General features: G+C 47.3%; 2 protein-coding genes across 12 annotated transcripts in view; both read left to right on the top strand.

Annotated features, from left to right (window-relative positions):
- The window catches only part of FOXJ1 (forkhead box J1), a 10,472-nt gene extending 6,973 nt beyond the window's left edge, over positions 1–3,499 (top strand). For both annotated transcript variants that reach the window (XM_006136471.5, XM_006136472.5), the window contains exon 3: positions 1–3,499. This exon is cut by the window's left edge and continues 468 nt beyond it. In XM_006136471.5, the coding sequence (XP_006136533.1) occupies positions 1–348 (348 nt within the window). In that variant the 3' untranslated portion in view covers positions 349–3,499.
- A 33,374-nt stretch (positions 3,500–36,873) lies between these two features.
- On the top strand, positions 36,874–68,393 carry EXOC7 (exocyst complex component 7). Of its 10 annotated transcripts, XM_006136459.5 has the most exons (22): positions 36,874–37,061; positions 38,679–38,744; positions 40,718–40,902; positions 42,032–42,137; positions 44,406–44,628; positions 45,454–45,621; positions 47,408–47,419; positions 52,365–52,457; positions 53,557–53,625; positions 54,888–55,033; positions 55,174–55,326; positions 56,467–56,565; positions 57,936–57,998; positions 59,222–59,288; positions 60,769–60,807; positions 62,005–62,070; positions 62,888–63,008; positions 63,841–63,936; positions 66,556–66,619; positions 67,356–67,397; positions 67,539–67,672; positions 68,158–68,393. In XM_006136459.5, exons 1-22 carry the CDS (start codon positions 37,002–37,004, stop codon positions 68,258–68,260), a joined length of 2,175 nt encoding a protein of 724 aa, XP_006136521.1. In that variant the 5' UTR covers positions 36,874–37,001; the 3' UTR covers positions 68,261–68,393. The 10 variants fall into 10 exon arrangements, with proteins under 10 accessions (XP_006136521.1, XP_006136522.1, XP_006136526.1 ...); XM_006136460.5 differs by lacking the exon at positions 47,408–47,419; XM_006136461.5 differs by lacking the exon at positions 60,769–60,807 and having other exon boundaries at positions 36,876–37,061.
- Positions 68,394–70,882: the final 2,489 nt, after the last annotated feature.

The raw sequence follows: 70,882 nt of genomic DNA, 5'->3' as shown, positions 1-70,882 counted from the left end.
TTTGATACCACCTTGAATGGCGACTTCTCCACTTTTGGGGATCTGGAACTCACACCTCCTATTAGCCCAATAACTAGAGATGTGGACTTGACAGTGCATGGAAGGCACATTGACTGTCCACAGGAATGGTGCCCAGTTGGACAAGATCAGGTCCTAACAGAATCCAACCAGAACAACTTGGACTTTGATGAAACCTTCATGGCCACCTCTTTCCTTCAACATCCCTGGGACGAAGAGAGAAATGATTACCTCTCAAATTCGGTCAACATGGACCAGTTGTTTGACCTCAACGACTCTTCTTTGCCAACAGACATGAGTGACTGGAGCAGTATGGGATCTTTTTTATAAGAGGCTGCTGCCAGCTAGAAGGATCAAGTTAAACCCAGATAGACTTTATCTATTAGCAAGATACTCCCATTGCTGCTGGAACTTACAAAGAACAAGATCCCTAGAAACATGTTGACTTTTATCAGCTGCAAAGTACGATCAGTGACAGTCACTCTAGAAGAAACCCAGAAAATTTGGCTGGATATATCTCTAAACAACATGCCAGGAGAAGTCTCTGCCCCTTGGGTTTCTCTAAGGGAAAAATAATTGCTTATTTTGGGACTCTGTTTTTTTTAAAAAAAGAAATGCAGATTATCCTACTTTTTGTGGGAATGGAAGGAGCATATGTTCACTCTAGGACAAAGGAGAACAGTTGCTGAGTTTCATGCAAGAGCTGAAATTTCCTGGTGACTTAGAAATTGCACATGGTCTACAATGTCCTTTCTCCTTCTCCATTTGCCGCTCTCTATTTGTTTGTTTGTTTTTTCTGTCCAGGGATATTCCCAGGTACAACATGAGATAATTAAGTAACAAGTAAATAAAAGTCCCTTCTGGATTCTATACATTCAATCTCCTTCCTGAATTGGGGCTGGAGAAGAAGATGAGATCTGTAAAATCAGATGTAAATCAGCAAGTTAGCCTCTTCAGATGTTTATAGTCTATTATATATATATAAATATATCTCTATTCAAAGATACCTATATTTTTAGCACAATCAGTAGAGTATCTCTTTGATGGGATGGCAGTGGAAATGTTTTTTTCTGTGCTGTATAAAGACTAATGTTAATTGTTCTACAAATTAAAAATGAAGCATGTCAAGTGTTTATTGTAACAAAATATGCAAAGGAAAATTCCTACATTTAAAGCAATTAATTTCTTGAAGAATCAAGAAAAGGATCAAGACAGGAGAGACGGAGAAGAGACTTGACCTTCTCCAGATTGTGCTCTTACTTATTTGTGTATCCTGAACTCCTGGTTTCGGATTATGTGCAGCTGTATTTGCTGTAAGGCCCAGAATTGTGTCACTGTGAACCTGCTACGTTTCTGAATGATGACTGACAAAACCATGTTCTCTTCGCTGATCAGAAACTGTGATCCGAAAGCATCCCCTTCATCCGCTTGCATGTCAGGCTCTGAACAGCCTTTGGGATGAGCCAAGAGACAAATCAAGCGATAAGTGATTAAGAACTGAGCTTTCTTCTCCCTCAGTGAAGCAGCTATGATCAAATGTTGCTTTCTTTTGGAATTGTTATATTGGGGGTTCCCATGCTCACACCAGCTGTTGATTATTTTGTTTATTTAAACAAATGTGCTTGTATGGGATGAACAAAAAATGAAATCTCTGTCCAGGACTCAGTCAGGGAGCAAGAGGCCAAAGACTCTGCTTGCAACAGACGTTAGTTATGAATGAAAGCAGAGTTTAGAATTCTCTTCTCTGCCTTCAAAATGTGTCCCCTTTACTCTGCTCCCCTCCTAAGGCAATAATTATTCTCAGCACTTACCACCTCCAGCCTGCTGCACAAGGTTAACCAGCTAATTCTCACTGCACCCCTGCAAGGTAAGTATTATTATCCCCATTTTACAGATGGGAATGACAAGGCAGCAATCAATTAATTGGTTTGACCACATCTAGTAGCAGCACTTCACTCCCAATCCTGTGATCATACTGCCTCCTAAAGGTATGAAGGGGATGCCAGCAGGCTAAAGGTTTCTCCAAAGCAGCTAGAAATTAACATGGTATTTTCAAATGCCTGGAAAGGCAAAGCAAGGAGAGGCAAAATGCCTGACTCCTTTCTTAAGACTTTTAACAACCCAGGATCAGAACCTCAGCTGGTGAAATTTGCCAGAGCTCGCTTAACTTCAAAAGAGCTATGCTGATTTACCTGCTGACGATCTGCCCCTAATTGGTTTGCTAATGGGAGTGTGGAAAGGTGTCTGTGAAATATGCATAGGCAGCAAAGAAATATTATGGTAGTTAAAAATAAAAAAACCTCACAAAAACTTGAATTCAAGCTCTAGAGAATCAGATTCTAAGCCTCTCTGTTGGTACAAGTAGTATAGTTAAGGTTAGGTAGCAGCTAGTTAGCAGAAATGAAGTTACTTTGGAGTGTGTTAGACTTGTTGAAAAAGTGGAAAACTATAAACTTTTTTGTTTGTTTAGAAACTATAGTAAGAATATAGGAATCTTGATATGAGCAAACTAACTTAGCTGGAGTCTAATTGTCATTTAAAAATAGCCTGATTTAATGCTGGAAAAGAAAACCCTTGTATTAACTAATGAATTAACTTGCATTCAAGGTCACAGAGGTCGGAAATGCAATGCATTCCATGTGGGTTTTCAGGTACATAGGGCTAGCTCCTCAGCTGGTGCAAATCAACCTAGTTCCACTGATGTCAATGGAGCTATTGAGGCTTACAGCAGTAGAGGATGCTGACCCACTGATCTCCATACTGGTGGCTGCTGGAGTGGAGTGGAACAATGAGGGTATGTCTACGCTTCAATAAAAGATGTGGGGCACAGCTGTGGCTGGCCCCAGTCCACTGGTTTGAGCTCAGGTTGTGGGGCTAAATATTGGTGGGAGCCTAGACTCTGAAACCCCATGAGAAGGAAGGGTGGGTAGAAGCCAGAACATACACACTGCGGTTTTTAGCCCCACATCAAGAGCCCTGCAAGCCCAAATCAATGAACCTGGGTTCTGAGACTCATTGGCATAAGATTATTCCGAGGGGCCATGGTTTACACAGGGCTCCCCTGGGTCTGGCAGACATGCAGAGGATACAAGCTGCCATGGCTGCCAAATGACTCCAGAGGTTGGTCCCCGTTTTACGGAGGACTAATGGGAAGGAGGGTTGGAATTTTAACATCTCAAGTACTCAGAGAACAACCGCCAAACCGAGTGGGGGTGTCGTTGGCCAGCATGCACTGCTGTGACAGCTGGCTGTGTTGCCCAACGGTGAGACATAGCTGCAGACCTTCATCTCCATTCCAAGGCTACCTGTGCTCAGACTGGGCCTAGTCCAGTGTGGGGGTTTTATGCTTCATGTTTTTTGTTTTCTCCTGTTTTGGGGCCTGTTTCATACAGATGCTGGAAGAACTGCAAAGATAAGTGTGCAATTTAACCTTTTTCATGGAAAGCTATTTACAATTAAAAAAACATGGCAAATGGAAAAATGGGTTTTGCCTCCTTGTTTCCTAAGGCTTAGCATCGCCTTCTGTCTAGTACCTACGTGGCTCCCATTTGCCATGGCAGCCACTCCCCAACCTTTTAATGCGTTTATCCTCCCAGAACTCCTGGAGGTGAGGTGGCCGGTGTGGTTACCCTCAAGGTATAGCTGGGGAACGGTGGCTAAGGAACTCACCCAAGGTGAGACCAAACATCTGTAATGGAGCAGAGACTTCCGTTCAGGTCTCCCAAGTCTAGAGAGTGCCCTAACTGCTGGGCCATCGTTCTTCTCTTTTCATGGAGGTAAAAGGTGTTTAGGGATGGGAGAATGACATCCGTCTAAGGGATCAAGATGTAACATGCATTAACTAATTAATTGATTAATTATACTAGCAGACTTACCCAACATTGCACCGGGTCCTTCAGAGCAGGGTTTTGGGGATGTCAGAGAGGTGCAGGAGGCTGGGAGACAGGGGCATGTTCTCCACCCTTAGATTACCCCACCTGCCAGGGGTATGTTCTCTTTCCCTCCCTGCAGGTCCCCCCCGCCCGCAGGGGCCTGTTCTCTTCCCTCCCCCCAAACTCCCCAACTTCCAGGGGCCTTTTTCCTCCCCACCCCACTGAACTGGTATTGGCCACTGTCAGCAGACAGGATACTGAGCTAGATGAATCTTTAGTCTCACCAGCTGCGTCTAGACTGGCAGCTGCTTTTGCAGAAAAACTTGCCAGCTGTCTACACTGGCCGCTTGAATTTCTGCAAGAACACTGACGATCTCATGTAAGATTGTCAGTGTCCTTGTGGAAATGCTATGCTGCTCCCGTTCGGGCAAAAACCCACTTGTGCAAATGCTTTTGCGCAAGAGGGCCAGTGTAGACAACACAGTATTGTTTTGCGCGAAAAAGCCCCGATTGCGAAAATGGCGATTGGGGCTTTCTTGCGCAAAACCGCATCTAGATTGGCACGGACGCTTTTCCGCGAAAAGTGCTTTTGCAGAAAAGCATCCGTGCCAATCTAGACGCTCTTTTCTGCAAATGCTTTTAACGGAAAAACTTTTCCGTTAAAAGCATTTGCGAAAAATCATGCCAGTCTAGATGTAGCCATCCAGTTTGGCCATTCTTATGTTCTTAATGCCTAAAGGTCACCACTGAAAATTGGTTTCTCTTCTTCTAGTTGCTATGGTTGCTAAACCATAGTATAAGCCCAGTCCTAGTATCCCAGTTCCTAGAATCACATTACACCAGAATCTGTTTCTTTTTTTAAGTACGTTTCTAGCTCTCATAGGCCACAAAAAGCTTGGAAACATGACCTAAGTGTGCCTGACTCTACAGACTGCCAGCAATAGTAGATCTATGGAATAGAATGTGGAGCATTAATCTTAATGGAGTGCTAATATGAAGGCTTATTGTGCTGAGAAGCCCAATCAACACTACCCTCAACAGACCACTGTGTGCATGTGCAAGGGGAGCCAAAGAGGCAGCAGGTTCATCCCACTCAACCATGTATACCTCAGGGAGATGCCCCTGCTATTGCACCTGTCTGAGGGTGGGGACAGGGGATTCCTGCAGGGAGCAGAAATGCCTGGGAGGGAAAGTGGGACTCTATGCCACCACCAATCTCTCTGGACTTCCCTCGTGTCACTCAGGTCTGGGAACTTTCACTCTGGGGAGAGCAGAAGAGGCAACTTTCCAAACCAAAGAGCTAGAGCCCAACAGTTGTACCCAGGCAAAACTTCCATGAGGGCTTTTAACTGTCCTTCCTCTCTTGGAACAACCACTGACCCCTAGGAGACTTTTGCCTGAGTGATTTAGCTCACATTTTGTGCACACATATATTTGAGACACTCCCCACAATGCGCAGCATTGGAGACTCATCTCTCAATGGTAGTTGACAGAAGGACTTGCCTAACTGGCTGAAAGTACCATAGACACCTGGACAGCCTGGAATTTGTTAAACAGGCCAATGGAGCAGTGGGCTGGCTCAGTTTGGGCTGCTGTAATGATGTTTTTCCAGCTAGGCTTCTTACAGTACCGAGTTGTGCTACTGTTTATTGGCAGGGGAATAGGAAGACACTTGGGGAGTGATATGGCTAAAAAACACTTCTAACAAACAATAGTTCAGACCAGAAGATTTTATGCATCCTTGTCAAGTTCAAGGCTGCCACCAGGGAGACCCTCAGATTCAACTTAATATGAGGGGCTCTCTCTGAGTTCTGCCTTCCTTTGTTTTGCCAGGGAAAGGAGCCCGTAGTTCCCCATGTCTTCAGAAATGAACGGGATGGAAGTGGGGTGCAGGGATGAGGTCTCCTCAAAAGCAATTAGCTTTGCAGAAGCACCTTCCGAGGGTGGTGGTGGTGGTGGTGGAAAAACACTTCTTGTCACTCAAAGGCAGCCAGCCCTTCAGAGCAGAAGAAAAGCCCCAGCAATGCAGGGAAGGAGGCCATGAGCTGGGGCGGACAGGGGAAACTGCACAAAAGAGACGGTAGCAGATGAAACCACTTGAGGTTAATTATGCTCTGAAGCAATTAGGATGTTAGAGGCAGGGAGAAAAAAAAACTTGAAAGATCAGGGAGGGTGAACTCTTCCTGACCTTGGAGGTGTGCAGGAAGCTCAGCCCAGCACAGGGTGGAGATAGGGAAGGGGCAGAGGAATGGGACAATAGTGGGTGAGGGAGCACAGGTTGAATTGATTGAGGGCAACTCTTTTTGTCTCAGCTCAGGTTAATGTGTGCCTGCCGGGCGGTGGGAATAAGAGCGGGAGGAGTGTGAGACAAGCCCTGCTTGAGATGAGCAAAGTGCCTTGATTAAAAACAACACTGATCAGCTGCACCAGCCCAGAGACGGTGACCAGGGAAGGGTGAGGCCAAGCTGCTCAGCGCTGCTGTGCACATAGCCCAAATCCTCTTGTCTTGGACTGGTGGGGCCTGGGAGCACTGCTGGGTTTTCCGTTACTCAGCTTTATCCTGTGGTCCTGAGGGGGTTCCATAGGGACCCCGAGCAATCTACCCTGAGCAGAAAGCAGGTGTTTGTTACACAGGGCCCTCGAGAACGGAGGTATAAAAGTAGGCTGAGGGGATGTTAAGGGAGCCATGGAGCCTCCCCCCGCGCCCACAATACAATGAACGTCCAAAGTCAATAGTCTTTGTACTTTAGGCCTGGTCTACACTAGGACATTAGGCTGAAGTTAGCCCCTCAATGTCAATTTTCTAAGCAATGCATCCACACTACCAAGCTCATTACTCCAGAATAAGAGGCATCAGAATTCAAACTCTGTAGTCCTGCTTTTCACGAGGAGTAATGCTATTCCTGAAACTTTAATGTAGCTGCTCTGGTGCTACTAATTCCAACTAATGGCCTGTGGAAGGCCTCTCACAGCTCCCCAGAGTGCTTCCTGGGGCTCTGACACACTACTACCTTGGACTACGTTAGATTCTTCCCCGTAGTGAGGACACGGTAGTTCAAATCTGTAAAACCGAGTGCCAAGAAGTCGAACTTAGTAAATCTGAAATAATCTGCTCGTGTAGACGTGGCCTGAATGCCTAAGGATCCCAGAATATTTTCAAAACATCCAGTGCTGGCAGGCACAGCATGGCCTGTGTAATAAACAGCCAGTATGCCTCTAAATCTCCCTGCCGAGTTCTTTTTAAAAGTGTGTGGGGTGCACAGATGCACCATAAAGCCCATTTACCAGAAAGGCTGAGAATTAGTCCCTTCTGCCACCCCCCTTGGTCTTTGGCACTGGCAGCACCCATCATGCACTGCACTGCAAGGCAGCTACTCCAGCTATTCCCCCCCCACACACACACACACCCCAATCCCTGGCCCAGGGTTCTGTAGAATGGTAGCAGCTGTTACGGGCAGTACTCCTCTTACTGAGCAGGGTGGAGCCTCCTCACCACTCACAGCAGGGCTATGTCTACACTGGCGGGTTCTTGCGCAAGAACCTGCAGAGCGTCCACACAGCCTGCCTGCTCTTGCACAAGAAGAGTTACAGTAAAGCGTGGGAAGAGGGGGCTATGCTTTCTTCTAACAAGCGCAAGTCCTCTTGTTCAAGAGCTCTTGTGCAAGAGGGCAGTGTGGACGAGCGGCAAGGGTTTCTTGAGCAAGAAAGCCCTATGGCTAAAATGGCCATCAGAGCTTTCTTGCACAAGAGAGCATCCACACTGCCATGGATGCTCTTGTGCAAAAGCCCATGGCTATGTGGACATGCTCTTGTGCAAGAGTTCTTGAGCAGGAACTCTTGCGCAAGATGTTTTTGCGCAAGAACCCACCAGTGTAGACATAGCCCAGCAGGTTCAAAGCCAGCATCCACTGGGTGGGAGTGGGGAAGTTCAAAGCTGTGTATGTGCTGGACACTGGTAGGAGGGTACTAGAGGAGAGATGGTGAAAGAGTTTTTAACATGGTCTGGAGAGAGCGCAAGGCAGAGTTCACATGCCAGATCACTTTAACCTCAAATCTCAAATGGCACTGAAGCATGGATCACAGAACTGTGGGGTTGGACGGGACCTTGAGAGGTCATTAAATCCAGCTCCCTGGACCAAGGCAGGAACAAATAAACCTAGACCAGCCCTGATTGGTAACTGCACACATTGGGGTCCCACTGAAAAGCAGCCACCTCTGATATGCGTGAGGGCAGCAGCTAACTGCACACAGTGGCAAAAGGAGGTGTTTGGCTAAGACATGGCTGTGAAAAGAGCAAAGAGGACTATCATATTCATGCAGAGCAGACTGGAGCTTGGTTTATAACTCTCTTGATTCAATTGCACATCACATTTGGTGTGGGCTTTTTTTTTCTTAACACCCCAAACTGTTCCCATGTAGGATCTCAGCTTTCTTTTCTTGTTGGTTTGTTTTTCACAGTGAGATTCTAATGTTCATTGTTGTGGAGAAAAGGTTGAAAGCATGACCCACAAAGCGTTAAAACCCAGACAGCAAATAAAAAGATTCCACCTTGGACTGTTTCTTAAAAATCTCATGAGTTTGGGGGAGGGGTGAGCTGACTTCTGATTGTTGACTGCTCCATGTTGTCAACCATGCTGTTAGAAGCAGGGCCGTGTGAAGCAGCCTTTTAGAATCGCAAGAGGCAACCCACTTGCTTTTGTTCAAACCCCCTTGAAACAGACAAGTGTTTCGCATGGACGTGGAAAATTTAAAGGGATGACAAATATTTTGCCCCAGGAGAAGAGGTGGACCTTTAAAGGGGGGGGGAAGAGGATATAAGGGGGAGCACCTGGCAAATCTGAATCCACAACTAGTTCAGCTGTGAAGCCACCAAAACAAACTTCCAAGCAACATTTTTTCAATGGGTTGTGGGTTTTTTTACAACAGCCAGAAGATGTATGACTAATGTGTGTGTAGGGGGAGGCCTGGGCGGATGGGGACAATACTGTAGTAACCAGGGAGAGGGGAGGGCTTGGAGGTCTTTTCTTCCATCAAAGCTTGAAGCTTTCTTCCAGCCAAGGAGATTGAGAGAAAGAATGCAAGACAATAAACTTTCTCCCTGGGTTGTAAACTTTGCCCTCCAATGCAGGCTAAAGAGACTGGGCTGGCTTTTACAAAGCGCTGTGTGTACTCAGTGAGAAAGGGAGAGGGAGAGAAAGGAAGGTCAAGGCCTCTTCAGAGCTTGGCCTGTCCAGGCTTGCCTGGGAGAGCGTGATTTTCAAACACTGCAGCTTGTAGCCTGGCCTCTTTCTCTCCCATAGATCCCACTGCTTCGATACGTTCTCGGGAAGTGGTGCGCGCGTGCGCACGCACACACACACACACACACAGCTTCTCTCCACCCCCATTCACACACAAATTGCAAAACTAACTAGCCAACTGGCAGAGTGGGGAGTGTGTTTGTTTGCTGAGCCAGCCCAGCTTTCAGGGAGGCTTGGGACAGCTCAGCAGGGGCGAGAAGGCTGCTTGCCAGTTTGCAAGTGTATTGGCCTGGGCAGTAATTAGCCAAAGAAAACTGTATAACTCACATCCTGATGGGAGCAACACCATCTAGTGCAGAGGTTCCCAACCTTTTCCAGATGGGGACCCATTTTGACAATTCAGAAAGACTTGGTGACCCAAGCTAATTCAAAAACAGGGGGAGGAAAGGGGGAAGGCACTGGGGAGGCACTTGGCAACCCTTTTGAAATGTAATGGCAACCCATATTTGGGTCCTGACCCACAGGTTGGGAATCCCTGGTCTAGTGTAACCCAGACACCTACTGGTTGTGATTCACTGTCCCATGGAGCGGCACTTAGACCACTTACAGAGAGAGACTTAAAAAAACAACAAATGGTCTGGTAGCACTTTATAGACTAACAAAACATGTAGATGGTATCATGAGCTTTAGTGGGCACAGCCCACGTCTTCAGATGACAGAGAGACTGTGTTCGCTCTATAGTCTTCGCTGAGAGCCAGCTGGCTTTTAGCTTACGTGTAGCAGCTCATGCACTAGGTTCCAAAGGTACCAGATTTGGTTCCTCCTGTCAGCGTTCCTCTAGCACAACCTAGAGGTGCTGCCTGAAACAAGGCCAAACCTGGAGTCCCTCCTCAGCCTTCCCTACCCAGAGTCCTGCTGAAATCAATGGTATTACGCCATGTTTGGCTCTCTGACTCTACTATCTCTTAAGCTGTGCCCAGCTCCGTCATGGCTCCTCCCCCCCTCTCTTTTTATGGCTCTCCTTTACTCTCTTTCTGGCGGTTCTCTTCTTTCTCCTTTCTTTTACCTCTCAAAGCAAGTGGCAGTGTAAAGACAAGGACTTCTGTGCCTCCATGTCAACCCCCTTGTTCCCTGGTCAGAGGGGGCAAACCTCCACCTCTCCTCCGGGGAGAGTCTCCACCACTGCAATGAGAGACTGAAGGGAAACAAGGCAAAGCCCGGGAGTTCCCATCCTCCTGCATTGGTTCATCTCATGTCAAGGAGCATTGGCCCTGTCCCTCTGGGAGCTAGAAAACCCTCTTTACACAGAGGTCATTAAGGGCTCGTGAAGGCAGCATTAAAAGTGCATTTCAGCAGTACAACCAGCACCTCAGTGGTTACAGTTATGAGTGACTGAGGAGTATTTACTAGGGATGTGAACAACAAGTCAAGTAGTTGACTATCCGATAAGCAAATGCTTATCAGATGGTCAACACACTAATCAACTAGTCATTTTCCCCGCCCCTTGCTTTCTCTATCAGAAAGAGACAGCAAGGTGGGCGTAAAGAAGGGGGTGCTTCAAAGCAAAAGCACCGTGTGGAGCCCAGGGTCAGACTCTGGGTTCCATGCAGCACTGCCACTTTGAAATACCATGTAGAGCCCGGGGCCAGCTGGGGAGACCCCAGACTGCATGTGGCGTTTCAAAGCGGCAGCATCACATGGAGCACGGGATCAGCTGGGGACTCCTGGTGCTGGACTCCCTGCGGTGTTTCAAAGCGACAGAGTGGCACAAAGCCCAGGATCCCCCTCATTGACCCCTGGCTCCACCTGGCACAGCTGCTTTGAAATGCCATGGGAAGCACAGGCCCAGTGGGGAACTGCCCCGCTGACCCCATGCTCTCCACAGCACTTTCGCCTTTGAAGTGGAGTAACAGCCTCAGAGCTGTTTCTACACTTCAAAGGTGGAGGCGTCCTTATCAACTAATTGAATAGCTGATACAAATTGCATCGACTATTCGATTAGTCAGTTAATCGACATTTAACATCTCTAGTACATACACATGTTGGGGTGACCCCGTCTCCTCCCAGCCTTGGTATTATGATGCAACTACAAATATAATCAGCTGGACTGGTAGATTTCGAACCCAGACGTCCCTGTGCAGCTCCAGCTGAAATCAATAGGAATGGAGCATGTTGGCCCCGGGGCCTGATTCTGCACTCTGAACTAGGGGTAATCAATGTCACCAGTGCAAAGTGGGTGAGAAACACAACCCTTCGAATGGGGTTCTGTATGAATCACATCCTGTGTGCACTCGCTTGTCCGGCTGCAGCTGGCTACACAAGAGAACCAGAGCCTTAGGCTTGGATTCCATTGCACTGTCTTTCCGTAACACGTCCTGCGCCTGACAGTTATTCCCTGCTCCGCCAGGCCAAGAGTGGACATTGGTGTTTTAGACACCTAGTCATTGGGGCAGAGTTACACAGATCCATGGCCAGAACTCTGGCAGCTGAGCTCTGCCTGTCACTGGTGGCTCTGACCAGCAGTAGCAATGGCAGAAGATGTTAGAACTGCCCAGTCCAGGCATAGCCATGGGTGTTGGGTGGAATTATTTCAGTCCCCTGAACAATTCCCTGGGGTTCCCATGATTTTGCTGAAAAGATTAAAGAATCTCTTGCTCGCACTTGAAGAGATGGGGGATTAGCCAGATCCCTGGGCTGTTATGCTCTGAGCCAGGAGCAGCCCTAGACTAGCTGCCAGCAACTGGCACCTTAGGCGAACCATGCAATCGGCGCGCCCACCTCCAAACCCCTCAATGATACTGCGCCACCATGTAGCACCCCATTTAACTTGGCGCCCTAGGCGACCGCCTAGTTCGCCTATATGGATGGGCCGCCCCTGCTCTGAGTTAAATCCCCACTGCATGTCAATTGGAGATGGCACAATTCCTCCCTCCTATCATGTAGCATTCCTGTGGCATCTGATATCCTGATCCAGAAAATCACCGTGCATCTCACTTTAAGACCTCTGGGACCATCTGAAGGTGACTCAAGAGCTGGAGAGTTTTATTAGACTAAGGCTTAAAACCTGCCACACCATCCTAGAGGCGGCTGCATTTCACAGCTGCAGGAAGCGATGCTTCTTGGTCAGTGTGCAAGAGGAAGCTTGGCAAACCCTGAGCCCTGGATTCTGCTCTTACTAAGGTCAAAGCTCTGAAGCCAGGGAGCCAAATCTAGGTGATAATGCCTATGACTCCTGCTGGGAGCGGGGGATGCCTTGGCCGATTAAGGCGCTTCAGGGATTGCCACAGAGTTTGTGCAAAGTTTGTGGAGCCTCTAGGGATGAAAGGATACAGCTATCAATGCCAGTCATTAGGATCATCACAATCATCCCTTTATTATTTAGTTCCCGTATTCCCCCAGATGCCTCTTCATCTATCATCCTTTCTTAATAGGCAAACAACGACACCTCAAACCAATCTCCTGTTCGCAGAGGGAACATACACACATAAGCCCTTCTTTTCTCTCCTTTTCTTGCCTTCTCTTTCTTTCTCTTCCATTGAGCGGGGGGGCTGGCACGGAGCCATCCTGGCAACAACCTGCTTTCACTTGCTAATCATTCTAAATATTGAAAATCAACGCCTAGAATAAACAGCTCAGAGATTGGGGCTGTCTTGGGTCTGTTTGGAAATGCTAATCTACTCGGCTTTTGTTTTCCTTGTGTGGATTTGATGCCTTGTGTTCTGAGGAGGTCACAGCTGATGCTCCCCCCCCTCCACTCGCCTTATTTTTTCTCATCATGAAAATGGAGCCAGTTTTAACATACTAGACTGGGAGGGGAGCGGGGGTGGGATATAAAGGGAGGGAAGGGAATGAACACGCTTTGCATAGCAATGAACGAACCTCCAAAGTTTGGGGATTCGGGCTCCCAAATAAGCATCAAGAAGTTCAAGCCTTTTATCCAAACCTCCCTGAATCTGCACAACTGGCCAAGAAATGTTATGGGAACAGGTCTGAAGGTGTCTCTGGCATTTACTCTTTGAATGGCAAATCCCACAGGTAGGATTTTAGGTCCAGGGCTGAGAAGTAAACTGCTCCGATATTTGAGAGCATCCCGGTCCAGGAGACATACTGTCATGACCCCTCTGGCCTTAGCCTCTTTCAGTCTCTGTGAGTATGTCTATACTGCAGAGATTTTTCAGAAAAACATCTGTTTTTCTGAAAAAACTTCAGTTACATCCACACGTTAATCACATTTTCAAAAAAAATTAAAAGAACACAGGGTTTTTTTCAACAGAAGTACACCTCTTTCTACAAGGAAAAATGCCTTTTCCGAAAGATCGCTTTCAGACAAAGGCGTGTGTGGACAGAGAGGAGGGTTTTGTTTCAAAAGAAGAGGCCTCCAGGAAATAACACAGGTGCCCCGGTGGCCAGTCCATCCAAAGTAATCACAACTCTATAGTTCCTGTCTCCTGGCCCCTCTTAAAGCTGCAGGCACCCTGGACAAGCCTTGTGGCAGGAAGCCGGCCCTGAAGCAGCACCTGGCCATGTGGATGTTGTACTCCCCCATGTCAAGGTGGGTCATGAGGCACTTGTAACGCGCTTTGAGGCAGCCGAAGGCACACTCCACCTCAATCTTCGCCTTGACTCAGCTGGGTGTTTAATTGCTCCTTGCTGCAGTCCGGGTGGCCGGTGTACAGCTTCATCAGCCACGGCATCAGGGGGTAGGAAACACCTGCACAGTGGCATCTGCACATCCCCAACCACAAAGTCATGCCAGGGGAAGAATGTGCCAGCCTCCAGTTTCCAGTAGAGGCTGGAGTTTCAAAATACACGTGCGCCCTGCCCAATCACCCAACACAAATACCAGTAAACTGTCCTGGTGGCTGACAAGGGCCTGCAGCATCATTGAAAAATAGCCCTTGCGGTTGATATACTGGGCCGCTTGATATTATGGTGCGCGGATTGGGATGTGGGTCCCAACCATGGCTCCACCACAGTCGGGAACCCCAGGGTGGAAGATCCGGCCACGATTGGGTCAAGGTCTCCCGGGCAGATGACCCTGTGCAGCTGGATGGAGTTGATGGCCCTCACCACCTGCAGAAGGAGACAAACAAGCACACAAAACAGAGAATGAGCAGGAGTGCCTGAGCCCTTGGGAGGTGCCTGCCCCCTCCACTCACTTCCCCTCCCCCCTCAAATACCCCAGGAGCCACTTCCTATGAGGCCGTCCCCCCAGCAGCAGGGCTGTGTGAGGGCGGGCTGGCACAACCCCCCAGGGACGGGGCTTCCTCCCCAGCCCCAGCCCTCCGCTGCTCCCTTCAACCCCCCATTTCCTGAGGGTCCCCCTTTTCCAGGACTCCCTTCCCCCCCCCCCACAAGGACTGCAGCCCAAGAGTGCCTTAGCTCCACGAGGAGGGCCCTGATGGTGGACTGCCTCACGCCGAACTGGTTGCCCACCGACCAGTAACTGCCAAGGGTGGCAAGCTTCCAGACGGCAATTGCGCCCCGCTTTTCCAGGGGGATGGTGGGCCACAGGTGGGTGTCCCATCATCTGAGGACAGGGGCGAGCCAGTCACAGCTCCAAAAAGGTGGCCTTCTGCATGCGGAAGTTTTGGAGCCACTGCTGGTCATCCTGCCGCTCCATGACCAGCCAGTCCCACCAGTCAGAACTAGTGTCCAGCCTCCAAAACCATCTCTCCACTGTGGGATGTAGTTGCAAGTGTCTTGCTCCCGCACACAAGGGAGAGGGTCTCAAGAATGAGCTTGGAGTTGAGCTCATGTAGGGCCAGGAAGGCGGCCTGCAGAAACTGCAGCATGACCGGGTGGAGCAATCGCATGCCAAGGGGCAGCTCCAGCTCCATGACACAAAGACAAAAGCTGTGGCGTCCAAAAAAGCAGGGCAACCAAAGCAGGCACTGCGAGAGCTGTGCTGTGCCTCAAAGAAGTAGGCAAGCACGCAGCAGACGCAGAGAAATGGCTGTCATGGGGGGTCCCTTTAAGCGCGTATCTCAGCTAGGCTCCGGCACCAGCACTCAGAAGCAACTGGTCACCGAAAGCCCTGGCTGAACTGGTTCCAGGTGGATGCTCTCTTTCGAAAAAGCAGATCACTTTTTTGATGCGCTTGGGCAGTGTGGACGCTCTCTTCCGGAAAAGCTTCTTCCGAAAGGAGCCTGCAGTCTAGACATACCCAGCTGCGTCTAGACTAGCAAGTTTTTCCACAAAAGCAGCTGCTTTTGCGGAAAACCTTGCCAGCTGTCTACACTGGCCGCTTGAATTTCCGCAAAAGCACTGATGAGCTCATGTAAGATTGTCAGTGTTCTTGCGGAAATGCTATTCTGCTCCCGTTCGGGCAAAAGTCCTCTTGCACAAATGCTTTTGCGCAAGAGGGCAAGTGTAGACAACGCGGTATTGTTTTGCACTAAAAAGCCCCGATTGCGAAAATGGCGACTGGGGCTTTCTTGCGCAAAACCATGTCTAGATTGGCACGGACGCTTTTCCGCAAAAAGTGATTTTGCGGAAAAGCGTCCGTGCCAATCTAGACGCTCTTTTCCGCAAATGCTTTTAACGGAAAAACTTTTCCGTTAAAAGCATTTGCGAAAAATCATTCCAGTCTAGACATAGCCAGCCTGTATGACGGGGGAAGCATCCTGAGGAGCTGCCAGTATTTTACTTCCCCACTCATGGAGGAAGGCATCTCAAGAGACATTAGAAGCCTAGCTAGTCAGCCCCCCTCTCCCCAGCTGCTTTGTCTGCCGGAGGGGTTTGCTGCCTTCTCTCAGCTGGAGAATTGGCCACTATTGTCCATGGTTATATCACCTCCAGTAACTCGCTCCACCTGAGGTTGGATGCAGCTGCTAGAGAAAGGCCGAAGAGGTCAGGTGGGCAGAAGCCACCCTACTTTACAGCAGAGTACTGTTAACACCTCACAGCTGGGCTTTTGCAACCGGCTCCCCATTTGCCTCCTAGGCCTGGGGACTGATTATTTGTTAACCCTAACCTGCACTCAGGAGGAAGGGGAGGGAGCAAGAAAGATGGTTTAAACCTTTGCACAAGCAGAGTTCCATAAAGGAAACCTGAGCCCTCGAGGCCCATAACGGCCTGGCTCATGGGGGGACATGAGCTCCCACCTCTTCTGCCCAATGCCCTACCCCTACCGCCCCATTTCCTCTGCCAGAACCCCCAGGTGCACATGCCCACACACACCCATGGCCTGACGAGTCTTCGCCAAATTGTTCTGGGCTGCTTTCTGGCCCCTGCCCCATGCTTGCCTCTGGCTGGAACTGAGCCCCTGCCAGCTTTGGGGGGAGAGGATGGAATGTGGGTTAGGGGAGGCTTAGCTTCCCCTGGCCTATTATATGCCCCCACCCAGGGCTTGAATCCTGGCTACTTTGCAGGGCCTTTCTACCCTCCATAAGACAACTGCATTCCTCCGGGGGGAGTCTCAGGTCCTAAGATGGGGCAAAGCATTCCCTGCTGTGGGCCGTAGTGTCTGGAACAATATGGCAGACTGTGCCCTAGTGGGGCTCAGCTCCCAGTGTAAAACACAACTGCTTGGGAACTCTGACACACGCTGCCCCATAGAAGAGAGCCAGAGCAGGCTTCTGGGCAGCTTCATTCCATGCCGTGTCCAGGAGCTATGGCAGCAGTTGAATGCTGAGTGCTTGAAAAGCTAATCTCTACGGGTGCATCTACACAGCACCCTAAATTCACAAACTTGCAATTTGCGTATCTGATCTCAAATCTATTTGGAAATATCTTATTTTGAAATTGGGGGGTAGGGAGCTCTGGGTAGAGGTAGTACCTTTATTTTCTGGTAGCTGCACTCAATTTTTGAGCAGACGGAAGCACTGGTCCTCATCCATCTCCTAAATCTCTCACGTCTGGTTCCTAGTGCCACACCCCGGTAAACCACTTCATCTGGCGGGCTAAACGACGTGAGGGGGTGATGTTTTCACTGCATCACTGGGCGAATGAACTCCCACGACGGAGTCACCGGCCAGGGCGGAAGGGTCTTGTTAGGACCCAATGGCCAAGTGTTCGGGACCAAGGCGCGCAACTTTGTTATAGTGGATTGCAGCTGTGGCCTACCAGCTATGGTTTGAAATAGCAGGGAAGGTGGATCTCTTCAGCCCTGGAAGGCCGTCTGCCTAGGAGAAGGCAACTCTGATGTAAAACCTACGGTCCGAGGACCTCGCTGTCACCGTCCCAGCTTGCTAGGCCATGGCAGCTGAACCCCGGGTTTAAAGGGTGGAGCCAGTTCTGCACACACTGCACTGCACTTGAAAGCTCCTTTGCGCAGGCAAGAAGGAAATACTCATGTCTACTCCCTCCGGTCTCACTAAGTCCTGTAGCGATGGGAAAGGGGCGAACTCGGCAGGTGTAAGATGACACTGGCAGCCACAGTCTCAATCCTGCATGCAGGCGGCTCAGGCGCTAGTGGTTGTCTGATGATGACCTGGAGACGACATCATCACTCGGCAGCACCCTGAGCGACCAAGCAGCCTTTTCTAGGGACAGCACTGCTTGCTCCATACGGAGAGGGGCCTAGAAAAGGTGGCCTAAACAAAGCTCATCTCCTCCTCCCCCAGTTGGCTTACCGCGGTCAACGGGCATCTCCATATGTGGTCGAACTATATCAAAGAATCAACGGCGCATCCCACTTGCCTTAAAAGGTGGGAAAGGACTTAAACTCGCATGCTGGAACATCAGAACCATGTTAGACTCAGCCGACAGCACTCGACCTGAGCGACGATCCGCTTTAATTGCGCATGAACTCACTAGGCTGGATGTTGACATCGCTGCACTCAGCGAAATCCGCTTTTCAGAGGAAGGCAGTCTAAGAGAGCATGGCGCAGGTTACACCCTCTACTGGTCAGGCAAACCAGCGACAGAGAGACGCCTTTCAGGTGTTGGCTTCATGATCAGGGACTCCATCGCTATCAAGCTTGCAAGCCTGCCAACTGGCCACTCTGACCGCATCATCTCAATGCGTCTACCACTTCGTGACCAGCAACACACCACACAGTTTAGTGTGTATGCTCCAACTCTCCAGGAAGACCCTACTGACAAAGACAAGTTTTACTCTGACCTACACAGCCTTCTGCAGGATGTTCCAGCTGATGACAAGATTGTCATCCTGGGCGTCTTCAACGCCAGAGTGGGCAGAGACTCGGAAACCTGGAAAGGCGTACATGGAAGGCATGGTGTGGGCAGCTGCAACGATAATGGACGCTTGTTACTTGAACTCTGCGTGGAACAGCAGCTTTCCATCACCAACACTATCTTCCAGCAGAAAGACAGTCTGAAGACAACCTGGATGCACCCTCGGTCAAAACACTGGCATCTCATAGACTACATCCTAGTGAGGCAGCTATGCAGTGAATTACGTCTTGTTTCGCAAAAACTGCTCAGATCTTCGGTCTTGAAGTCAGCCTGAAGAAGACTGAAGTTCTTCATCAGCCCGCACCCCACGAGGAGCACCCTCCACCAAGCATCTTCATTGAACAAACAGAACTGAAAGTTGTCCACCAGTTCAGCTACTTGGGGTGCGTGATCTCGTCTGACGCCATGATCGACAAAGAAGTCGATAACAGGCTGGCCAAGGCAAACAGTGCATTCGGCAGACTATACAAACGTGTCTGGAACAACAGCAACCTCAAAAGAGACACGAAGGTCAGCGTCTACAAAGCTGTTGTGCTGACCACTCTCTTGTATGGCGCTGAGTCCTGGGTCACGTACTGTTGTCACCTGAGTCTCCTCGAGCATTTCCATCAGCGCTGCCTCTGCACAATCCTCAATATTCATTGGAGTGACTTCGTCGCCAACACTGAAGTCCTCGAGTTAGCGGAGGTCACCAGCATCGAGGCCATGGTCCTCAAGATACAGCTTTACTGGGCAGGGCACATCGCCAGGATGGAGAACCACCGCCTACCCAAGATCGTGCTGTATGGGGAACTGTCCTCTGGCTACCGCGACATAGGGGCACCACAAAGCGGTACAAAGACTCCCTGAAGAAGTCCCTCACAGCTTGCTGTATCGATCACCGTCAGTGGGCAACACAAGCAGCTGATCGCAACTCCTGGCGGCACACGGTCCACCAGGCCACCTCCTTCTTTGAAGATACCCGCAGGGCCTGTATGGAGGACAAAAGGAGAAGGAAGAAGAACCGTGACCCCTCAGCACCTATCCCGGATCAGACCTATATTTGCAGCCGTTGTGGCAGGACCTGCCTGTCCCGCATAGGCCTCGTCAGCCACCAGCGTGCCTGCAGAAGACGTGGATTTCCTTCCTAGATCTTCGTTCGCGAAGCCAAGCCATGATGATGATTTTGAAATTGGGCATGTCTACACAGCACCAAATTTTGAAATAACACACTATTTCCAAGCCATCTCTTATCCCTCGTGCAACGTGGTTTACCGGGATGTTGAAATAGCACGCTCATTATTTTAAAAAATATTTTGAAATAACAGGCGGCTCGTGTAGATGTGCGGTAGCTATTTCAGGATACCTCTTGTATCCCGAAATAGCCATACAGTGTAAACATACCTTAAAAGGGGGGAGGGGAGAGAAACATTTTCCCTTCCTGCCCTTACCTTCCATCCCTCACACTGATTTACAGACCTCTCTGGAGCCTCATAATACCCTGTTGAGCTGGGGCTGGTGAGTGTCACTAGCCCTACGAAAGAGCTGGGGAAACTGAGGCACAACACAGGGCAATGACTCGCCCCTTGTCTGGAGTGGACCCAGAGCTCTCAAACTGTACACATTTTAAATGCAGAGGCAGATGAAGATGAAGCTCCCACTGATTCTCACACATCAACTTTTTTCTAGCTGCATCCCCTCCCTGCTAATCCTATTCCCTCCGCCGCCACGTCTGCTCAAGTCCTATTTTCCAGCCCTCTGACTGTGACTATATTTCCCAGCATCACCCACTGTGTTGGGGGGCTCGGGCTTTTTCACTGATTTTGGCTGTTTCCAGCCAATGGTTCAAGATGAGCAGATGGGAGGGCTCTTCCCCATCCTTGTGCCATGCCACGATGGCACCTATGCCAGGCGCAGAATGTGTGTGTCTCCTACCAGGCACGGAGCCCCAGGGAGCCATCCACTGTTGTTATTACCTTTCCCTTCTCTCCTCTGGAGAGGCCAGAGAAGTAAACAAATATAAACAACATCCATGGCACCCAGCCGTTACAGGCTGACGTTCCTCTCAGCTGCAGCGGGGAATGCGAGACAATGGGCCGGCAGGTTGGGGCATGCCCATGAAAAGAGAAAGGAGCTTGGAGAATTAGGCCAGCATTGACCCGAACCAACAGGTGCAACCAGCCCCTTTCAGCTCTGCCTTGGACAATGTGTAAAGGCTGTCAGGAGAAGATTGCTGTGAATTCCTTCCAACCCTCCTCCTCCAGCACCCTAACCCTGGCTCGGGTGGTTCGCATTCTTCCTGCAAACCACAAACTCAGGATGGGAGAGAGCTGCGGGCTAAGAAGCTTGACTGGGGGGGAGGAAGAGACCTTGTGGAGAAGGAAATGCCACCAATGTCTCAGAAGTCCTGCAAGAGTTAGGGCTTCCTGGTACCGAGAAAGGGGGGTTAGCCCCTCATTGCTGATGCTGTGTATGTGTGTCCTGAATAAGTCACTTTGCCTGATGCACCCGTTCAGTCAATGGGCCAGGGGGAATCTACTGAAAGTGCAGCTCAGGTCAGAAAAGTGCCCACACTCCTTATGAAACGGATCCAGGATTGACAGTCCCTAATGTTCAAACAGGAAGAGTCCGCCCCCCTAAAATCATGAGATTGCCTTAAAAATAATGAGGTTTTCAGTAATAAATGTTGGGGGAGGGGGGATTTTACTCCTGGATTTTGAATCTCTTAGGGGATCATATTTTCAAGCCTTTCTCGGCAGTATGTGGACTAGGAACTTTTACTTTTAAAAAGTGAAAGCAGAGTCTCATGTGTCTCTGGGACACCTGCCCTGGGAGCCGGTGATTTAAAAGGACCCAGGCCCTCTGCTGCAGAGAGCACCACAGCAGCTGGTGCACCAAGCCCTTTCAAATCACTGCGGGAGCCCCTGGCCCCGCGACGTGGGCACCTCAAAAGGACTGGCAGGAGGAGGCTAGCTTTCCCCAGCTTTCCCAGGGGCCTGGCATCTCTGTCCTCAGTCCTGGTCATGTTCAAAATCCCTTTGCACTTTGGGGGGGGGATGGTATTCTTATTTTACAGGTGGGAAAATGGAAACTGAGGGACAGAGGTAGATGCTAAATATCATGCTCAGGAGCCCACAGCCAAGACATGAATAGATCCCAGACCTCCTGATTCCTAGTCTGGTACCTGGTCTGCTGGACCATGACAAGCTAGCTTGGATTGGGTTTCATCAGTGCCATTGAGGTCCCAGTCTCAGCTTAAGTGCCCCACACAAGCAGCTAGCCCCAGGCCAGTATGAGAGTAAGTGTGGGAGACCTATTCCTGTAGCCGGAGACATCCAGGCACAGCAGGAAAAGTGCTCCTTGTGGCTGGATCTGCTATATCGTTCCACTCTCCAACATCAGAATGCTGTAGCCTTCCTGAGCCTGGGACTTTGGATAACCTTGGTGGCTTTCCAAATATTCCCAGCTCAGGACTTTTCCCTGAGTTCTGGTTGAGCCTGTTTTGGCCTAAGCAGGATGGGAGTAGTAAGGAGACAGAGTCAACATGCTGATTACAACTGCCAACGTCTGAACCATATCACCATATCACCGAGCCATATCACTCCCTTACACCAGAGTTAGAACCCATGCGCTGCATCGGTGAGGAATTATGGCTCTTTGCTCGTGTAGAAGCACTGTGTGTGTGTGTGCATAGCTGCTTGTGAATGGGAGCAAAGGAATCTGCGTGTGTGTGTGTGTGTATGCACGCATGCTCTTTTCTAGACTAGAAGGATGGTGTGGGGGAGGACGTGAGAGAAGGACACTGATGAACTGGCCAGAGGAATCTGAGGTGACCCCCATGGCCACGTGTGTGCAGTGTTTGCGGGAGGTAATGGTTTGCTCCAGTAGCTTTTGGTATGAGACAAATTAACAGGGAGGAATGTACAAATATCCAAAGGTCACTGAGCTCCACTAATGGGACGTGATTTGCAGTTACTTCCACCATGTTAAAGGAGCCTGACTTAGGCACTGTGGTGAGAGGCACAATAGAAAACCCCAGAGAGAGAAAGAGGAGGAGAATCCGGCCCTCATGGAGTCAATGGCAAAACTTCACTAGGGCCGCAATTTCACCCAGAGCCTTACATGCTCAAAAGCCAGGAGCACCCAATCCAAGCCTGCCTGTAATATAAAGACTGAGGATAAAACTGTAGCCCAGATTTCCAGCCTTTATTCTGCTGTTCCTCCTAACTCGCTTCACATTGGACCCTACTCCATTGGTGTCAGTGAGAGTCACACAGCTATGTCCTTGTACGTTGCTTCCAAAATGTCCCCTGCCTGGGCCCCGTACTTGCTCCTTGCCTGTAGGACCCATGCACAGCCATGGGGCTGTTTAAAAACGTAAGAACAATAGATCACTGCTGCTCTGATGTCTTTGCGCTATGATTGAACCAGAGTAAAAACTGAAGCAAGTGTAGGAGTCTGATTCTCAGTTATATGGTGGCAGCTGTACTGTCACTTTAAGGCGCCTTTTGCTGCCAGGGTGATGCAAAGCGGCCAGATTCAAGCCCTAGATGTTTATGGCATTGATTTTAACTTGTGAAGCCCCAAATGGCTGGGTCCTGGCTACCTCCCTGCTTTTCTGTCTCCAGGGCCTGTTCTAGGCACAAAAATTGCACTAATCTGTTGCTAAACTGGTGCCACCCTGTTGGATGGGTCCTCGTGACTCTGCAGATATCAACTTAGCTTCATTTGGGGATCATTAATAAACTGAATAAGCCAATGCAATTGGAGGAGGGGAGCATCAGTCCTGGGAACTAGGAACAACAATTTAATAAAAACCAAATAAATAGATAAGAACGACAGGGGAAATGTTAGAGGACTCACTGGTGGAGATGGAACATAATAATCCTTAGCACTTTTCCTCCAGAGATCTCGCAAATGTAAAGGAGGGGAAACTGAGGCACAGAAGGAAAAAAGGACTTGCTCAGAGTCATTCAATACAAATGATTTCCCCTCTAGTTCTGTCTCTACAGGCACCTACTCTCTTGTCAGTGAAATGGGATGTGTTCATCAGCCTTAGGACCGGGATGTAGCAGACAAGTTATGAGGAATGAGAGGAGCTGGCAGGTTGGACCTCTGTTTGCAGAGCAGTTTGTTTTAAACCAGCAGACACAGGAAAATAAAATACCCATCTCTATGGCTGTCCGAAATTGGATTGCCCTGACTGTGATGCCGAAGTCGGGGTGATCTAGAGATATCAGAGGTGGAAAGGTCATCGCAGGCCACCTTTCCTGCCCTCTGGGTCTCTGCAGGATGGTGCATAGATTTGCCCAGTGATGGACATTGTGATTCTGCATTTCACCTGACATGAAGTCCAGGCAGCACTGGGTGCAGTCGCTACTCTGCATGCGGGGCCAGCGCCTGTCCTCACTCACTCTGGTAATATCAGACTCTCTCTTCCAGGTCTGGCTGGGAATTTCCTTCCACAGCTTTTTGGATTGGAGACCTACAGACCTTTCTTGGCTTGTGCACATGAGATCTGGGCAGCCATTAGTATCTCATTCTTCTCCTGTATAGGTTGGCTTCCTGGTGGTCCCAGGACCCCTGGCAAAAACCCAGGGGAGAAAGAGAAGTGGGGGAGGGATTATCTCTAGCCTACCAAATCTCTTCATCTCTGCCTGCTGATGGGCTCTGTCTGTGCCCCTGGACCTTGGACAGAGTAAATGGAGGATTCAGAGTTGCAGGGGGCCCAATACTATGCAAACACTGTAACATGTAGGCTAGTTAATCCTGATCATTCATTTACAAATAGCCGTTTAGTGACTACTACTCAGGCCCTTATCCGTGCAGAGGGCCGGCTTTCCCAACAGGACCATACTTGCCTGGGCAAAAAGCACAGGGAAGGGAGGCCATAGCTTGTGCCTGCAATGTATTAGAAGGGGTTCATTCTGGGATATCAGCCTGGTGTCTTTCTCAGGGGCCAGCCAAGCATATTCTGTCACAGGGAACTAATCCACCTACAGGGCCCCATCTTGCCACTATCAGAGTTTTACCATTGACTTCAATGGGCACAGGAGCAGGGCCTTGGGTGACAGACTTTCAGCTTCTCCGGAGGGATCCTGTTGCTAATCGATCACTCAGACCCCATGGTATTGATGGTAACACTCTGGCTAAATATATTGTGTTCCCTTCTAGTGGCTGATCCACAAAGAGGCTAACAGCCTACTACTGCAGCCATGAAGCCACTCCTTTACCTCAAGTGGTGGAGACCTATGCATTTCAGCCAACGCTCTAAGTTTCAATTGCCACTGTGGCCCATGGAGAGGGCATCATGACACCAACAAATTGCAAAATGGAATTGCCCGGATCCAGAGTGCCAGACCCTGCACCCTTGTTCATCTGGGAGACTAATCGCTGTTTCAAAGCCCTGACTCTGAGAGCATTGAGGGTCTCTGTTTTGAATCATGCTGGGACAAAAGGGCCCCAGACAAATTTTAAAGAGAAGGAAAGTGAATCCCTTGCAAGTGCTGTGATCACTGGCCATGGCCTCTCATCAGTTCCAAACCAGGCCAGGAGTGACCAAAAACCACTCCTCAGTCCTAGTCAGGTCTCCGGGTCAATGAGTTTGTGGTCTCAGCTCAGTTCCCAGGAGATGAAGGAGACGCTCAGAATTCAGTGGGAAATGGGTTGGTGGGAGTGCACTGCTGCCCATGCTGTGCCTGCTTTGAGCATCACATTCTCCAGGGCTGCCTACCTAGTAAATCTCACCAGCACTAAACTGATTTATACACAGCCAATGAGACTGAAGAGAAAGTCTGGACCTAAGCAGCCATTACATACTGAGCACCTGGCCTGTGCAATTGCTCTGTCACCGTCCCAGCATGGTGCTGCCTTGCGACACCATTCTGTACCTGTCTGCTGTAACCCTGCTTCTTCCTTATGGCTGCTCTGGCTTGGCCCGTTGTCATCAGGGGCTGGTGGTGAGGGGACTCTTGGCTATAGCTCTGGCATGTGGAGCAGGGAGAGGAGGAGAGGTGCACTTGGCCATTTTGGCTACGCCTACACTGTAGCGCTATTTTGGGATACCGGAGGTATCTCCAAATAGCTATTCCGCATCTTCTGAAGACACCCGTTGCTTCAAAATATAACAGGCTCGCTATTCCGACGTCCCTGTAGAGTAAACCTCATTCCATGAGGAGCAAGGGATATCTTGGAATAGCGATTTATTTCAAAATAAGTGCTGTGTAGACAGCGCCAAATTTCTAAATAAGCGATTCCAAAATTGACTCAAAAGAAGCCATGCAATTTGCATAGCTTATTTCCAGCTATGAGTACAGTGTAGATGCACCTTTTCAGGCTGGATATGCCCTGAGTGATTCAGGGCTGAATCCTGATGTGCTGAGAACCTGGAATTCCCATTTCCCACCTTCCAGAGGTGCTTGGAGTTGCCGGAATTGAGCATCAAGCTTCCAGGGAGGTGCTGTTATAAACAATGACCCCTGAAGGGACTTTAACAAAAGGGAAAAGTTCTTTGATGGTTCCCTTCTAACATTTGGACCTCTCAATTCATGGATATTCCCCTTCGCGCGCTCTCTCTTGCTTCCGTACAAGCACCTGTGTGATCTCTCACATACACGCACACCCACCCTTATTATAACCCTGTCTGCAACTGAAATCTGGATGACCCAATGAAACGGATAATAGTTTCTGTGTCTGTAGGCACGGGGAGGGGGGCATGGGGATGGTAGTTGGTGGCTCCGGAGAGGTTGTTCCCATGCGTTTTATCATTCTAGGGCACTGGGAGGTCACGCGGGAAGGGGAGGAGGAATCTGGGGTGGGGGAGCGCTCCCAGTGTGGGATGTCCCTTCAAGCAATAATGAAGGTTTTGTAATTTTATGTTAATCCTGGGCTGCTCTGGACTCTGTTCTCTCTCTCTCCTCTCCCACAGCAAATGCAAAAAGCCTTTTGTGGATTTCTCACAGCCGTAATCTTTCCTCGTTGTAGCATACTGTGAAACCTGCAGTCTCAGGACTCAAAGGGGCATTGTCAAACTTCACAAATACCTCGCTATCCACACGTGCTCGTCTGCAGCCACAGCATGCTTACACTGCTATATGTGCAGGGCCTACAGCAACTGCAGCAGTTTTAGTAACACATTTAATTTTGCAGGAAAGAAGTTATCAGTTTTAAAGCAAGAATCTTTTTGTGACATTAAGGAGACATTTAACCACAGTAGAAGTGTAGGAAACAATTTACTTCTGGAACGGCTAATACTTGGCCTGTTTCGCCAGATTCTGATCAAAATCATATCCTTCGGGTGACAGTTCTTCGGAACATGAGAGGGAACACTAGGAATCCAAAAATCTGGTTTCTATTCCCAGCTCTCCCACTGAGTTACTGTGCAGCTCTAGGCTGATCATTTCAGTGTTCCATGCCTCAGTTTCTCCATCTGTAAATTGGGCTAGCTACTTCTTCCTACCTCCCGGGTGTGTTTTGGGGCTATGTCTCCCAAGTGCCTTCAGATCCTTGGATGGAAAACATTAGAGTAGTGCAAAATATTGTTATAATTTCCACCCGTTTCTCTATGCCTCTGACACTGGCTCTTGTAACCTACCTTTAAAAGTTGTATCTAAGCTACAGGGCTCTTTAAATAGCATGACAGCAGTAACTGTTTTGAACTGTACAGAAATCATAGTCAGAGCTGGAGAGCCCGGAGCTGACCACAGCCTCCCGTGCAATGACGTTCTCGGCATATCAAATCTATCTTTGTTCAACACACACTGCAAACAAAATCGTTAGCCTTGCGCAACGGGTGCCCCTGGCCAAACGATACCGAGGAACAGATTTCCATTCAGAGACTTTTTCTGTGTTTACTTCCTCTTGTTTCCAAATGCTGCTGCTGCTTCGGCTGCACGTGAGCACGGTCACCTGTCTCGCTGCTCTGCAAGTGACACTGGAAAAGCTCTGCTCCCTGCACTGCAATCTAGCAACCGCAGGGGCCCCAGGGTATTATTATTCAGCTTAATCGGACTAGTCTGTCCCAATGCCTGCAATAACAAGGGCTGCTCTTTCCCTCTCCTGCCTCATGCTGCCTGGTAATAAGGAGGCTTCCCGCACTGAGAATGGATCTGATGACCTGGCAGTTGGCCAAAGCCCCCTTGCCGACTTTCCCTGACCAGTGCTAAATCTACATGTTCCCTGCTTTGCTTCACTCTGCAGAAAGGCTCCTCTTAAATCAGTTTCAGCTGGGGGAAGCTATTGCTGTACAGGACTAGAAGAGACACCTGGGGGAGTTCTGCCCCCTGCAAAAGGGCCAGACAGTTTTCTTGGAGACAGTAATAGCCTTGATGACTGTGGTGCATTATTGAGAAAGTTCTTGGTGGAAAAAAGCCATCTGGATGCCTGTGATCAGTCTTACACTGAAGATGGGAGTGGGTTCTAATTATGTTCCCAAACTAGAATGTCACAGCTGTTTGACACATGGAGTGGACTGGAAATCTATTTAGAGCAGCACTGGTACATCCATTGGTGGCCTAGGGTACTTATGTGGTCATGTAGGGTACTGCTCATAGGACCCTCAGCCTCCAAACAACTACCAGCTGCAATCCAAGCTATCAACCCCCTTGGGCTTCAAAGTGGGCATGGGGGTGATGCAGAAAGGCCATTTCTGGCTGATTGCCGCACACTGGTGTGTGTATCAAGGCCCCTGACCTCTAGACCTCTCTAGGGCACATCCTGCAATGCCCCCTCCTGTTGTGGGAGATCTGTGGTTTCTCCATGAGTCTTAGAGGGGCCAGCATGGGGGCACTCAATTTCCGCTAACTCTCCACCCCTGACCTCCCATTCCTACAACCTGCTGCAATTTCGTTGCTGGGGCACCAACAAGAATGTGGCCTTTATAGTTCAGTGTTTCCTCCTCCTTTAAGATTGGGGAAAGTTGCAGGCTTTGTGCGCCCCTCCCCTCCCATTTCCCTAGAGTAACCTCCCTGCATGTCTCTCCCCTGGAGACAATGGCTCTAAATCTGGCTCAGCTTCTCATAACTCCGTTCCTGGCCTTCCACTCCGCTCCCCTCAGCCAAGCAAACAGAAGCTTGTGGTCAAGAAGTTTCCCTCTTTTGGGTGGTTTGGCAGGTTGGTCCACACAAGCGGTTGGACGACAGAGCTGAGGAGCTGCAGAGAAAAGGAGACAGGCCACTGCAACGAGCCCTTCCACCTTTTCTAAATCCCTGCTCAGCAGTTGGACTCAGCCCTGCCACTGGCTGGAGAACAGCAGAGGCCAAATACTGAATGGGGCCCAGGGGCTGAGCTCTCCTTGCAAACCAGGGGGCCCCTCAGAAAAGGGGCCCGGTGGGAGCACAGCTTCCATTCCTCCGTTGGAAGTCTGGGGAGAGCAGTACATCCCCAGAGCTGCCCCTCCTCCTCGGCTGATGCAGGGCGAGTCTTCCTTCCTGTCTTTGTCTCCTTTAACCAAGCCAGCAGGAGGGAAGCTTGCCCCGCTGCTGCCCCGCGTTGCCTATCTAGGGGAAGGGGAGGGCTTCTTCTCCAGGTCTGGCTGCCAGTGCTCTTTCACCGGCACTAAATCCAGACAGAACCCTTAATCTGTCTGCATTTGCTGGGGACAACAGGAGGACCCATGAGTTATTGTCACCTTGCTGGGATCCTTACATTTAATCCCTCAAAATCTTTTCCCAAGAATTTCTTGCACAGCTCCAGCATCTCCACCCAACCACATGGTCATGCATCATCATTACCCCGCAGGGCTCATCGGGGGCTTGGTCCCCAGCCATGCAGTTCTTGCTCTCCCTGCTGAGTCAGATAAAAATTGATGACAGTTTGTTTTTTGGAGGGAGGGGGAGTCACCCTACAGAACAGGACTGGGACTCATTTCACATAGGCCACCCGACAGCCATCAGATGGTGACAGTTTTCAATCATTACCAGGATGGAAGAGAGTGGATCTGGAGGCAAAATCTCCTTAGCCACTCAGTGCCCCGGCCTTCCGTTTTTTATTTATTTTTTAAAGAAACAGCCACTGTTTTTATTGTCTCCTTAGCTGCTCCCTCGTCAGTGGTACCATGTTTTACCCACATTCAGTGTTTGAACTGAAGTCCCTTGTTAGATGTGGCGACATATCTGTGATTTGCGTTTGGACTGGTGATTTATTGGTGATTTGTGATTATCTGGTGATTGTACGTTTATTGACTATGCTTGCCTGACTAGGTGACTAATTGATTAGTGGCAGGTGCTTCCTAGGGTTCTGTGAAAACAAGGCCAGCTTGGAAACTTCAAACCCTCCACCCCAAATTCAGTTCCGTGGGTGAAAAGAGCAAACCTGCCGGGGGGAAACCAGGGGGCAGGATTGGTACCTGAGAGATGGCCCATACCATGTGGCTCTCCTCTGGCAATCTGACCCAGCTCCACCTCTTTTCCTTAATGGACCAAGTAATTCCATAGGGAGGGAGCAAAGCCTTTTCACTGGCCTTTCAGGGCAAACATAAAGCTGTGTTCAGAAGCACTTCAAACAAACGAATGTCAAGGGGGTCACAGTCTAGCCAGCACCTCTGGCATCCAAGCCCCTTAGTTGTGGGCAAGGGGAACAGTGGAAGGGAAGCAAACATACAGTAAGATCATTGCATGGTGTAGAAAAAGGCTGGAACTTGGAAAGCTCTCATCGGTGGCCCTTTCAGCTTAGGCTTTCCATTGACTGAGACTGCAAGCTCTGACGTAAAGGATCAGGAGGATGCTGCATATGCAGCCACAGCGGCAGAAGGACTTTTAGGGACAGCACACATTTGGGAGGAAAGGAACTAATCTGACATCTCTGTATTCCCATCAATGTCTCAAATATCTGTAGGATACTTCTGAATCATTATCTGGCCGTCAGACTCAGCCCTGAGGCATCTGAAAGGGGATGCAGGCACTGACCCAACATGGGAAGCGGGAGAGTGGGTCTGAAGTAAGGTTCTTTTCCCCCACACACATAGGGCCAAAGCCTTCAAACTAGAAACCTCCACTGAGCCTGCACGCCATGTCTGCATGATCACAGCCAGATAATTTCACATGCAAAACACACTGTTGAATGCACCCCCATTCGATGAGGCGGGCGCACAAACACAGCTGTCTGCTGCACGATAAGGTGCTCTGTAATTCACACTGAAGTTGTTGAACAAAGACAGCTCCTGGTTTAATTTCAGCTCCATCCAAAACACTGGGGTGGGGGAATCAATGTTTGCCAAATGGAGGAAAAAGGCGAGGGACTCTTCCCTTCTCCCTCAAGATTCTAGGAGGGTTTTACTAGCTGCAAATAAAATGAAAAAAGCAAACAACCAAAAACGACTGGATGGTATCCTGATGAAAGGACAACGCCCCATAACGGCAACATTCTTGGTTGCTGAGAGCAGTACGAGGGCAGCAAGTGAGTCTGGTGCCAACAGTGTGGCATCATCTGCAAATAAATCTAACTCCTCCACCCAGCTCCCTGTGGAACAGTAGAGATGGATGTTCATAGGGGACAAGGTGCCCTTTCTGTTTGGGAGGTAATACTTTCTAATGGTTGGAGCTGGGAGGGGGCTATTTTTTGAAGTCAGGACTCTTGGGGGGAGGGGTGTCTAGCCACATATCTGCAATTGACTTGATATGTGACCTTGGGTAAGTCACTTAATCTTTCTCCATCTCCATTTTTCCTTCAGTAGAATGGGGATGATAATTCCTACCCTCCAGATACTTGTGATACTCTGTTACTTATCTGCATAGCATTTTGAGATTAATTTTTGTTTTATTAAAAATGTGTATGGCCTAGAAGCCTCCCCTAAATTATAGTCTCATTGTGCTAGGTGCTGTATAACAAATAGTAAATTATAGTCCCTGAGCCAAAGAGCTGATATTCTGATTTAACAACAGACCACATCTCATTGTTTGTTTTAACCATTACAATACAGCTCCCTTCCCCAGTAATGGATTCAGGAAAACTGGGCAGTGAGTGATGTGCTGATTCATTTACAGGGGACCACGATGGGGAAATGTCCTGATTTATACTATGCTTCTAGCTGCCAATGGCTTCCCAGCCAGGTAACATAGTTCCCACTTCCCTGTATATTAACACAATTGTTTGCTAAATAGCTTACAACACAATATTTACCTTGACCTGTGGCATTAAGACTTTTTCCTCCACCCCCAAAGGATTGTCACAAATAAATTACATTGGAACACAAGAGGTGAAGGGTTTTGGAGGGTGAATTGGCTTGGATGAATTATCTAAAACAATATTCCCCTATGGCTGGTAGTTGGAAAATCCCTCGTGTGCCTTTTTTGGTTGGAGGCTAGCTGTAGAGACTCTGCCAAACAAATGCCTCTTCTCCCCAACTGAGTAGTAAAAGGAGGAAAGCTGGTGCTTGGGGACACCTGGCGGATGTGCTGCATTTCACATGTTCTGGGAATTCATTGCATGTTGCGGATCTTTTGTCTCACTGAAATTACTCTTCTCCTTGTCACAGCAACAGTATTCGATGTATGATTTTTTTGTGTGGCTTTCCTTTTGGAAGGCTCAGCAGGAATCAAGAACTGGTGGCTGCTACAGGCTATGAGTACTTTTGGGGGATGCCCTCTACCTGTCTTTATATGTGTACTCTCTCTAGGTACTTTTATAGCTCTCCTCAGTGTCCAAATGCCTCTGTATCCGCACCATGCAAGGCACTTGGAGAAGAAAATTATCAAGAGAAGGTGGGAGTGCTGATATGAATTTCAGAATGTCTAGAGACTTACTCTCATCTCCACTGGCAGGAAGCACAGGCTGTGTCTAGACTGGCAAGTTTTTCCTCAAAAGCAGCTGCTTTTGCGGAAAAACTTGCCAGCTGTCTACACTGGCCGCTTGAATTTCCACAAGAACACTGACTTCCTACTTTCTGAAAACAGTGCTTCTTGTGGAAATACTACACTGCTCCCGTTCGGGCAAAAGTCCTTTTGCACAAAAGGGCTGGTGTAGACAGCTCAGATTTGTTTTGCGCAAAAAAGCCCTGATCGCGAAAATGATGATCAGGGCTTTTTTGCGCAAAAGCACGTCTAGATTGGCATGGACGCTTTTCTGCAAAAAGTGCTTTTGCGGAAAAGCATCTGTGCCAATCTAGACGCTCTTTTCCACAAATGCTTTAACAGAAAACTTTTCCGTTAAAAGCATTTGCGGAAAATCATGCCAGTCTAGACGTAGACACATTGCGTAGCTCCCATTAATGCTAACTGGTATGGCACTGTTGGCCTCCACGGCAGTAGCCAAACACTAAGGCAGGGTTTGGGAACCTCAAGCTTGTAGCCCCCACCTTGCCTGGATCTAGCCCCTGAAGCTCAGCCACCTCCCCCCAGCATTGGGGAGTTCGCAGTGGCACTCCAGCCCCCCACCGTCCCATCACGGGGCTGGAGCACACAAAATCTACTAGGCTAGCCCTAGGCTCTGGTGTGCAAGGGGAATGTGGGGAGTATCTTTCTCCTAAGTTGGGGACCATGTCAGTGAGGGTTGGGGGGGGGGGGCTTTCCTTCTCACTTGTGGCCCAACTGATTTTTCTGTGAGTCAGTGGCCCCAGAAAAGGTCCAGAAAAGGTTCCCCAGCCCTACATTAATGGGAAGCCCCTGAGCCCTGGTCTTTAGCTACCCATTTTGTAACTGCAATGCCAAAGGCAAACTCACATATGATATCAATAATACTGGTTTGCACTTCAGTGGCACTCTCCAGCTACAGATTCTGAGAATTAGAGGATTAATGAATCTTTGTGACATGTCTGCAAGGGTGGTGGTATAATACCCATTTTTGCAATAAGGTAAACTGAAGAGCAAAGCAACAGGTTGAGTAAATAGAGCCAAAAGTGGATCAAGTGACTGCTCCCGATCAGTAGCCAAACTATAACAAGCAACCAGGAGCCCTAGCTCAGAGGCGGCAACCCCGACTAAAACTACTAGTCAACATTCCCCCTTCTTACACTCAGCTGGTATTTTAAAAGGGAAGTGTAGGCTCCCTTTACTAAAGGAGCCTCTAATTTTTACTGGGGGGATCCTTTGTGCTGCAGTCTAGCCCTAGAGACAACAACTCCTATGAGCCCTTGGGGAAAAGGAGGGAAAACTGTTGCTCTCTTGTAGGCAGTGCAGAAAGAGAGTTGGTGGGCTCCAATTTGGAAAGAGGAGCCAGACTGCTGCTGTGGAACCTTTTTCTAGTCCAGGAGCTGCTGCTCAAAGCTAGAGCCTGCTGCTGAAAGCCTGTTGGCTTGGATCTAGCAGGCCAGCAGTTCCTAGCCACTGGTGCAAGGACCAGTGCCTGTATATGGCCCCACCTTTCAACCAACCAGCAGGAGTGGGGGGGTCTCCTCCCAGACACAGAAGAGCAATTCGCTACGTGGCGGAAGAGCTGCACAGAGCCTTGCACAGCAGCCTTACAGCAGCTGTGACCTGGGCAGCAGCACTCAGCTTGTGGTTAAGAGGCACCTCAGGGCTAGGTGGGGGGAGGTGAGGCAGGCACTGAGGGCTCCCGGGGTGGGGCTAGTGCTGGGGGGCTCTAAAAAGTGGGAGGCTGGCACTGGGAGGGCTCTAGGGATGGGGCTAATATTGGGGACTGGCACTGGCGGAGGTCTGGGGGGATTGGGTGCAGTGGGGTTCTGGAAACAGGAAGTTGGCACTGGGGGGTCTGGTGGTGGTGGGCTCTAAGGGATGGGGCTGGCAATGAGGCTTTTGGGACGATGGATTGGCACTGCTGGGCTCTGAGGATAGGAGGCTGGCACTGGGTGCAGGGAACTCAGGTCAGTGGCTGGCACTGGGGGGTAGTGGAAGAGTTGGGATTCTAGGGGTTAGGGCTGGTGCTGGAAGTCTCAGGGGGCCAGGGTGTACCCCAATCCCAGCACCACTATGAACAGCTGGCTTCAGCTGCAACAGCCACCTGCCATGGGCTATGCCCATGGCTCTGAAAAGCCTGCATAGAAGGTACTTTTAGTAACTGTGGCTGTTTGGGAAAGTGCTGGGGAAGGGGAGTCGGAGTCCCAGGGTCTGGGAGGGAGTTGTGACCTGGGGGGGAGGGATGCATATGGTTTGGATGGTGACCTGGGGAAGGGAAATGGGGTGCAGGAGGGGCTGGGGTGCCAGAGGCAGGCTCTGGCCAGGAGGAGCTTACCTAAGCATCTCCCAGCCTGCAGCACCCCAAGACAGGCTGGGCTCCCTGACTGCGGCAGCCCCAAACCACTTAAAACTGCAAGAGGTTCCCTTCATGTGGGACTCAGGTCTGGGAGGGGGGAGAGGCTTATGCTGCCTCCATCCCCCAGGGCAATCTCTCAGCTCACATTGGATGTTTGGTTTTGGCCAATAAGCGCAGAGAGATTGGCTGGGGTGAGTTCCTATTGGTCGGTTGTTTCCAGCCAATAGGAGCTGAGTATTGGGCTGGAGGCAGGGTGATCACCTGAAGCCTCCACCTCCCCCAGGAGTAGAGGCGTAGAGAGCAGCCCTGCTCTTAAAACAGTTGCTGCTGTATGCTAGAGGGTCCTAGCAGGGTGTCCATGGGCTGGACTGGGCGGCTTAGCCAGATCTGGGCTGCAAGAGGTATCTTGCCCACCCCTGCTTTAGAAGCAAGAGACTGCCACAAGCGGGTGGATAGCAAGGAGATCCCTATCTACCCAGCATCACCATAGGGACACTCAGGATCTCCTTTAATGTTAAAAACATCTGGTGCTCAGACACACAGGCGAGAGAGTGGTCTGCTCCTGAGTACTCCAGTGAGGAAAGGGAGGGTTACAGAAGATTGCCTGATCCTAAAATGTCTTAATAGTTACATGGCTGTCTCCCTGAACATAATGTAAATTGTGTAACACCGTGGTTCTCAGACTTTTTGGTCTGTGTCCCACCCTGCTCAAAACAAACCTTTTGTGGACCACCAGCAACCACCCATGATGACCAAATGGGAGCAGGAGTGGACTGGGAAGATGGGGAGGAGGGTCTGGCAGGGAAGTCGGATGCAGGAGAGGGGTGGAGGTCTGGCTGGAATTCCAGGAAATGAGAGTAGAATCATAGAACCATAGAGCTAAAAGAGACCTGAGAAGGTCCCCTGCCCACGTAGTGGGGAAAGTCTCCGAGGCTATGTCTACACTGGTGGGTTATTGCGCAAGAACAGCCGTTCTTCAGGAAAGCATCCACTACCCACCTGCTCTTGCACAAGAAGATTTACGGTACAGTGTGGTAAGAGAGGGCTTCTTGTGCAAGAGCTATGCTCTTTTTTAACAGGTGTAAGCCCTCTTGCACAGGAGCTCTTGCACAGAGGGCAGTGTGGACGCTCGGCAGGGATTTCTTGCGCAAGAAAGCCCTATGGCTAAAATGGTCATCAGAGGTTTCTTGCGCAAGACAACATCCACATTGCCATGGATGCTCTTGCGCAAAAGCACAGCTCGCACATGGCAGTGTGGACATTTTCTTGCGCGAGAGTTCTTGCACAAGAACCCGCCAGTGTAGACATAGCCCATGTGAGCAGTTTCCTGCGCTGCAGTTTCCCCAGCCAAGTGAGAGGGGGAGTGGCAGCATATGGAACCACTTCCTCCCCCTATGAGCTAGATCTGACCCACAAGGCTTAGGGCTCCCCCATCCTGCAGCAGGAAGCCAACCTTGCAGGGAGAAAGGGCTATACAAGGCTGGAGTGCCAGTGAGGACTCTCTGCTTGCAACTAGAGGGAGAGGAGGGAGAGAGGGCAAGCCCACAGCCCACCTGCAAAGGCAATCACAGACCACACTTTGAGAACCACTGGTGTAACAGATGAGGAAACAATCTGTTAAAAATGGGCAATGGTTTTTGGGATCCATGGAAGACCTTTTGAGACTGATTGATTGCTCTCCTAATATACAGTAAGGGTTTGGAAATGTGGAAGGAGGACACTGAGTTGACAAAAAACACACACTTGTATATTTCTCCCAAGAAATACCAGACATCTGGTATTTTTTGGTGGAACAAAAAAAAAAAAAAAAAAAAAAAAAAGGGATACGGTATTTTTTTTGGGTAAAGTAGAACAAGAAGGACAATTTTTTTCAAAGGAGGACAAAAGGAGGACATAATTATTGCGGAGGACAAGCCCCTCAAAAGGAGGACTATCCTTCTCAAAGGAAGACGTCTGGTCACTTTAGGGGAAGTGGGAATTAGGTTACCTGGCTGGGAAACCCTTGACAGCTAGAAACATAGTGTAAAGCAGAATATTTCCCCACCATGCCCCCCCCCATAAAATTAGCACATCACTGACTACCCTGCACTGGAGAAGGTATGTGCAAGTCAGCGATCCCCACAGCCAATCACTGTTGGCAGAGGGATGAGGCCCAGGGAGTGTAACAGCAAGTGTGCTGTATTTAACTCATGCCTGCAATTCCCTCCCCAGGCACTACCGATACACCTCCCCTGCCCCCCACCAATCCAGTAGTGAACATGACAAGAGCGCGCTCCAGTGGACACGCCCAATATGGCGGTCTATGAACATCGTTCCAAGGGCCTGCCACTCTTTATATGGCGCGCATTGGAGACGCGCAAGCGTACTTCTGCTCGCAAGCCGAGCCCTAAAGTCTTGGATCTGCGCATGAGTACTGGTTCCAAGATGGTGGTGTGTGGCGGGGCGCAGGCGCATAGCCATCTGCCGCGCTCAACATGGCGGCTCGGCGCTGACGGCGGCGGGCGTGAGGCGGAAGTGGGGAGACTGACTGACAGTGGCGGGCACGGCCGGGCTGTGGGTGTTTGGCAGGCCGGTGCCCCTTGGCTGTGCCCAGCGGTTCCGCGGCAGGATGATCCCTCCGGATGAGGCCTCTGCCCGCAGGCGGGAGATAGAGGACAAGCTCAAGCAGGTAGCGGGGGGCGCTGCGCTGGGCCCGGGGAGACCCCGACACCCCCACATCGTTGCCTGCTCCACCCCCGCCCCCAGGACAGCGCCGCCCCTGTACAGCCCCTTAAAAGACTCCCTCCCTCACAGCTCCAGCATCCCCCCCCGGACTGCCCCCCTCGGACAGCTCACCCCACTGCTGCTCCCCCACCTGCCCTAGGGAGACCCTCCCTGCTACCCACCCACACTGTAGGGCCCTCACTCCCTAGGCAGGGACACTGCCTCTAGTGAGAGGCCTTTCCCTGCAGTGCAGTCTGGGATCCGCCTTCCCTAAACCGCTCCATTTCCCCTGGAATTGGCCCCCAGAACGTTCCCACGATTTGGGGCTCAGGGGAGCCTCCTTGGAACCAGATTCCTGCCTGGACAGCTCCACTCCTCTGGAACTGAGCCTGCTAGGCAGACCTCCCTGGAACTGAGACCTCCTTGCTCCCCCTGAACCAGACCGTACAGCTCTGCTCCTGTGACATGCCCCCTCCAGAGAAAGACCCCCTGAGTCCTCCCCCATGCCCTTTCCCCAACTGGGGCCTAACCTGTAGATGACATCTACAGAATGACTCCAGCACTCCATAGGCTCCTGGAATTCTTCCCTTGCAAAGAGAAGACCATTTCTTGAGAGCTTTTGCATAATTTCCCATAATTTCTCCACCCCATAATATCATCCATATCCCATCATTTTAAAAATAGAACATTTACTTCTGAAATAAATCAAACACAAGAGAAAAAGAACATTCATGTCCATTTTGGTATACACACAGCAACCATGGGTCTCACAAGTCAGTATTTGTGAAGCTGTGGTTTTTCTTACTGACCTCTGGTGTGGAATGGCACAGGTAGGGATATGGCCCCTGAAGTCACATGGAATGATCAGATCTGGGGATAGGAATGTTAACATGTAACCTTAATTGGTGTTGCTTACTGGGTAATAGTTAACCGATACCCAGGGAGCAGCCCCCTGGCCCAACTCAATGCTGCTCTAGCACCACCGGGATCCCATGCAGGGCTGGAAGCTGCCAGGCTGGAGCAACTCTTGACTACGGCAGGGGCGCTACTTCAGCCCAGCCGGAAAGTGGCATTTATTACTTTGTCATAATAGGGCACTTACATCGGTGGAAGACAAGTTTGAGTGTAGTCAGATACACAGCTAGGTCAATGAAAGGTGACTCGCATTGTCCTGAATTTGTAGTGTAGACCAGAGGCAAGACAGATTTAAATTGAACTGAGAGTGTTTGCTACACTGGGTTAATTGATTTTAAACAAATTAAACCTTTAGTTAAACTGGTGCTACTTTGTATGTAGATTATTAGTTGATTCTCACCTGCTAACATTGTTTTGTTGTGTTTAAATTCATAACACTAGAGAACAGTGTTTAAATCCAGATGCCTCTGTATTGAAATTTAAAAACAGGTATATCATTTTAATGTTTCTGTTCTAATTAAAAGTGTACGTGTTTTTAAACTCCTTCTCAATTATTTGATATTTCCTTTAATAGAACTTAGAAATGCTGTTTTCTTTCAATCTTGTGTAAGGTTTGAAATTCACCTGTCATATAGAACTGATAAATTCTTCTTTATTCCAATGTCAGGAAGAAGAAACACTGTCCTTTATAAGAGAGAGCCTTGAAAAAAGTGATCAGCTCACAAAAAACATGGTAAGCAGGGTCCCGTAAACTAAGTTTAAAAAGGTAGGATATGGTTTGCTTGGTCTCTGATTCTGGTGCTTTCTCTCCTGAGAGTTTCTTTGAAAGCTCTGATTTGCCAACTTGGGAAACTTATGAGTTCACTGGGTACTGTTTTTAGATTAGAATCTTGAGGATAGGTTATAAAGTGTGTTGGGGTGCAAGTTTGCCAGGACTGGAAACGAGTTCAAATGATCCTTCAATCTGGTTTAATTTATGTGCATTTATAGCATTGCTCATCTCAGTATTTCAGTACCTCCTGAGTATATGACAGTAGAAATAAATCCACTCCAGCCAGGGGGTAAAATAGCTAATATTAATTGTTCTGTGTGTCAGGGCACAGGGGTGAAGAGCTTTGGGAAAGCCAAGTAGAAGAGTAATTTCTGAATACAATTTACTTGGTGATCTTTCTGAACTCATCTGGTAGTGAATTCAGTAACCTGGATCTGAAGGATCTATTGTTGGTTGACAGTTTTGTATTGCCTGTGTATTGCCATAATCCACCACATCCGAACAGAAGCATAGAATTGGATTTGGTATTAATTAGGGAGTCCATTCCCAAGGAGAAGTGTGGCATTGATGTGCTCATGGGCACTTGTGTTGTGTAACAGGTGGGCTGCTGGATGCTCTGCCTAATGGATTCCCTCACCCCACCTCACCACTTCTTATTCTTACTTTTGAGTTTTAGTAACTGAGTCTCAGTCACTGTAGCTGGATCTGAATCTGACTGGATGGAATTGTATACTTTTTGTTATTGTTGCAAGGAGACTAAAGTGACCTCTAGCATTGCAAATCTCTGCCCAGGAGCTGAGAGAGCATGTGGAACTCAGACAAGACAGAGATGATCTTGCTGGAGAGAAGGAAGGGCTTGGACGAACTTTGTTCCTCCATATCATCCATTTTCTGCTGAGGCCACTTACCCTCTTAATTAAGTTAGTTGCAAACTTAGAGTTCCTTGACAACCAAATTAGGGATGTGAATGGATGATCAGTTAACCGGTAAGCATCACCCTTACTGGGTGATACTTATCAGACATTGTTAAATGGCGGGGGCTGGAGCAGCCCCTGTCCATGGCAGGAGGGAGGCGGCGATCCAGCCAATCTGCAAACACCAGCCTCTGTTTAATTGTTAACCAGTTATGTTTAACTAGATAAACTAATTAAACGGGATTGTACGTGCCTAAACCAAATGGTCATGGCAGAACAGGGCTATGAACATCAGTCAAATGACTTCTCCATCGTAAACTTCATTCACTCAGTACAATTGAGTAAAGCAGGCATTTTCAAACTTCATTGCAATGAATGACAATTTTTTTCATTAATTTTTTGTGAATTTTTATTTTTTCTGACAAAAATGATCACCACAGGAGAAGGGACCAAAGCCTGAGTCTTCCTGAGCCCCTCTACCCTGAGCTTGGGAAGTTGGGGGACTTGTAACCTGAGCTCCAACTTGCAGGGCTGAAGCTCTCAGGCTTCAGCTTGGGCTTTGGCCCCATGCACCGGAGCTCTGACTTTAACTTCAGTCTCGGAACCCAGCATTAAAATGGGGTTGCAACCCATTTTGGGATCCCAACCTGCAATCTGAGAACCCCTGGAGTAAAAACTCTGCTTCAGCCTTTCCCCTCACCTGAGATAGCTACAGTTTATCTCCCTTTGGATACTTCCCTAGCACCTGTTGTATGATGATTTGAGTGCTATACCAATGCTAAATATAATACTAATAAGTATATGGTGATGTTTAATATTACTTCCATTTACACATTGGAAAGCAGAAGCATAGGTGGGTTAAGGGATCTGCTCAAGCAGACAAGCAATTCAGTGGTAGAGCCAGGAGTAGAAGCTGGGAATCTGGATTTCTATTACCCTCTTAACCGCTAGCTCACAATACAGTTGTGTTTTATGTGGAAGGAAATTCTCCATGCTGTTTGATTCTTTTGGGGGTTTTAGGTTTCCATCCTCTCCTCCTTTGAGAGTCGTTTGATGAAGCTGGAGAACTCTATCATCCCTGTGCATAAGCAGACAGAGAATCTACAACGTCTGCAAGAAAATGTTGAGAAGACCTTGTCCTGTCTGGATCATGTCATTAGCTACTACCACGTGGCTAAGGATACAGAGAAGATCATAAAGGAAGGGTGGGTCAAGTAGCAGAACCCTGCTTTCTTCTGCTGAATCTCTTTGTACCGGGTCTGTTTTGAATCAGGGTAGTTGATTGGGCAGGTTTCACAAAAATCTTGTTATTCTTTGATTTTTTTTTTTTTTAATATATGGGAGTGGGATTGGTAGGCTGCACAGGCCTGGCACTCCCTGGGGGTGGAGAGGGTTTTGCAGGCCTTTTACCGCTCTCTGGGCTTGCCCAGTGGGGGGGTGGGGAGTGGGCAGTGGCCAGAAGCTGCTCCCCGGAGCAGGCTGACGTGTTGGCTGCTGCCATCCAGAGGCTTCCCACTGAGATGCTTTGCTGTCGCCCTGTGGTCATTCTACGGTATAACTTTCTGCTACCAGACCCCTCTCTTTCCATTTTATGAGAAACAATCAAATTCCAGGCACATCCCATTGTCCTGGTACAACCAAATTCTAACCTTGCTTTAAGTTAAGATAAGAGAAAGCTGCATACCAAATTTGGTTGTTCTTATAGTTTAGGGGGTGTTCTTGAACAAATGGACTCATGAACAGCCAGACAAACAGATGCACGTTGCTAAAATACATAGATGTGTCTGCCTCAAGGGAAACTCCGCTTGAACTTACAACATTACCTCTGAGGGTAGAATCCTGTTCTGGGGTGCTTTAACACATTCTGCACCTGATCCCTATGTGGAACACCTAGCGATTGTATTCATTCCTTTCTTCCTTGCTGGGTGGACTGGCTGGGCACCCTTTCATGGAGCTTGGGTTGCCTGGAGGGGTTACGGTGGTAAAGCATGAAGTGTCCTGCCCCACCATGGGTTGAGTGTGTTGATAGGAATACTGAGGAAACAATTGCTGACATAAGCAATGAGAGGCTGCAGACTGAGCACTATGGAATACTGACCATAGGCTGCCATTTGGGCTGCTGTCTATACCTGAATTGGGTCTTTTTAAAGCCAGCCTTTCCAAGTTGCCTAGTGATTTGGCAAGTGGCAGGGGTGAAGTGGCAGTGAACCGAGGCAGTCAGAACATTCCCTTTAATCTCTGACTGAAGAAAGTGGAGTTGAGGTCTTCATGGATCTTCCATCCATTGCTGAGGTTTTTGGTGTCTTTCTCATGAATGCATTCTTTTCATTGCAGCCCGACAGGGAGACTGGAGGAGTATTTGGGCTGCATGGCCCGAATCCAAAAGGCCGTGGAGTATTTCCAGGACAACAACCCTGACAGCCCAGAACTAAACCGGGTGGTATGTAGTATGATTGAAAACCAAGAGCACTGTGTGGGCGATTGCTTCTTTGACATGTGCAGCATACTGGCAGGTTTGCAGAAGTGAGGGGTTTTTGTAGGAACTTTCTCTTAGAATCCCAATTAAATCTGTTACCTCCTGGCAGTTACCTTTCTTAGCATCCTGTACCAATAAGACCTATAGCCGAAAGCCTGTACCTTGCATGCTCCTAAATTATATCTTGCTCCTAGTAAAGATAGAAAATGCCATTAATCCAACTTCCAGGATTTGCTACACTTATTCCCTAATCATTATGTTGCTAGAGTGAGGTAATGTCGTTAAGGTCCAGTAGTCCATGTATCCCCAGGATAAGAAACAAGTGTTTGTGCACTTGGAAAACAGACTCCATGCTTTGCTAAATAGTGTAGGCTGACATTTGCAAAGGTGTTAGGTATTTTGATTTTCCAATAGGATTTGGGTGTCTACCAATGTTCCCTCTATTTTTTCCATCCACATGTGGAATTAATTTTATGTGCACTGAATCATGTGCAGATATGCACCACCAGTAGAAACTCATGCTGCTGGCGGTGGGCATTGGGGGGGCTCTGCTAGTCAGTTGGGCAGTACTTGAATCTCTTCTGGCCGGCTGCCCAAGTGCTCAGCTTACAGGGAACGTTGGTGTCTAGATCCCTTCAGGTTTCTGAAAATCCCAACCTTGACAGATTAGTCTCTAGTTCTGGTAATACTGAGAGGATGGCTAGGCCAGTGGTTAGGGTGCTATGCTGTGATCTGGGAGACTCACGTTCAGTTACCCTGCAACAGACTCCCTGTGTGACCGTGAACAAGTAATTTATCTTCTCTGTGCCTCAGTTCACATCTCTATGGCAGGGAGAATAGCACTGCCCTGCCTCACAGGAGGTTGTGTGAGGTTAAGTACATGAGATTATGAAGCATTCGTATACTGCCATAAGAGGCCGTATAAGTACTTAAAATAGATCAAATACTGTATCAATCTTTAAATTCATCCCATATGTCCATTGCCATTTTAAATTCTTTTACCATTAGCTATAACTCCTTCCCTACTCTGTACCAGCAATTAAGTTCTGACATTATTTTAACAGCTGCTATCTCAAGACCCAAGCTAGATGGTTTTACCTTTTGAAAGTAGCTTGGAATTTCAGCATTCATGTGGCATAAAGTATTAATTAGCTACCATTTTGAGATCTTGGCTGCTAAAACTGTCCCAACTAGAGCATTGTGGGGGAAACAAGAAAGGAATCAGAATGATTCATAAGATTTTACTTTTTAAAAAACTTGGCTTCTGTTAAGCTATCTAGGCTATGAACGCTTTGGTGTAGAGGCACAATGGTGCTGAAGCCATCCCAAGTTTTGTGTGTCCCAGTCCCGTGCCCCTGCAACCCAGGGTCTTGGCTGCCAGCCTTGTGTCCCTGCCACATGTGGTCCTGGTTGCTGGACATGCTGTTGTCCCAGGGCTCTGCTGCTAGCCCCGGATTCTGCTCCCTTGCTGGCTTCATGCTCTGCATGGCCCAGTTCTGACTGCCTGCCCTGCCTGCCTGGGGATTCTGCTACCAGGCCCCACCTGTGGGGTCCCAGCTCTAAGGGGCGGTGAGGGATGTGGACTGGGGAAAAAGAGGGTGCAACTCAGCACCCCTGCTCCAAAAACTGTTCCAGTGCCACTGCTTTGGTGAGGCAGCATTTTCAGAATTAGCTGTTCCAAGTATTAATCCTGGCTCATTGATCAGAAAGATACAGGATTCCAAAGATGAGATGGAAATTGTATCTTTGCTGCAGCCTTCTATGCATTATCCGTGCTGTAGTCTTCACCTTCTCTATTTAAATGACACTTTTTCCCTCTCTTTCAAAACATCCTGTTATAGGTAACATTGGCCAGATCTGATCTTATTCCAGTGTAAACCTGAAATAATTGCACTGAACTCTGTATGTTGGCAGCAGTGTAACTGAGAGCAGAATATGGCCGTATCTTTCCAGATCATTGGGGATGCTTAGAACTCCCTTTGGATAGTGTTCCCATAACAGCTAGAGAGATTGCAATTGAGCAACTTCATCCCCTGTGGAGTAATTCCTTGACTTTGCTTTTTCAAACCCCTTACGTTTTAAAACTCTCTTGACAGTAGGCTTCACTGCATTTGGTGGCAGATGTCAGTGGTACACAGCATTTGGGAACGCAAGAAATTAGGTGAAGTTTAAAGATATTGGGAGAAGTTGCAGAAACATCTTTGTTTCTCCTGTCTCTGCTCTGTCCTCCAGAAATCCCTGTTTGAGAAGGGAAAGGAATCTCTGGAGTCAGAATTCCGCAGTCTGATGACACGGCACACCAAACCAGTTCCTCCCATCCTTATTATGGATCTAATAAGCGGGGATGATGAGATTGAAGCACAAGAAGATCTGATTTTGGAACACCTCCCTGAGAGTGTCTTGCAAGACATTGTCCGTATCTCCCTTTGGTTGGTGGAGTATGGAAGAAACCAAGGTAAACTGAAGCAAACCCCTAAATGAGCCAGTCTTGGAGACAAACATATTGCATATCCCATACTTGCTCATCTTGATCACTACAATGGTCTCCATCAACCATTTTACTGCACACTGCTGAGAGCACAATCTGCTGAAGGTTGTCTGTGTCACTGTGGAGCTGAGCCAGTAAGCTCCCTCCTCTCAGCAGTGAGGTCTGTTTTCAGGGAGATCAAATTGCCTTTGGAAGTTGACAAAGAATGTTAGCAAAGTTTCTGACTGTCTTTCAGAGGCATTTCTAGGTGAGTACTGTAAATCGGATTCCTTGCATAACAGCCCCTTTTGTCATTCTTTTTAAATCCTACTTCTTTGTAGTGCCTATGGAAGACTCTTCCATGGTCATTTTCCCATCTGTTAAAGAGAACAGCTACAGAGGGATGCAAGGAAGCTGTTGTTGTTGTTGTCTAGTAAATCTGTATACTTTTAGATAAACTTCTTTACAGTAGGTTTAGCACTGGTGTTTAGCAATGTAATTTGTTTAGGTTTCATTCCCAGTCTCCAGGTTTTTTTTATTGAACACACATTTGCAGGAGAGGCCAAGCAGTGAACTGGCTGCTCTACCAACATACAGCAATAATACTCCCTGCTCCAAAGCGTTTAAAATATAGGATCAAATTTATTCAAAGCAAAAGATCCCTGAGACAGATCTGTAGGTAGGAACTTGGCTGTGGGACCCCAGTCACAGCAGGTCAGTCTCTTTTGAGGAAAGGCCCAGCAACAGCATCCTCACTGTGCAAAGAATGCCTTGAGTTTGGTTCCAAGTCATACCTTCGTCTTATCTCCGTAGACTTCATGAATGTCTACTACCAAATCCGCTCCAGTCAGCTCGACCGCTCCATCAAAGGTCTGAAAGAGCACTTCCGTAAGAACAGCTCCTCCACAGGTGTTCCATACTCCCCTGCCATTCAGAACAAGAGGAAGGACACGCCAACCAAAAAGCCCATCAAGAGACCAGGTTAGTTCCAGAATTTAAGGATCAATTTCCTGCCCTGATGCTAAAGAACATCTGCTGTGCATGTTGTTCCACTTGTTGTATTAAATGTATCAGAGTTTTCTTTGTGCATCTCCATCTTAGGAGTTAGCATTCAGTCATAAAGAGTTGTTCTGAAGGTAGCTGGGTGGATGGGAGTTGAATGGCAAACACCTTTTCGCTTGTAAGGGATTTTCATGTTGGATTAAGCCCTTGATATAGCTCTTTCATCTCTTATTTTGTTGGTTCATCCAGTCCATGTTTCAGGGGGCATTTTTGAAAAGCTCTTATATGAATAGTTTGCAAAGATTGGGATTTTTTACCTTAGAAATGAGACAGATAGGAAAGGTCATAAGTCAATAAAATAGTGAATGATGCAGAGAAGGCAAATAGAGAGCTTCTGTTCTCTCTGACTCCTAATACGATAGAAAAGGGATATTCTATGAAGTTAGAAGGTGGGAAATTCAGAACAAGCAAAATGAAATACAGTGCCACATGAATTAAACTCTGGAACTCACTGCCACATGAAGTAACTGAAACTAAGAACTTAGCAAAAATCATAAAGGGATTAGACATGTACAGGCAGTCCCCGGGTTACGTACAAGATAGGGACTGTAGGTTTGTTCTTAAGTTGAAGCTGATCAGTTTCAACAGCGGCTGAATCTGGACACCAGTTCCGACTTACATACAGATTCAACTTAAGAACCCCAGGCGTCCCCAAGTCAGCTGCTGCTGAAACTGATCAGCAGCTGATTCCAGGAAGCCCGGGGCAGAGCAACTCTGCCTCAGGCTTCCTGTAGTCAGCCGCTGGTCAGTTTCAGCAGCGGCTGAATCAGGACTCCTGGGGCAGAGCAGCTGGGGTGCTGCTGGATTGGTCCAGTAGCGCCAAGGAGCGGTGCTGCGGGACCAACCGGCAGCACCCCACCTGCTCTACCACAGGCCCCGGGCTTTGCTCCACGTCTCCCTGGTCTGCTGGGGGGGGGCACTAGCTGCGTCCCCCCCCAGAAGACCAGGGAGACGGGGAGCAAAGCGGCGGAGGAACCGGGGACTGCCTGTATATTGATATTATAACTCTCCAGGATTATCATAACAGTTTTGGAAACTTTGTAGTTCTTTGCCTAAACCAATCTGGAGGTCAAGAAGAGACCTCTTCTTGACATAGCTGTATGGATGGCAGATGATCTCACATCTGCCTACTGCAGTGTTTTTACATCTTCTTTGGAAACATTTGGTTCTGGTCACTGTCAGATGGATGGACATCTAGTCTGGCAAGTCCTGTGATTCTAAAACTTTACTCAAATACAGAAGCCAAGGATTTAGCAAGCTATGGAAACTGAACTGCCCACTGCTCCCAGCTCTCCAGGTCATGGCATGTCTGTGAGGCAACCTTCCCCCACTGCTGTCCTTGTTCTGTGGAGTGATGGCTACTCCCCAGCTCTGACGCTTTCAGCAGCACTAAAACGAAAGCTCTCACACATTCAGAATTGAATAGCAGATTCTCTGTCAGGATCAGCTTAGCATATGGGGCTTGCAAGGCTCTGGCACACCTGGTCCAATCTACTTAATATGCAGTTTGTTAGCCTGTACAGAAGCAATATTTTCAAATGTAGTTATTTCCAGTAGAGATCCCAGATTATTGCTCTTCCTATATGCTCAAAAAATGGAGAGGAGAGAAAGGGGTGGGAGTTGGTGGAGGGCCTAGAGAGGATGAAGAAAAGGATGCATTTTAATTGTATTATCTTTATTTTTATAATCCTTATGTGAATGGCAGTCTTCATTCCAGGTAAACTGTGTGTGCGTGTTCTCTGCAGCTTGCCACGTCTCTCTTGACATCCTAGTCAGTCTTCTTCCTGCTAATAGCAGAGGGTGTGGCTGGGATATTTAAAGGGGAAATCTGCTGCTAGGGCAGATCTTTAACACTGGTGACCACATTATTAGATATTAAAATGTGCGCTTGCTCGCTCGCTCACTCACTCACTCAATACCTGAAAGCTGTGGCTGTGTTTCTTTTTGTTTCTGGGTTACAGAAACCAGCTCAGAAGATGTGCAAATGGAAATGGCATTACATGTGTCAGAGAGATCCAGTGAAGTGATCATCTAGGGTACTGGGAATCCCAAGAAATAATAGTAGTTAATTCGTGTCTTCCATATTTTCAGGCAAGGAGAGAGTTTCTCTTTGAACCAGGCTCAAGTTCTTAGTGGCTTGTACACCAACCCTGTCTTGTAACTGCATAGTTAACCAGAAACAAGAGCTTTTTTTAATTTACTCTCCTGGCATTCATCTGTCTTATTTCCCACCAGTCCATCAGTTTTCAGGGACAGTCCCAGAGGTGAAGGCAGTGTTTTTAAAACTTTTTGTATTGGTGACTTGTTTCTCACACAAATCTCTTGAGTATGGACCCTCCCCCCCACCCCTTATAAATTAACACTCCCCTGTTTAATGGGAGCTTAGGCTGTCTGTCCCAGGAGCTGAGAGCTCCCAGCCCCCATGTAACCACCTTGTAACCCCCTGAGGGGTGACGACAACCCCAGTTGGAGATCTTTGAAGGGTTCTCAATCAGAACTGTGTTACTCCAGAACAAAATGTTTTTATTGGAATTTAATTGCACCATATTTTAATCTTCAGAGTTCAGAGTCTGGGCAAGGAAATCACTGATTTCTATGCCATCGATTCAGTAGTCAAAGCTAACTCCCTTCAAATACAATGTCATACAGCATTAAGAGGAGGGTATCTAGTCTAGCATTTCAAGCATGTAGGTTAAGAACTCCCCAGTCCCAATGGAAGAATATCCCAGCACAGACTCTGATACACATTTCAATCTGTTGCAAAGAATAAACTACCAAGTAAATCTGATGTGCTACAACTCTTTCACGTGCAAAGCAAAGTTCTAGGGTGCTAGTGTCTGAGAAAACCATGGCAAGGTATAAGAGGCAGGGCTGCATGCCGGGGAATCTACTGGGTACTAGGGATCTTATTATCAGTACCTATTAATTGTGTCAATGCATTCTTGTGTTACCATCAACAGTTCTTTTGCAGTTGTACCACTTACTTCTTCAGCACCTTCCTGAGGTCACATCACACATTTGTAATGCCTTCGTAGTCCTCCAAGGAAGACCTTTTTCACAGCTGTCTGTTTGACAAAATGAGCAAAATTTTTAAAGCATTGAGTGAAATTTTAATGATTCATTGAAATGCATTCCAGCATTCTTTATCATGAGACAGGTTAGCTTTAAGAGCCTCTCTAAAATGAAGGCATGTGCTGCCAAATTAATGAAACTTTACACAACATGTTTCCTTGTAGGCCTAATGCTTTATGATTCTTTTAACGCTGACCACTTTCCACTCCTAAATGTTAGCACCACATCTAAGAGGACAATAATAGTTGAGGCTCCAATGTAGCACTTGTCCTAAAATTGCTACAGCACAGTGAGAAAAATTGTCCTGTTCTAAATATCTTCCTTAAACATCTCCTGGCAAGAAGCTTTTAAAAAGCTACCATTTTTCTGTGGTACATCAAAACCTCACTGAGTTAACTGCTGCTCTAGAGCCCACAAGAGGAACTAACTTAAAAAAAAATCTGTTCCCAGAACAGTTGTGTATTCATAGACAATTAAGTCCAGAAGAGACCATTGTGATCATCATGTCTGAACCTTTTCATACAAACCTGTGTGAAATTCACACACTGTCCTGGTGACACCAAGGAAATATGGGGCAGAGCGACTTTCTGTTGCTTTTGAAAATTGCTTAGAGGATGGGAAACTGCCCCTATTGGAAAGGACAGCAGAGCAAGCTGGAAACTGGCACTTTATATTTGACCCAAGTGGAAGAGGGAGGGAAAAACTCATTAATTTTCTGGAGGTGGCCTTGATTGTTCTCCAGGAGTAAAAGGGCCTTTTCCCATGAGCATCACTTTATGCTCATGTCAATTAATTTCTTTCTGTTCCAGTTGGAGAAGAGGTACCATGAGGAAGCCAATATAATCTTTGAGCAGCAAGATGAATAGCCTGTTTCTGTGTCCCCCGTTAGATTACTGCTCAGCTCTTGAATTTGATGCCTTCATTAGTAACTGCTACACTATCCCATTTGATTTGAAAGCTGCCTAATCAAGGGAAATAATCATGGAACAAAGGCCTTTGGGTTCCAATAGAATCCATTAAGCCCTAATTGTGATACAAAGTACCAGGGATGCAACAGCATTGAAATAATCTCACACACACTTGCTATGTGTGAATGTAAATGCATTTGATTGTTTTTGGGCAGATGACAAAATGCACTGTGACAGGGCAGCTCTTATCTAAGACAACCATGTCAAGAGGGTGTGGGCCATGTTCCTAGGAATAGCTATTCCTACTGATGTGGACCGTGTGCATGCAAAGTGACTTCTGACTGACAGCATGCAGACATCCCTCCTGCTGAGCCGTCAATTTACATATCACCCCAGTTTTATAATATTCATATTTTTTTGCCCAAATGCTTACAAAAAACAGACCGCCAGAAATATTTTCAGGATTTGTATACATTTTAGTGCCATTGGAAACAATACAATAAGTTCTGTTATAAATAAGATTTCTGAAAATGTCTGTAACCAATTTGAAGTGTTAGTATGAAAATACCTCATATTTTAAAACTGCCCCAGATGAATCCATTAGGATCTGGGTAGAGGATTATATAAAACAAATACTGCAGAATACTTGCGGAATGAATGATGTAAATGTAGAAAGTGGACATGAACAGTTCCCCTCTAAGCTGTGGGGCAGTACAGCTTCACAGGTGATTAATCGGCCCTGCCCAGTCCGTCAGCTCCATGCAAAGAGCCCTGAGCCTCTGGCTAGGTGGGGCGGATTAATCACCTGTGTAGCTGTGCTGCTTAGAGGGAATACTGGACATGATCCTTTCCCAAGCACTTGGAATGTGTAGAAATAAGAAAGTTACCTACAATTTGATTTTGTTTTATCAGGATTTTTCAATAAGAGGTTAAGACCATTTTGTAAATTGGTGGGATATAGCAGAAATTGGGGGGAGGGATAGCTCAGTGGTTTGAGCATTGGCCTGCTAAACCCAGGGTTGTGAGTTCAATCCCTGCAGAGGCCATTTAGGGATTTGGGGCAAAACTTTGTTAGGGATGGTACTTGGTCCTGCTGTGAAGGCAGGGGACTGGACTTGATGACCTTTCAAGGTCCCTTCCAGTTCTAGGAGATAGGCAATCTTAATTAATTAATAGAAAAAGAAAATGTTGTAAGGAAAGTGTTTTACTCAAGGGTTAAATGTTTTAGAATTGGGAAGTGAACTTAACACAGTTTGAGATTTCAGTCCATTCCCTTCATACCCAGTTGGGGAGCCTTGCCTTCCCAAAGACCTTTCCACTTATCCATGTACGTTCAAACCTTCCTTTGAACACCTGTGTAAGGAGAGTTGGAAGCTGCCTTTGGCCTTTGCGGAGCAGGTACCCTGTCATGCTCTCCTATAGTTTAAACTTTGACAGCCATCTACGATAAGACTTCTCAATTTTCAGACAATGTAAACCAGTTCTCTTAGCGCTGATTTCCAGACTAGCTAATAGCACCTGTGATGTGGCAGCCAGAGTTGCAGCTGGAAGTTGGAGTTGGTGCATGTTATGATTTTTTTTAAACCCAAAATGCTATTTTTGCTTAGTATTTTGGCCATGTTTTATTTTTGGTTAATTTATTTGCATGTCTTAACCCCCCAGAGAGTTGCCTATACCTTTCCAAAGTTTTCCATTCCACGTTCATGCAGCAGTGTGACAGCAGCATCTGTCCGTGTGTATGTGTCTGGCATTTTCTGATATGAACACTAACCTTTCCGGTTGTGAGCAGTGCTTAGTTTTCAGTTGACACTTTAACACTTTCTGTTTTGTGCTTGCAGCGCTTCCTAGCCATGGGGTCCAGCACCAGCTATTGTTTAATGCTGTCTGTTTTTTTTAATATATTCATTGTCTCTTTCTATGGCTCAATTGATTTGTGGCGCCTCCAAAGAATAGTGTCTCTACCTTCTTTAACACTAGAACTAGGGGTGGGGGGTAAACAAATTCTGTGTCCTAATCACTTTTTTGGCTACTGATGCCTGAGGCTGTCATTATTAGCCCTGTGCTGCAAGAGATTCTCCTTCACCTCTACTGTTAGTATCCTCATTGATCCACACTGAGCATGCTCACAAAACTTCTCCCAACAAGAGAATATATTTCTGTGGCATTATTGCCTCATCAGGTTTCTTGGTGTGTAATAAAGGTCAGTGGTTGCCCTTCGTTTGTGGCAGACTGGTGGTAGACAATATCAAGATTTGGGCTGATCACAAGTACTTGCTTTCATGCAGCAGGGATTGTTGTCTTAAACCGAACTTGGACACAAGATGCTTAACTCAAAGTATTCCTGAAGGAATGATTCCTGGTCTTCTTTCTCAGTTGATTTGACCTTCTCCCCCCACCTCCATTCCTTCCAAGGCTTATGAAAGCTGATCACACAGTGCTTGATTTGGGTTCTGCCTTCTCAAGTAAGAAGTAAGCCACAGATTTGGATAAGCCATTGCATTGGCACATCATCTGGAACCCTGTTTGGGGTTTCAGTGTGTATACTGAGCATGCTCACTGTTGCCCATTATAATCTCACGGGGTTGCAATGACTAGCACTGGTGGAGGGCTGCTGGTGGTTTTTTTTTCTCTCACTCATTTCCTAGGTCTTCTTGTTTCTTCTCTGTGTGGCTCTGGTGACAGGAACGATCCGGAAGGCTCAGAACCTTCTGAAACAATATTCTCAGCATGGTCTAGATGGGAAAAAGGGGGCCTCTAACCTCATTCCTATGGAAGGTAATCACATCTCTCACTCTTTCACCCTTGGATCTTCACTATGTATCAGATCTGTTTCCTCAGGCAGGGCTCCCATTAGCTCAGAGCTTCACTGTACAGATAGTGTTAGTCTTTATCCTGTGGAGGTCCTGGATAACTTGACAAAGGAGCTACACTGGTTAAAAAGTCTTAGGACTTCAAACGTGGTAGAAAATAAAAGAATGGAACATTAAAACCAGGGTAACAAGCCATTCTTCAGCTGGCTCTGTAAGGTCATGGGCCAGCTGATCTTAGACAAGTCAATCCGTTATACAGTCGGCTGGCTAAGGGAAGCTCTGCTCTGTCTTTTAGTGACATTCCCTTGGTATTTCTGTCTTTGTTTCACTTTGCCTGAACTTTAAGAAGGCTTTAAATTAGTATTGGCCCTTCCAACCCTGATAAGGATGTGTCAGACCAGATCCGGCCCAAGATCCAGTTTGCTGCCCTCCTTCTCACAAGAGGCCTGCTCAAAAGGGAGTGACAAGCAAATTTGCCCCTGCATCCTGAAATGTCACCCCAGGCTCTGCTATATGCTTGGAGATTTGAACAAGATGGGCAAGCAGAGAGATCACTTGCTGTAAAATATCTCTGGGATCTTTTAATTCCTGTAATGATAAAGAGATCCGCTTTAAGGAAATGATTGCAACTTCATCAGTCTATAGATATTTTCACTTACATTTTAGTTCACAAAACTATAAAGAGGATCTCAGTAACTACAATTATCCTTTCAAAAACACTCCCCAAATACACAATGGGAGAAGTGCCTGTCTGAGATCCGGTACCCAACAGCCTGCGTGCAAATTGGATTCCTCATGCCCACTGTCCCATCTAGTGCTTGTGCCAAGAGGTTTGAAGGGCATCTTGGGCTTGGCAAATGACATGTCTGGTTCACATTTCCTGTCAGGCTTCAAAGGGCTATGGTGCCCACAGAGGGTATGTGGGTGGGGCCTTCCAGGACAGCATGTGTGTATAGATTTCTGACAGACTGAATAAACCAGCCTTCCGGCCTGCGTGAGCATCCATGCTGTAACCACCCTGGATAAACCAAGCCTTCTGTTTGTGCCGGCTGACATCTCACTAGGTCATGAGCATGATTTACGAGTTAAACACCTTTCCGATACCCTGAACGACAAGCATGGGCCAGCTGCTGGTAAGTACCGCGTCGTAATAACAAGCTGACTAATGTTCCTCCTTTTCAGCTTGTTTTGCAGAGTCTCTTAGCCAGTGACTTTCCTTCCACATGGGCAGTCATGGAGCATGGCCTGTCTCTGATTATGAAGCTTTTGCTTTTGTGCATTCAATGGAACTTGTTCCTACTAGTCATGTATGTCCCCCCTAAAGTAGAGGTGCCCATACTTTGTCAAACCATAGATTATCAGCTGTCTGGATGACCTTTCCTGTCTCATAGCAAATGGAAGAGATTGCAGCTGCTGGCTTCCTCGGAGCCAACAGACTGTGTCTTAGCATGCAGCATTCCATTTCAGTCCTTTCTAATCTATAAACCAAAATTTTAGAATTGTGTGTCATGTTTGTGCCAGACTTTGAGCATGCTTGTTAAAGGCTAAACTAAGGAACTTCCATCAGTATGATGGAGCGATTCTGTTTCCATCACAAGCCACTGATATTGAATAGAAAAGGAGCAATGTATGGTAGAAACCAACCCCGCTCCAGTTTTCTTGCTGTGTAGCAGCTACAGGTAGACTCCTCAAATAACAAACGATTTAAGAGTTCCTGCTTGTTCTGTTTGCACATCTATCCTCCTGACAAATCTCATGCATGATTATTCTGACATTCCAAGACCATGAGATTTCAGTGTCCTCCTGCGCTCCAGTGCTAAGTTGTTCTCCATGGGGAATAGACGTCATGCAGGAAAGCGTTGTATTCCCAGAACTGCTGATTCAGAATGGCAGTAGTTCATCAGCACATTAGGGGGAAACCAGTAAACTAACTAAAATAAACTAGAGATGGTGTTGAATAATTCACTGCAACTTTCTCATCCCTTCCCAGTTTGTTCCAACCCCTAATACATTCAGTCACAAACCTGCAGTCCTGGTAGCAAACATTTCCCCTGCTAGCTTTGTTGTGGTGCTGGAGAGAGCAAGTGGCACCCCTCAGTTCTCATTTCCGGAGCTGGAGACCTCCATACACACTCATTACTGGGGTGTGTGCAACTTTCAGGAGTAAATCTTACAGGGCGGGATTTGTAGCAGCCTTGGGATCTGCGCTCAGACAGGTCACATTTTCACTTTAAAATCATATGCAATATCTGAACGGTCTGCTCCAGAGGAAAACCCAAAACCTGTATGTATGTAAACCAGAGTCTCAGAATGAGAAATGTCCTTGGTGAGATCAGTCCAGCCCTGGAGGGAACAGTTAAATCCTGGCTCTCATAAACTTGTGCTGTTCCCACAGGGAGGGATGACATGTTGGACATCGAGATTGATGCGTATATTCACTGTGTTAGCACCTTTGTGAAACTGGCCCAGAGCGAGTACCAGCTCCTTACAGAAATCATCCCAGAGCACCACCAGAAGAAGACCTTTGACTCCCTCATTCAGGTTTCTTAAGCTCATCATTTTGGTTTGATTTGTACTGTATTGTCTAGTTTGCAAAACCATTCCCTGCCTACTTCCCTCCACTAACCTAGTGCTTCCTGAGTTGAAGACACATCCCCCTGTTTCCGGTGGTTGTTTTGTAGGAATCCCTGGATAACCTGATGATAGAGGGAGATAACATTGTCTCAGCAGCCCGGAAGGCCATCATTCGGCATGACTATTCAGCTGTGCTCACCATCTTTCCCATCCTCAGGCACCTGAAGCAGATGAAGCCAGAGTTTGATCAAGTCTTGCAAGTAGGTGGTAACTGGAGAAGATCCTGCAGTTTTGCCTGTAGTGCTTCTTAAGGGACTTTACAATAGCCACAAATATTAAAACTTTAGAACAGGACCCAGCTAGCCATGTGGTTGTTCTCACTATCATGCAGTAGACCCATTCCGTGAGCCAGTACACTCTATCTTTGGAGAATCCTGCTCGGTAACAGATCTCTCCAGTTCAAGAAAAATTTCCTCACTGTCAGGGTGGTTAAATGCTGGAATAAGTTGCCTAGGGAGATTGTGGAATCTCCTTCTCTGGAGATATTTAAGAGCAGGTTAGATAGACACCTATCAGGGATGGTCTAGACAGTGCTTGGTCCTGCCATGAGGGCAGAGGACTGGATTTGATGACCTCTTGAAGTCCCTTCCAGTTCTATGATTCTAAGTAATAATTTGGCACTTGGATACCAAGTGATTGGATACGTCCAAGTTCTTATACCAAGCCTGAGGTAGTTAATCTCCAGTACCACTGAATCTAGTTAAAAAAGTGCTCTTAAGGATGTCTTGTCATGTCATCAGATAGGTTAATTGTTCTGAAGAAGGGCCTAGCAGACGATGGTGTTAACCACACGTTCTTTTAGGTCAGAGTTTAGTGGATTCATCTCATTTGTAACTGCTGTAATTGGGTTTAAAAACTCCAGTGGACTACTTTCCTGTAAAAAGGCTTTGCAGGCACCAGAAATGGTGTCCAGCTTTGGTGAGGTTCCTTTCCATTAGGTTCAGATGTTTGACTGGTCAGTTTCAGCAGAGTCCGTCTTTTCAAAGGATCTTCCTTTAGTCCTGCATGGTTGGAGGTTGGTGGCCACGATGTGCTGCCTTGTGGCTGCAAGTGTTTCAAGAGAGGAAATAATTTATTAGATGGGGATTCGGCTCTGGGCTCACTTGGGACTTTCTCCTCTGTTGCCAGCTGAACCAGTCTGTGGCATTTCTGTGAGAATCTAGGGTTTTCACCCACTGTTAACTAGCCTGTAAATATTCTTCCAGCGAAGTCCAACCACTGAGAGAATTGAGATTGAAATGCTCTGAGGGATGTAGGAGAGGTCAACTAGTGGGTGAAAAGGCAGGTGGTGACAGCCAACTTCATTGTATCATCTTATGCTATGCACTGGGCCATTCCAGGGCACTGCAGCCAGCACAAAGAACAAGCTTCCAGGGCTGATCACCTCCATGGAGACCACAGGTGCAAAAGCGCTGGAGGACTTTGCAGACAACATTAAGGTAACTTCCCCTCTACTGCTCTCTTCTTCAGTAGCCCAAGAGACTTGCCCGGCTGAACTGTACAAATGTTATATTCATGAACAATGACCTGAGTTCAGCTTCCTGTTTTTTCTGCAAAGTGGCAATCATGTCAACATTTTAGTAGTGCAGGAGTGGCATTGTCTTCAGCATCAGTAGCAAAAGAAATGGAGAGTGCTGACTTGTTAGGAGGAATAGATATTTTCCATCCCTTATTTTGAAATGTATTTATAACTAGAAGATTTACCTGGCATTGCTGCGGTCCTTAACTCAGATAAGTTTTGTTTTTCTTCATTTAAATCATTGTTCTGGGATGGGGCAAGGGATGAGGGGTTCAATATGCAGGCTGCCCCAGAGAGAGGCAGGTGCTATCTCACTGCAGCAGCTTGGGGCCAGATGAAAAGCGCCTGGCCATGGCTGCTGCACCTGCAGCAAGCGCAGCTGGGGGAAGAGGTGCATGTTTCCCAGCTATGGCACAAATGGACACACACACAAACAGACAGACTCTGAACTATATAGTAGACAGTTGTCCCTTTCTCCATCCCTGCCCTCTGTTGGCCCAATGGGTTATAGCTGTCCCAGTCCCCATCTCTAGCCCCTTCGTGCCCCCCTTGTGGTCATTCTGCAGTGTGATGGACCCTCCTGCCAGACCGTTCCATTTTATGACAATCAATCAAATTCCAGGCACATCCCATTCTCCTGGCACAACCAAACCCTGACCTTGCCTTAAGTTATGATAAGAAGAAGCTGCATACCAAATTTGGTGGTCCTAGCTCTTACCACTTAGGAGGAGTTCTTGAACAAATGGATTCATGCATGGACAGACACACACATTTCTAAAATATATAGTAAAAGAAGATTAAGGCTGCACTTAATGCAGTTCTCTATTTAATGTCCCTAATGCACAATACTGCAATCCATTTTACAGGGAAAGGTAAAGCTGCACGTACTTCTTGAAAATGATCTGCGATCTAATCACCTTGTTTAAAAAAAATTGAATTAAATTTACATGCACCAAACTTAGAAACTGTCTCCAGCTAAAGGGAGATTTCTTGCTAAATTAATCCATAAGCTAGTGAGTGAACCTAACTTATGACCATAAGAGAATTTTAAATGTATGTGCATGTTTCAGAACAAGCAGGCTGTGCTTTAGTCTTTTTCTGCGTTAGCTATAAACTGCTTTGAAGTTGTATCCTGTGATCAGCATTAGATGGAGCTGTGAGCATTTGGGTTAGGACAGTACTGCGGGAGGTTTGAAAAACAACCTTGTAAATATACTTGCCTGAGGAGCAGTGTTTGATTTTTACTTGCATTAAATGTTCTATCTGTATCTTTTTCTCCTCCCTTAAAAGAATGATCCAGACAAGGAATATAACATGCCAAAAGATGGGACTGTTCACGAACTCACCAGCAATGTAAGTGGCAATGATTGAAAACATCTATTGGTAAAATCCATTCCTCTCTTCCTGCTAACATCAGTTCCCTAGGAGACCAATATCTGCTTCAATAGAAGCAACAGGGGACTTGTGTGTGGTTAAATTTGGCTATCTTTCGTTTCGGTAGAGCAATTACTTGTCTTCCTTTGGGAGATTAGGTTTTGTGCTTTCTACATTCCTGCCTTTGTTTCTTCCCCACAGCATTAGGATAGTGTGCTGCTTCCCTACAGCATTAGGTAGTGTGTGGGGGAGGGCTCAATTAAAAGTTTTTATGTATCCCACCAGACCTGGGGATCTGAACTTTTTTTTTTTTTTTAATATGAAGCTATACCTATCTCATGGAACTGGAAGGGACTTTTAGATGTCAAGTCCAATCCCCTGCCCTTGCGGCAGGGCCAAGTACCATCCCTGACAGATTTGCCCCAGATCCCTAAATGGTCCCCTCAAGGATTGAGCTCACAACTCTGGGTTTAGTAGGCCAATGCTCAAACCAGTGAGCTATCCCTCCTCCCCTACAATATTTGGACACTGCACAGATACAACATATATTTATCCAGTAGTGTGGAAAATGCTGTTTTATTGCTAAAGAGGATGGTAACTGTTAGTATGTGGATGGGAGACTTCCAGGAAAAACGGAATTGTAGGATATAGTGATTCACTAGGTAGATCTCTTCCCTAAAAGTTGTTAGAGAACTAGTGTCTCTGCCTGATGTTAGAGGGCCCTGTGCTGCTGCTGTAGATGCAATGAAACCAACTCCCTGATCTCTTTTATGAAGTAATTATCAAATGGTAATAGAAGGGGAGGTGAACTGAAGTATTTTGGCCAAAATCCAGCTGTAGCTACATACGTTTGCTAAAAATGAAATACACTTCACTTAAAATGAAATACTCTTTCTCTTCAGTTCCAGTACTAAACTGTGGTGTTGCTATGTACTGTTGGTCAGGTGCTGTCTTTCACCCTGGAGGTGACTGCATTTCCAGTGAGCTTTGTATAGTTGGTACCTGTGTAGGTTTATAAAGTGCTTTGAGATCCTGTTGGATGAAAGATACACAATATTATTAAATGCCACTTGAAATGAATGCACTGCTGCTTCTTGCAGGTTTGTAGGCACAGGCATCTTTGTTGCATATAGGAATGGAGGATAAGAAACCGAATGGGAATTATGTTTGACCTTTCCGCTCTATTCCTCCCTCTTTTGCAGGCCATTCTCTTCCTGCAACAGTTGCTGGATTTTCAGGAGACTGCAGGCGCCATGCTAGCATCCCAAGGTACATGCATGGGACTCTGTTTCCCACGCTATTTGAGCCATTTTCCTTATGATTAAACCTCCTTAACAAGAACTCTCATTAGCATGCCAGCTTCCCCTCTGCCAGTGAGCTATTCCCTGTGCTCTGCCATGACACAGAGATGGCTGCCTGGAGATCTCAAGAAGATTTGCAGTTTGTTCCCTTTTTGCCTTCCAGATGTGCATGTGGGAGCACATCTAGATAACCTTTACTCTCTAGCTAACAGATGGCCTGTCCTAGAAAGCATAGGCAAGGCAGATCCATGAAGATCTAATCTACAGTGAATAATAGAATAGTAGTTTATCCAGGGGAGTTCCTGTTAATGAGGTTTGACTACGAGGAATCAGTTTTACCTGTCACGTTCACATTATACCCCATCATACAGTCATCTCTCATTAACAGCACTCAAACTGTTCACATCTGTGTCTAATCCATCTCAGCATCTGTTTCCTCAGCATACCATCATTTCCTCCTCCACTCTAACACTTGCCCTCTTTACCTGCTAAACTATATGCATGGCAAGATACACCTGTGGAGTTAACTCTTCCATTGACTAAGGGGATGGTGCAAATTCAGTTTTCTTGGGTGCTTTCCTAAAAATTGAGGCCCACAAAATTTACTAAATGGATGGAAAAACAGCGAGAAGTCCTCTGGCACCTTATAGGCTAACAGATGCATCTGACGAAGTGGGTCTTCGTCCACCAAAGCTTATGTTCCAATAAATCTTTTAGTCTATAAGGTGCCACAGGACTTCTCATTGTTTATGGAGATTCAGACTAACATGGCTACCCCCTAATACTTTTCACCATAAATGGATGGAAAGTACCACTTTGCCACAGAGAAAACCTTTAACATGGTTCATTTATTGAAATGCCTGGAAAACCATCAAAATGTAGCTCATTCTATTTTTAAATATAATTGTCCATTGGGTGTAGAAAGATGGTGGTGGTGGCAGTCAACAGCAAAAAACGCTGCTTTGGCCAGTTCTCACCATCTCTCTTCCTGCACTGAGCAATATCCAGGCAGACTGTCTCACCCAGAAATGCCACTTGTGTCCTAGAAAAAGCATGTAGCTTGCTTTAAAGGGAGGGAGCCAGAGCCACTCAGTTCTATTCAGCAGTGTCCAGTTTACTCGAGGGACCAAACCGACTGAAATAATTGACTTTAATGGGAGTTTGGTCAGGCCCTTTGCAACTTTTTTTTTAATCTTCTCAGGGTAATGGCAGCGTTGCGTTCTCCTTTACGCTAGTACTAAATATACATTTCCTCAATCTCCAGCACCATTTCTATGGGCTTGAAGTGAATCCTGCCTGCTCTGCCTTTAGCTCCTTGGCTGCTCTGTATTAATAACTGCTTTGTTCTTCTTGAAGAGATGGTGGTCTCTAACCTGTCTTTTTGCACTTTGCATTTCTTTCTCTCTCCTCCCTCCCCTTTTCTCTCTGCTCTGCTTTAAACCTTGTAGTTCTTGGGGACACATACAATATTCCTTTAGATCCCAGAGGTAAGCAGAGTTTGTGCATTACCCACTCAACCTGTTATATCACCTTTGACTATAGTTACATATTTCTGTTGATTCTTTGACCAATATTTAATTATTAAAAACTAGTTGTCTTTTTAAAATAACCCAGAAGCTCTGTGACTCAGTGGGAGAGGCAGTCAGTGTTGTCTTACAGTGAATATGTGGATGTAGCTGTTAACTTGCAAGGAGGATGCAATATTAGTTAAAATGGGATAAAGTCTGTATTGTTGCACTGAATTCTCTGTTATGCCTGATGGTGGACAGGCTTTTCCAGGGGGAGTTGACCCAGGTGGTCTGTCATACTGTCCTCTGCAGACCCAGCCCCTTTTCTGACAACTCCTCATGGCAGCAAACACCCTCTTTGTTTCACTGATGGCACCATCAGACCTATCTCCAAAAGCAATTTGCGATTTTGTTACAAACTCCTAAGGCTCCCAACCTTTCAAGCAAACTTGGTCTGGCTTATGGCCATGCATAATTCTGTGGGCCAAATTATCTGATGGTGGCCTCTGTTGGATTTTGTGCTCTCACGTATGCTTCCTAATCATGTGGCCCTCAGAAGATTACTCGTATGCTTTTAAAATGTTTGCACATCCGGCAATAGAATTTATATAAGACAACCCTATCACCTGTGTGGGTGGGATATGGAACAGTTCCTGTGCAGAGCCTGGGCTGCTGTATCAGCCCAAGTGGTGTTAGCTGAAACTATCCAGAGTGGTACTGTTTGTTTGAATTAATGTTGCAGGTACAGTACATACACTAAGTGCTTTCTGTTAACAAAAATAACTTCTCTGTCCCTTGGTTGAGAACATCTGGTCCTAAAAAAGAGCTTTTCTTACATTTAATTGCTCAATTTCTGATAAATAAAGTGTCTTCTCTATCTCAGATCCTATTCCCTTAATCTGAAAATGATGGTAAAGAAGGAATAGGTCTATCGTGTAGCATGGCTTCCTAGCAGTTAGTGCAAATACAGGGGTCAAACTGAGTGCAGTCTGTCCCTTCTTCTGAATAATGTGATGCATCGCTGTGGTGAGGAGAGGGAGTAATTTTCACTGATAGCTTGAATCTGGCATTATAAATTCATAGCAACAACAAAATGGCTTGTTTGAGTCGAGGCAGACTAACCAAAGCAGTTCTGTGAGGGGCATGTTAACTGGTTTAAGGTCCTTTTCCTTACAGAGACCAGCTCTTCAGCTAGCAGCTACAGTTCTGAATTTAACAGACGGCTGCTCAGCACCTACATCTGTGAGTACCATGCACAGCTCTCCTTTCTCCATACGTCTGCTTGTGCTCCGCAAGGCATGTTCTCCGGCGTAGCGTTTGGACTGGTCAGATGGGTGGCATAAGTAGGGCAGTTGGCGTTGCAGTTAGTTATTTGACTGGTATTTCTGGCCTGGGACCAAAGAGCCAGACTATTACTGAATTCAGCGCACAACAGATGGGGCATGTTGGCATTAGACTTGGTTGAAGTCAAAGAGAACTCCTGGGTGCAATGGGAGCTGTAGCTGTTCATGTCAGGGCCGAATTCGAGCCTCTACTGCTAATGGAATCAGTGGTTGCATGCAATGCACGGAGATGCCACTATAGAAATGGTGCAGTAGGGCATTAGCTCTTGAGGAGATCTCAGCTGCTCCTTGAAGGGAATGGTTGCATGAGAACTGGGAATTGTGTGCTGAAGCTATACATAGGACAGATGTGTGAAATGCACACAATTGCACACCTAATTTGTGTGCATGGTTATGATTATGCACACAAATTAAGCAGATTTGCATGTAGTAAATGTATGTTCAGTTGTGCACCTGAAGGTTTTGAAAATTGAACCCTGTATGTTGTTTTCTGTAATGACAAGATACTGTGGGTCATCATCTTCCAGTCTGGATTAAACAATGAGGTGTCCTGTGGCACCTTAGACTAACAACAAAAGCTCATGCCTAATAAATCTGTTAGTCTCCAAGATGCCGCCGGACTCCTCATTGTTTTTGCAGATACAGACTAACACGGCTACCCCGTAGTCTTGATTAAAAATCCTTTGTCCTCGAGTAATGTGTTTTTTCTCATTAAGGCAAAGTATTGGGCAACTTGCAACTAAATCTTCTCAGTAAATCCAAGGTTTATGAGGACCCAGCTTTGAGTGCCATCTTCCTGCATAACAACTACAATTACATTCTTAAATCCCTTGAAAAGTAAGTGCCTCTCTGGACAAATTCCTGTGCATTCCAAGTGGTCTGAATTTCACTGGTGTGTGGGTTTTAGGTTGCGAGGGTGATTTTCCCCCTCCCCCTTCTTAAAACTCCAATATGTTGAATGCATTTCCTCACTTGCTTATCTTCTGTGGTATTCCTCCCGCCTTTGAAACCGCCCTTTGAAGTCTTCCTTGCATTGCAGAGGACAGAGAAAAGTGAAAGCAGCAGTCAGGCCTTTGAGTGCAACAGATTCTTTCATCTTCTCAGCAGTAGGGATCCAGCGCTGGAAAGCATCCAGCTTGGAACAATTTCTGTGCCTTGGGTTGTGCATTCTGACTGCTGTCTCCCAAAAATGGGGGACTGTTAATTGAAAAGGGCCAAGGAGCCTTGCTTGTTGAAACCTCATCATCCAATTAGCATCAGTGGATTGGCAGGAGATGAGCTAGTTCAGGGGTGGGCAAGACAGCCTCTGCGGGCTTGCCAAGCTGCTTGATCCAACCTGGGGCCGCCCTGCCACTCCACTGAGCCCAGGCCAGTCGAGACCCAGGGACTGGGGAGCGCGTGAAGTTTCCTCTCCCAGATAGGGGTGTGCAATTTAAAACAGCTGGCAGTTCTCTCTAGACACCTCGTGCCCTAGCAGGGTAGGGGCACGGGATGAGAGACTTTGTGCGCTCCCCCAGGTCAATCAGAGTCTGCAGGCAGGTGAGCATGCCCCTTCTGGGGCAGCCGAGGGCCACTTCAGACATTTGTGAAGGGGCTCCCTTTTAAAAATTATTGCCCGCCCCTGAGCTAGTTTGTGGGTGTTTTGATAAGATCTTCTTCCTTCAACCAGGTCTGAGCTAATCCAGTTGGTGGCCGTGACTCAGAAAACAGCAGAGAGGTCTTACAGGGAGCACATTGAGCAGCAGATCCAGACCTACCAGCGCAGGTCAGCAGAGATCCTTTTTCTCTTTCCTTAGCCCTTATCATGGGTAGAGAGACAGTCAACTCCCTGAATAAACCTTAATGTCCAGGCCTAACTGAGTGGTGGGCGAGGACAGAATAAAAGGGAACCACAAACATCATGTGAACCTGTGGGTGTTCTGCATCAAAAAACTTAAAAATCTGTGCACAGTATTTTAAAATTCTGCAGTAAATTGTCAATAAATAAATGCAGAGGTCCCAACGTGGCAGTGAGGAGCACAGGCCACTGGCTACATGAAGGTGGAAGATCAGCCTACATGCACCCTGCACCCCTGGACGTGGAATCCGTGATGAGGCTACACCCACCCCTGGCAGAACAAGGCCTGGGCCTGCCCAAGAAGCTCCCTGGTCCCATGTCCCCTCTGTGCCAGTGCACCAGGTGTGGGATAGATAGGCCCAATCAGGCAGGTCTAAGTGTGGAGGGGGCTCAGTGTCAGGGGCTCCAGCAGTGAGATTGTGGGGGCAGTTCTAGAAGTGAAGGGGTCTGGATACACAGAGGCTCGTTATATGGGTTCCAGGTGCAGGGACAATGGCATTCTGCAGGCTTCCAGATGAAGGTTGCTGGGGCTCAGCACAGGGATCTGTGTCTTAGTGGGGGCATCTGTGTAGTAGGGGAGTGGAGGTTGGTAGGGTGAGGTTCTGGGTGGAGCCAGTTGGCAATCAGTGGTGTGAGGGTCTCAATGTGGTGCAGGGGGTTGGGTATGAGGATGGAGGTTTGAGTGCAGATCTGGGGGTCCTGAGGCAGCAGGTCTGGGTGCAGAGAGGCTCCAGATACAGAGATTGAGGTTCAGATGGGTGGGGTTAGGAATGGAGGGCTAGGTGGGATTGTGGATGTACCATGTAGGCTTAGCAGTGGAGTGTGGGTATGGGATGACCTGCATATATAGGGGTTGGGTGGATGGGGGAGCAGCTTCCCATACAATGAGCCCTCCTCTCAGAGCTGAGGAGCAGTGGGGATGGGCAGCAGAAGAGGATGCTGAGCTTCCTGCAGCTGAGGGAGGTTTCTGGGCATGGGTCTGACAAAGCCCCAGCCATTCCTTGCAGGGAAAAATGGAGCCCTGTCCTGTCCTGCCTTCAACCAGCTGGGACCAACAGCTGATCCCAGCTCAGGGTAGGAGCCACTGGCTGTTGTGTCCACAGCCCCATGATGATTAATCTCTCTGCATCCTGCTTCGGGTGCCTAAAACATACCTGCACTGCTGGAGTGTGGTGCATGACTTCTCTTGCAGCTTTCCTTTGCTTCCGCGTCAGTCATTTTTCTGTGAGAAAACCAAGAAATCTGTGGGAAACATGAATTCTGTGCACATGCAGTGGTGCAGAATTCCTCCAGGAATAATCATGATTTGAAAGAGTTTAGCATAGCATGGGAAGGGTTCATCATGGAAAGACATCTGAATATGTGTTGTAAAAATTGCCCACTTTTTAGTACTAAGGAGAGTGTGTACTAGACTATGAGATTCTTTGCTAGATAACCTATAGATGATGAGGGATAAACAATAAGAAAATATTGCAATACCTCTATATAAATCCATGGTACACCCATATCTTGAATACTGCATGTAGATCTAGTCACCTCATCTCAAAAAATATATCTTAGAATTGGAAAGGTACAGAGAAAGTCAAGAAAAGTGAGTAGGGGTGTGGGAAAGTTTCCACACAAGGAGAGATTAAAAAGATTGGGACTTTGCTGCTTGGAAGAGAAATGAACAAGATGGAATATGGTAGAAGTCTATAAAATCTCGACTGGTGTGGAGAAAGCAAGCAAGAAAGGCTACGTCTACACTGGCCCCTTTTCCGGAAGGGGCATGTTAATTTCACCTATTGTAGTAGGGAAATCCGCGGGGGATTTAAATATCCCCCGCGGCATTTAAATAAAAATGTCCGCCGCTTTTTTCCGGCTTTTAAAAAAGCCGGAAAAGAGCGTCTACACTGGCCCCGATCCTCCGGAAAAAGCACCCGGAATAAGAGCCTCCGGAAAAGGGCGCTTTTTCCGGAGGATCGGGGCCAGTGTAGACGCTCTTTTCCGGCTTTTTTAGAAGCCGGAAAAAAGCGGCGGACATTTTTATTTAAATGCCGCGGGGGATATTTAAATCCCCCGCGGATTTCCCTACTACGATAGGTGAAATTAACATGCCCCTTCCGGAAAAGGGGCCAGTGTAGACGAGCCCAAGGTGTTTACTCTTTCACATAACACGAGTCCTGAGGACATCTGAGAAAATTAATAGGCAGCAGATTTAAAACAATCAAAAGGAAGTACTTCTTCACATGATACGCACTCAACCTGTAAAACTCATTGCTAGGGGATGTTATGAAGGCCAAAACTATAATTGGGCTAGATAAGTTCATAGAGGATAGATTAGGGATCCAAGCCCATGCTCTGGGTGTCCCTCACTTGTTTGCCAGAAGCTGGGCATGAGTGACAGGAGATTGATGACTGAGTGAACTCTCAGCCTGTTCCGTTCATTTCCTCTGAAGCCCCTGGTGTTGGCCACTGTTGGAACCCAGGATAGTGGCCTGGGTGGACCATTGGTCTGACCCAGAATTGCTGTTATGTCTGTAATGCATCCACTTGTGTCAATTGCAGCTGGTTAAAAGTAACGGAATACATCTCAGAGAGAACCTTGCCTGTCTTTCAACCAGGAGTCAAGGTGAGGTGCTAAATAAGAATGAATTTTGGATAATGGAAATTGACCAAAGCATTTTGCCTACTCTGTGTAGATATATATTTTTAAAATCCAAGAGAACTTCTCTGGAAAGCAAAAGTACTACAAGAAGGCAGAGTTATATTGTGGAGAGTATACCGGATTGGGAATCAGGCTTGGGGCCCAGTCTCTGTTGTCATAGCTTTACAGTGTGACCTTGATCAAATTCCTTCACTGCTCAGTGCCTGAATATCTCTCTCTCAAACTGGGGCAGATGATGCTACTTCATCTTATGAAACTCTTGAGAGTCTGGCACAATAGCTGCTGTACATGCACAGTCAATTTTGTAACCTGTCTTGGCCAAAATTTCCCTATTAAATAATCTTTAGATGAGTGACATTCATTGAAACTGGGATTCTCTGCTCCCCGCCACGTTTACATCCCAGACTCCTAGCTAAAGCACGTAAGACAGACTTCCGGGAGAGAGTTGGGGTGGTAAGTGGGAGCCAGTGAATGAAAATAAAGATGGTGCCACAGATGTGGTAGGATTCCAAGGGTCTTGCAGAGACTGCTGAGGAATAGATCCTTTGGGTTTTCTCCTGAAAGCTGGTCAGTCCTGAAGGAGCGCTCATCTCTGTTGTTGGAGTAGGGTCCTGTAAGTTATGAGCTTCCAGGAATTTAGCAGAAATGTTGGCATTTATCCTGGGTGGGGTAAGTAACATCCCTCCTTCTCTCCTCACAGCTCAAGGATAAGGAGAGGCAGGTAATAAAGGAACGTTTTAAGGTAAGGAGACTCTGGGGGAGGGAGGGCAAGAGAACTCTCCCTGGATCAATGTAACCCTAAGCTGAGCTTGCCAGGCATAATGCACCATCTGAAACTTGGACACCGATGTGTCTAATTGTTTTCTCCTGCTTTAATGGAAAGGGTTTCAATGACGGCCTGGAGGAGCTATGTAAAATCCAGAAGGCCTGGGCCATCCCAGACACGGAGCAAAGGGACAAAATCCGCCAGGCCCAGAAAACCATTGTGAAAGAGACCTATGGTACCTTCTTAAACAGGTGACAATTCTTCTGCAGAAGCGGTGTCTCTCTCCAGGTTCCAGGGATACACTGAGTTTTCTTGGGCCCAGAGTAGACATGCAAAACTCAGGCAGCTCACTGCACTTTGGCTTTCCAAAGCCAGCTCCAGTATGAGCTTCTGTAAGCTGAGCTAGGCTGATATGGTTGTTCTTGGGTCACAGCATTCATGAATAGCCATGTTCTAGCTAATGCAAAACTGAGCTCCTTTGAGAAATCTCTTGATTTCAATGGAAATCCAGGAATGCCCGTTTGAACTAGCCCTGCTAGAATGGTATTCTTGCTATGAAGAGCTCTCCCCAGGTGTCTGTCATGCTCTCAAACAGAAGATGTGGGAGCTGGAATATTGTTTGGGAAGGGGCAGAAGAGGAGCAGCATCTGACTAGTGAAAAGGGAAGTCCCAGGGGCTGTGGCTTTGCAGTGTGTGCTGGGTGTCACACCAGAGTTGTTTTGCTTGCCCTCGGCAGGTATGGCAATGTGCCCTTCACCAAGAATCCTGAGAAATACATCAAATATCGAGTCGATCAGGTGGGCGAGATGATTGAGAAGCTGTTCGACACATCAGCATGAACCACTGACATTCTGGTATGCGCCCATCTGCAAGTCAGAACTTTCCTGGTCACTTCTACGCCTCCTTCCCTGCCCAATTTAGTGGGCTGGTGTTATTCTTGTATTTATCGGATTTATAAACATGAAAATACTCCTTCCTGTCTGCCTTTGCCTTTTTAAAGTGGATCACAGAGGAAGCTTTTAGATGACAGATGAAATATTCCAGAATGGTTTCTGTTATGCTTACGTGTCTACAGATGGGTACAGTTTCTCTCTCTGATGTGTGAGCTCTGTAAGTACTTATCTCCTCAGGGTGAAATCCTTGATCCTGCTGGAAAGTATATGCTATATTATGGCTTTGTCTGGCTCTTTAATGCACCTTTGATGTGATAAGAGAAGTGTGCATGATATCTCAGTTCTCCCTGAGGGATGCTATTGGATCTCGAAGGATTTTTCCATCATTGCACTAAAGTCCATATGTTGCAGACATTCTGTATTAGTCGCTGAGGAGTGGAGAGTGTTCCTTTGAGCTCAGCAGTGTTTCTCTTTCACTGGTAAGCCAGTCATTGCTAAGTGACTGGAGAATAGGGATGTTAAATTGTGGGTAATCAGCTAATCGAGTACTTGATTAGTCGATAAGGGGTGAAACTGCAGAGCCACAGTGGGCTTAGCTCCCGGCCCGCTGCAGCTCTGCCATTTCCCCCCTTATCGACTAATCGGCTCTTAATAGACTGGTGGCTCTTAATACTCTTAAAAAGCAGATACCGTCTCCTCAGAGCACTGGCTCCTGCTCCCCACTACCTTGCTGCCTCTCTCGGATAGAGGCAGCAAGGGGGAGGGAAGCGACTAGTCGAGTCATACATACTTATCGGGTAGTCGTCAATCACTTACATTCCTACTGAAGAACCATGTGCTATAGGGAATGTGGGTATTCTAATGGCATTTGTTACATAGTGGGAAATATTACAGATTTTTGCCATGTAATTTTGGATCTCTTTTGAAATAGAAAGATCCAGATCAGGGTGAAAAAGGCTTAGAGAACTCTAATCTGTGTGCAAATTAATTTTACGGCACTATTGCTAAAAATACTAGATTGAAATCCTCTGTTTACAGAACAGTTGCAATAGGGATGTGCTGCTCCATGCAAACCTACTTCTCATGCCACCTAGCCCTGGAGTATTTTACCTACTAGAATGGAATAGCCTTTGTCCGTGGGGAGCACAGGCACTCCGCAGTCAGGGGCTGCTTTGGCAGGGGCTGGCAGGTGGCATGCTTTGGCATGGGGCTGGGAGCAGGAGCTATGCAGGCTGGGGGCTGCTCCAACTGGGCTGGAGTGGTCCCCTGCCCAAATCCCACTCACTTAATCGATTAAACGTTGGGTTAACCTAACATTTAACTGGTTAACTGATTAACCAGGAGTTTATATCCCTAGTGTCAACCACTGATCACTTAGGCCCCTTTGACAAGTCCAGCCTAAAGAAATCAGGCCCCCAATTCCCATTGAAAGACTATGGGAGTTAGGCACCAGACTCCAATTTAATTTAGTGATTCTGGGAGCAGGGAATGAGTCACCTACTGTACAAGAGTTCAGATTGCTCAATCGGTGATGGTTTCCTCTTATGTAAACCCATAGTGACAGTTATATTGTGGAGTGTGAGGAAAGGCTGCAGCCCTCCGCATTTCTGTCCAATACGTTATTCCCACATAACATCTTTCTCCTTTCTTTCCAAATCCCCTGGCCAGTTCTGAGCCAACATGTCTTCTTCCTGGAGGAGCTGGTTGACACACACACACCCTTTCCATAGTGAGAGGCTGAAATGCTAGACATGGAAACTAAGTCAGTGGGTATTTGAGCTACAAGTGATGGTGCTAGTCTGCCTTTGAATGATCCTCATGTGCCCTGCTACAATTGCTCCTACAAGAAGTCTCCTTCTCCTCCAGCCAAGTCCTGTAAAAGCATCCTGATATGCGTGTACTTCTCCTTGAGTGTTAACCTTAACGTCCATAATCCTCCCCTGCCCCCCTGTACGTCCTCCCCCCCCCCCCGCCGCATACTGAGCTGTAGGATATCCTGCATTATTTGCCCACAACTTTTTACAAGATTCCATACAGTTGGCAATGTTTGCAGTACCCAGTGCTTAATAGTTTAGAAATAATTTCATTATTCTGCCAGATCCATGTTTAGCAGGACTAGTATAAACCAATGCCTAATTAAGTAGTTCAACACAATAGCATTGTGTGAAGCCCAGAACAATGCATTGGTAATAGATGGGGGTGGGGAGTGAAATTGGAGCTAGGTATGAAATGGAGAGAGAACAATAAAGGGAACAAAGGAGGATTGTAGGGCAGTGGGAGGCCTGTGTTTTAACCCCTTCCTTGCTGCCATTTGTATGCCTCCAACATTCATGTCATGGAAAAGTATCAGATGTGCCCAGTACAACCACCAGCTCAGGTTTCATAGATAAGGCAGGTTTTATAGATAAGTTCTATACTGGGACATGCTCAGTACTGGCAGTGGGGTTATTACCCACAGACCCGAACCAATATTGGGGCCTCTCTGTCTTCCTCAATGTACAAACACCAAATAAGAGAGAGTCCCTGTCCCAAAGAGGCTAGAGCAGGGTTCCCCAACCTATGGGTCGG

The sequence above is a fragment of the Pelodiscus sinensis genome, chromosome 20 (assembly GCF_052426305.1).
Source record: "Pelodiscus sinensis isolate ZL-2025 chromosome 20, ASM5242630v1, whole genome shotgun sequence".
Taxonomy (NCBI): domain Eukaryota; kingdom Metazoa; phylum Chordata; order Testudines; family Trionychidae; genus Pelodiscus; species Pelodiscus sinensis.
This window is presented reverse-complemented; position numbering and strand designations above follow the sequence as displayed.

What these genes read in the sequence shown, in the direction of transcription:
- EXOC7 (XM_006136459.5), top strand. Translation starts at nt 37,002, where the DNA reads ATGATCCCTCCGGATGAGGCCTCTGCCCGCAGGCGGGAGATAGAGGAC. An exon ending in TTCACGAACTCACCAGCAAT is followed by an intron (nt 57,999 to 59,221) that starts GTAAGTGGCAAT and finishes CCTCTTTTGCAG; the next exon opens with GCCATTCTCTTCCTGCAACA. An exon ending in TATGGTACCTTCTTAAACAG is followed by an intron (nt 67,673 to 68,157) that starts GTGACAATTCTT and finishes TGCCCTCGGCAG; the next exon opens with GTATGGCAATGTGCCCTTCA.